This window comes from Acomys russatus, chromosome 21, assembly GCF_903995435.1.
Source record: "Acomys russatus chromosome 21, mAcoRus1.1, whole genome shotgun sequence".
In the NCBI taxonomy this organism is placed as follows: domain Eukaryota; kingdom Metazoa; phylum Chordata; class Mammalia; order Rodentia; family Muridae; genus Acomys; species Acomys russatus.
Window position 1 is genome coordinate 57,269,954 of NC_067157.1, and position 70,261 is coordinate 57,340,214.

General features: G+C 50.7%; 4 protein-coding genes across 4 annotated transcripts in view; 1 reads left to right on the forward strand and 3 right to left on the reverse strand.

Moving 5' to 3' along the window:
- Positions 1-6,159: 6,159 nt before the first annotated feature.
- LOC127205175 (sperm motility kinase 2A-like) lies at positions 6,160-12,482 on the reverse strand. Its single transcript, XM_051164358.1, has 3 exons — positions 11,304-12,482; positions 10,650-10,755; positions 6,160-6,227 (listed from the first exon to the last, which is right to left on the reverse strand). Exons 1-3 carry the CDS (start codon positions 12,480-12,482, stop codon positions 6,160-6,162), a joined length of 1,353 nt encoding a protein of 450 aa, XP_051020315.1.
- Positions 12,483-19,250: 6,768 nt separating this feature from the next.
- Positions 19,251-38,031, forward strand: LOC127205300 (centromere protein J-like). Its single transcript, XM_051164536.1, is given in 10 exon segments — positions 19,251-19,386; positions 21,963-22,223; positions 22,226-22,336; positions 25,218-25,379; positions 26,712-26,811; positions 28,737-28,840; positions 31,018-31,158; positions 33,124-33,208; positions 36,340-36,457; positions 37,791-38,031. Coding segments are annotated over 10 exon segments (1,374 nt in total). The 5' UTR covers positions 19,251-19,284; the 3' UTR covers positions 37,981-38,031.
- A 5,626-nt stretch (positions 38,032-43,657) lies between these two features.
- On the reverse strand, positions 43,658-45,514 carry LOC127205176 (probable tubulin polyglutamylase TTLL2). The gene is made up of 2 exons (XM_051164359.1): positions 45,467-45,514; positions 43,658-45,265 (listed from the first exon to the last, which is right to left on the reverse strand). The coding sequence occupies exons 1-2, from the start codon at positions 45,512-45,514 to the stop codon at positions 43,658-43,660; spliced, it is 1,656 nt and encodes a 551-aa protein (XP_051020316.1).
- Positions 45,515-57,453: 11,939 nt separating this feature from the next.
- The window catches only part of LOC127205177 (protein unc-93 homolog A-like), a 28,549-nt gene continuing 15,741 nt past the window's right edge, over positions 57,454-70,261 (reverse strand). The window contains exons 2-8 of the mRNA XM_051164360.1: positions 68,924-69,199; positions 68,394-68,625; positions 66,499-66,624; positions 64,452-64,669; positions 62,895-63,030; positions 62,228-62,359; positions 57,454-57,719 (exon numbers count right to left, since the gene is read on the reverse strand). Of these exons, the coding sequence (XP_051020317.1) occupies positions 57,454-57,719; positions 62,228-62,359; positions 62,895-63,030; positions 64,452-64,669; positions 66,499-66,624; positions 68,394-68,625; positions 68,924-69,199 (1,386 nt within the window). The remainder of the gene's footprint in view (positions 57,720-62,227; positions 62,360-62,894; positions 63,031-64,451; positions 64,670-66,498; positions 66,625-68,393; positions 68,626-68,923; positions 69,200-70,261) is intronic.

Below are 70,261 nucleotides of genomic sequence, written 5' to 3' on the forward strand. Positions count from 1 at the left end.
ACAGGGTGCCTGCCAGGAGACTGCACAGCCTCTCTGGAAGATAGATGTTCTGGTGACACCAGTGTGATGACATCCGGCTTAATTGTCTGGTCCTGTCCAAAATCACCCAAAGTGTGCCCCTCGCCATCCTCTGGTCACCGAGATGCTGGGTGGCCTCTCCCTGGCCATCTCTGGCTTGTCAGGATGAAAGCACCTGACCCAAGAGTCTAGCCGGCTGAGCCTGTCTCAGAGCCTGAGTTGTGATGGTTGAGAGAGGAGCCCCAGCAGCTTGCCGCTGCACTGCTGCCCCCGAGCCTCTGGCCCCAGAGCATGGGGCTCTGCCATTGCCAGGTGTGTTGGCATCCCTGCACGTGTTTGCCAGAGGCAGTGTAGTTTCTGCTGTCTGCTTTCCTGGGCTATGGAGAAACTGAAGAAGTGGAAATGTGTTTCCTCCCTGAGCCTGACTGAGGACAAGAGAGACACCCGGGCCCCTTGACCTCAGAGAGGCAGAAGGTGCCAGGTCAGCTTGTTGACAGAAGTGATGCTTTTCAGAGAAGCCATGGTTCTGGGTTACTAGCCCTGTGTTTTCAAAGTGTGGTCTGTGCAGGGAGCAGTAGGGCACCGAGCAGGCTGTCTGTGTCGTCATGCAGAATAATCAGTGAGACGCTTGCTGCAGCCTGGCCCAGGAAGAGGACTTGTGTCCTCCAGTCTCTCTGGGTGGGATGGGGGTGGGGCATTGCTAAGGGTATCCCCATAGTGGGCTCAGCTCAGAGGATGCTCCACTGTGGCTCAGAACCTGCTAGTCTGAGGAGCAGCTCCTCTGCCCAGTAGGTGTAGGAGGCACCTGTTGGTCACAGCAAGCTTGCACCAGGAAGACCACAAACGGTGGCCATGGTGTCTTCGCCCACACCTGCCCCCCAGTGGAACATTTGGAAAATAATTCCTTTGCTCAGTGTAATTATTTCAGCCCTCAAGATGTAAACTTACTTCACAAGCTTTAATGACTCCCCTGGACTCTGTTTTATTTGTGAATTAGATAATACAAAGAGTGGGAACGGACTGTGTGCCCTTTCCTGGTGTCCTTAGAGAAGTTCTTGTATTTTCTCAATGGGAAATGTTCTGCCCAAGGCTGAAGCCGCTTCCCTGTTAATTTTTTTAGGTCTGACTCCCTCCATTTCTGAAAGGAGAGAATTGTGGGTGGTCTCAGTGACAGGTCCTGTCCTCTCAGGAATGAGCAGGAACTTGGCCAGCCTCTGAGCGCCTCTCTGGCATGCAGCCGTGCTCCAGCGGCCCACCGCCTTTGGACTGGCTGTGTTTGCAGCTTCAGATCTGCAGCTATGGAAAAGAGAAAGGACACAGATGGCCTTGCTGAGGAGGCTGGCACAGCATGTTCCCATGTGGTCTCATGGTCCTCTTTCACCAATGCCAGGTTATCTGCCTTACACTCAGCCCACTCCCGACAAAGGGATGGAGGGGACCGGCACACCAAACTCTATCCTCAAAGAGTCTGCCAAGCATGTCACATGTCTGTAGAGGATGCTGGCTCAGCCCTGCTCTGCTGAGAGTAAAAATACCTCGATGTCCCCACCCTCACTCTGGTCTTGATACTTGAAATCTCCCGTAGAGTCAGTCTGAAGAGCATGTGGGGGGGGGAATGGAAGTCTTCAGTGCAACAGCAGGCGGCTGTGGCATGTACCCCTGCATCCCCAGTGTTTACCTTGCCTGTCCTGTGAACCCTTTACCCAACACAATGAGAGGTCTTCTGACTGGGGCTTCCCAGCAGCACCTTGTCACCACCTGTCTGGGTCATGGGAGCTACAGAGTTTGTCATGGAAAACCCCAGCCTACATCCCTCCCACACCCCTACCCAGTGGTCACTTTTGGGCCATCCCACTGGCAGCTCCTGTCCTGTTTGGGATGAGAACATGCCAAGTGCCCCACTGAAGTGGGGGAGGGGTTTGTCAGAACCTCTACTCTAAAGTGAAGGACAGACAAGCCATGAAGCCATGAGCGTCCCCCTGTCCGAAGGTCGGAATGTGTGTGATTTTCAACTCCCTGTGTGCACTGATCTTTGGATATTGTTCAGCTTTCTGAGTGTAGTATCTAATGCTGGCAGTATTGTTTATTAAATGGTGTTTTTTCCTTAAGATGCCCTTTGGGATTTCCCCTGCACTGTACCGCTTCTCTCAAGCACAGGAGGAATATGCCATGACTCTGTTCTCTCTGGCATGTGTTGCTGCCCTACACCACCTGCAAGATTGTGAGATGCCCCAAGTGGAAAAGGACTCTGTCGTCCCTGCGTGGCAGGGACAGGTGGGAGGTGAAGCCAGCATGGCTCATCCGTGCAGATGAAAATGCACCTGTCCACCCTGCTCCCGCCTCACACTGCGTTCACATGCTCGGCAGCTCCGTTTACAGCTCACTCTGTGTTCACACTTCCTGGCTGTGTTTGAGACGGGCGGCCACTGTACAGATATTTATTATGCTTTCCAGAATTTCCCATGAGATTTTTTGAATAAACATGGATTTTATGAAGTGTAATATTTTTCTGGAATAACGTGAACCGCTGCAGTTCCTATGTTGCTACTAACAACAGTTCATGGACCCACCCCGTGTCCTCTGTCTCTCCCACACACTCCAGGCCACTGTGAACTTCTGTGGCCACTGAACTTCGTGGCGAGGTGACGCAGCAATGTGTCCTCTCCACTTAAGCGCCTTGCACACACACCTGTGTGCACCTGCATTTGGGGATTTGGCGGCGCTGGAGACTCAGGTGTCTGTGTCCCTCTGTGCATTCTTACTGGTACACCTCATGGGGAGCTGTGGGAGGTGTGCACAAAATGCATACACGTGACTGAGAACATGTGCACACATAGGTCATTATGTGTATATTACGTTTGCATACACATGTACAAAGGTATGAGTTGGGGCATATTTGCATAAATTTAAATGAACCTGCTTGCATATACAGGTGTGCTAGCACACTTATATACACACTGCTTTAAATGTGCCATCTAAGTGTGAGACGTGCTCTCCTGTGTGGAGCTGGGAGCATTAAGGTCACATTGTGCATCAAAGCAGGTGACCAAGAATTGCTTTGTCACCTGACCTCATGAGTCCTTCATTTCTCAGATTAGGTGGAAAACGAACCTACAGTGTTGGTCTTTGACTCTTTGTCCTAACTTCCTGTTTGGTCAACAGGCGGTACACCTGCTGTGCCCCTGCTTACCCTCATGCCCCATGTCCTCTACGCACCATACAAAGACAGGTGCATGCTTGGCTGGCATCACAGTCTGTGTGCCAGGCTGCTCACCACAGAGCAGATCTTCCTGACCAAGTGGGACTCACCACAACAGAGGCACAAGGACCCAGCTCCTGCCCCTCAGGGTATACTCACAAGATACCATGAAAGACGTAAAAAGCTCATGTGGCCTCCTGGTCCAGGCTGCACCTTAACGCCTCTTTATCTCCCAACCTGCCATACACATTGGTTACAGGGCTTTGGTGTTGACCAAGGGCAACCCCATCCCACCTGCTGAGTCCCATACAGCCCAGGGTGGGCCTGCTTCTGGCTGTGGGCCTCTGTTTTCTTGGTTGGAGAAATCAGAGGTGTGAGGAACTGCAGTTTCGTGGCCTTTGCCCACTTTCAGACCAACAAGTGAGCCTGCCAATCCTGAAGATGCTAACAAAGTCCCAGAACCCTGGGGAAAAGACCACACAGCTAATGATAGTGTGAACCCCATATGCTCAGCACTCCAAAGGGTCCTAAACCTTATGGGGTGATGGAGAGCAGCCAAGTGGGTGCCTAGCCTAGGAAATGTCCCTCCTTTAGGAAGGCCTGTAAGCAAACCCACCCATAACTAACACTGAAGTGAGCACTGCCCTTAGTAAAGACACTGGGCAGAGCACTCACCTGGGCTGCTGCTGTATCTTCCTGATGTTTTGTCAAGACACCTGCCCCCCAGAGCTCAGCAGCATCTAAGCAGCGCCCATCTCCAAGGCGTCACAGTCTTCTGTATTCTTGGCTCTGGAGACCACTTTTCTCAAAGATCAGACAGTTGTCTGCCCTAAGTATGGCACCCACAGTGAAGCTCTGCTCAGAGCAAGTCTTCTCAGAGTTGCTGGCCTCACTCTGAAAATGAGTCACCTGGGTTCAGGCATCAGGAATTCTAGTAGTTAAATCCCTTGACCTTCCCCACGTGGTGAATCAATCTCACCTGCTGAGCAGACCAGACACCACTCAACAGTCAAGGCCAGGGTGGGAGACCTGACCCTGGGCCAAGCTCACGTGGCGTAAAAGTCACCTGACCTGGGAGTTCTGTCTGCTCGGTCATAAATGTTCCAACACTCAAGAAATAGGCACCTGTTAGCAAGGAGAGGGAGACACAACCGCCAAGTAAAGTGCAGAGAGTGCGGTAGCCAGCCTGTGGTGGGGGAGGGGTGGAGCAGAGGGAGCTGCTGGGGGTTGGGGTGGCTGGGAAACCAAAGCACAAGCCAGGTCCAGGCCCTGCTCCTTCAGCAGTTAACTCATCATCTTTATCCTTTAAAAGCACCTGCGAGACCGACCCCTGTGTAACTAGAAACCACAACCTTAGAAAAAAAGAAATAAGCTGAACAAGAAGACCTCTTTCTGGAAACTTGGCCACCATGTCTCAAGCCAGTTGTCTGTTTGCACTTGTTAAATGCCAACACTAGAGGGCAGTAGGTCCACACCCTCTGCACTTCCCGGCCCAGCCCTACAGGTAGTTAAAGCCTCCTTCCAGCCTGTTCACTCTAGGGCAGCACGCTCAGGAGGGCATGCACCACGCAGAGCCCCCAGGGGACATGGCGGCCCAACGTTTGCTTCCGGTTCCTTCTACAGCCTGGACAGGCGACTGCTGGCCCTGTGCTCTGAGCAGAGCTCCGAGTCTGTGCTCTCATGGTCTGTACTGGGAGAAGCAGATGAGAATCCTAAATCCACCGCAGACCTGCACAGGTGAAAAGTGTTGAGATGATCAGAGTGAGGCTGGCCTCCTGGCAGCCCTAGGTGTTGACACTGGTTGCATCTCGCATAGGAGGGTTTAGATGCCGCCTTTAAAACGTCTGCCCGAGAGGGTGCAAAGAGCTGCTTAGTGAGTACCTTAGGGAGGGCTGTGGGGGAGGGCTGTTTTGTTGTTTCTTGGTTTTGTTGAGACAGGGTGTCTTTCACTATATAGCCCAGGCTGGCCTTGAACTTCCGATCCTCAAGTCTCCACCTGAAGGTGGATGTTGTTATTTTCTCTAGAAGTTAACACTCCTTAATAAGCTCCCAATGCTGCTGTTGTAAGGCCATTTGGGGATTGGCCTTTGGGGCTCTTCCAGACTACCCTAGGTATCACTGAATAGTGGATTCTACATTTGCATCCTGTGTGAGAGATTATCCCAGTAAAAGGAAACCAGAGGGGCTACAGCGAGGCTACAGAAAGGGGCTGGATCCTCAGGAGTCAGCAAGAACCCACCCATCCCACCCCAATGGACAGGAAAGAGGAGGGGTAACCTGTAGGGATGCAGTGGGAGGGGGTTTTTGGAAGGGCCCCCCAGGGGAATCGTATCTCTGGGATTCACTTCCGCCATATCCATCAGTCTATGTACTCAGAGGCCACAGTAGCTAAGGGTCTCACAGGTTCGAGCCGTGCAGCGCATATTAGTGGCAGCCAACTGGCATCACCCGTGTGGTGCTGGTTTGCAGTCATGGCTGCCATAAGACTATGGGGTGTGATGCTGGTTTGCAGTCATGGCTGCCATAAGACTATGGGGTGTAATGGTTTGAATAAGAATAACACATCTGCTTAGTCGCCAGGAATGGCGCTATTTGAAAGAAATAGGATTAAAAGGCATGGCTTTGTTACAGGAAGTGTGTCACTGGGAGTGGGCTTGGAGGGTTCAAAAGTCCATGTCAAACTTAGTCTGTCTCTGCCTCCCCCCTCTCTCCTCTCCTGTCTCTCCCCCTCTCTCCTGTCTCTCCTGTCTCTCCCCCGTCTCTCCCCCAATCTGTCCTTTCTTTCCTCTCTCCCCACTCCTTCTTTCTCCTCTCTCTGTTCTCTCTTCTCTCTCTGTCTCTCCCCCTCTCCCTCCCTCTCTCTCTCTCCTCTCTCTCCCTTCCCTCCTTCCCTCCCTCCCTCTCTCACTGCTGCCTACAGGTCAGGATGCAGTAGCTCTCAACTACTTCTCCAGCGCCACACCTGCCATGCCTGCCACCATGTTCCCTGCCATGCCTGCCGCCGTGTTCCCTGCCATGTTGATAACGGCCTAAGCCTCTGAAACTGTCAGCCAGCCCCCAGTTGTTTCTTTTATAGTAGTTGCCTTGGTCGTGGTGCTCTTCAGAGTGGCAGAACAATGATAAGACATGATCACAGGCATACAGATGTCACAAGCACTTGTCACACCCCTCAGCACCCTGTAAAGGGATAATAATCCAAGCATGGTAATATATGCCCCTAGTCGCAGGGCTGGGGAAGTGCAGACATGGGGGTTCTCAGAACTCGCTGTCTAGCTGGCCTGGACTCTTCAATGAGCATAGGCTTAGTGAGAGGCCCTCTGCCAAAGCTGACGGGAGAGTGATGGAGGAAGACTCTTGGCTGCAAACTCTGAAATCTACACACATGCGCACTCACTTGCACGCCCCCACCGACTCCCATGTGTACACATGTGAACACATACATGCAAATAAAATATGCACAATAAAGAAGTGTCAAACTAAGGGGGAGAGCGATTGAAGGCATGTGAAATCAAACTCTGCCCTGTACACACTTGCATATGTGCATGCATGCCCACTTAAGTAGACATCAAGAGTTATAGGGTAGCCAGGTGTGGTGACACACACCTTTAATCCCAGCACTTAAGGGAAGCTAAAGCAGAGGCAGGCAGATCTTTGTGAGTTCAAGACCAGACTGGTCTACAAAGAGAGTCCAGGACATCCAATGCTTACACAGAGAAACCCTCTAACCCAGTCTTGAAAAACCAAGGGGAAAAAAAAAAAAGCCATAGGGCAAAGCCAAAATTGCTGCAAACAGCTGCTGCCAGGAGAGATGTGGAGCAGTGGAGCAGAAACCCAACCATAGTGGGCCTCCTCTGCTTACTCTGTCTCAACCCTTTGCAAGCAGAGGGCAGGCTCAGACCTTGATTGGTTTTTGTGTGTGTGTGTGTGTGTGTGTGTTTTTTTTTTTTTTTTTTGAGACAGGGCATTACAGCTCAGCATTGTCTGCAACCGGGATTCAATCTCATGGCCCTGCCAGGTAGCAGGGTCAGCAGCCTGCACCACCATGCCTAGTCACCCTTTGCTGTTTGCTACACATCTCAGTCTCAAAAGGGTGAAATTATAGATCATGAAATAATTGAACAATTCAGAGTCCAGGCCTACACAGCAAGGGCTCTCAGAGCGTACTGGAAGGGTGCCCGTCAATTAGGACTCAGCTGGAAAGACTGGCATGCTGGGCTCTGCTGTCAGCTTTCTGCTTTCCTCGGATCCCCAGGGAAGCTCTGAGCCTGTCACCCCTTATTCAGTGAGAACCCTTAATTCAGCTTGGTGGAAGTGAACCTGGGTTCTTTGTTTCCATGTCCTGGCCACTTGTTCCCTCAGCTGGTGAGACATGTGACATGGAAGGAGATGGGTTGGTAAAGCGTGTTGACAGGAGTTGAGCCCTTCCCGTGAGGAGTGTCCCCACACTGGGAGAAGATACAGTCTGAGAAAACATTTACTTCCAGTCTCAGCAAGCCCCACTTTGTGCTACCTGGTTTCCTCAGCTGGTAGTCAGCTAGGGTTACTCCATCCCAGGCCCCTCAACCAGAATATACCTGGCCTTGCTACCCATAGCCCCCTGTAACTCCTCCCTGACTACCCAAGACCATTTCCTAGGTGTGGCTGCCCAGCTGTCAAAATCCTAATATGTGGACAGCTCTTCCTTGTGTGAACATTGAGAGTGAGAGAAGACAAAGGTCATAGAACACAGGCCTGGTCTTAGTCATACTGTGGGCTTAGACCTTGTGCTTTCGATGCCAGTTATCTGTAACTTAGCAGCACATGATTTCAAAAGACAAATTCACCCATGGCTTTAAAGTGAGTGTGCCTGTGTGTTAATGTGTGAACATGCACAATGTGTATTTCTAAGCACATGTGTGTAGCATGCAAGTATGGACATGTGTTTGAATGAATGTGCACATGTGCTCTGTCTTTGTGTGAGTAGTATCTGCATTTCATGGTGCGTGTACACACGTGTTGTATGTGCGTGAGTGTGTGCATCGCAGCATGCAGGCCCTGCTGCCGTTAACATTACTGGTTCAGCTGGGAGCATGATCTGTTGGGAGATAACGTTTGAATTCCAAGCACCCCTATTCCTTGCCACAGGGCAATCTGTGCTCAGGATGCCAAGCGATGCTTACCTCTGATCACACTGAGGACAAACATGTGGGCTTCTTAGATGTACGCCATATCACACACTTGCTGTCCTGTGGCTGTGACCTGTAATAGAGGAAGGGCTTTAGAAAATGCAGAACTACCCCCATATGCCCCCTGGAGTGACAGGGATACTGGGTCAGGGAGGGAGCTATGTCACCTGCTCGGGTAGGGGCTGGAACTAGGGAAAGGCTGTGTTTCCTTAGGGTTTCCTCTTTCCTTAGGGTTCCTCTGTGGCTGTTTTGATTTGCCTGTACAGCTGAATTTGATTTTTTTTTAAACTCCCCATGAAAAAGTCTGTGGAAGCCCTTGCCGTTTGCGGAGGGCAGCAGTCAGCCAGCCTCCATCTTGGTAATCTATAGTCACCTTCTGGGACGTCAGTATGTAAGACTGAGACCTCTAGAGAGATCTCTAGTCTATCCCCGGAGTCCCCACTAAGAGACAGAGTCCATTGTCGATGTAAATGCATAGGAATAGGAATTTATTGAGCCATCGCGATGGGGTCTGTCTAGCTCTTTTAAGCTGCAGACCCCGAGAAACAGAGGCACAGGCCTTTTATAGGTTTTAGACAAAGAAATGAGTTTTACAGTATGTGATTGGTTGGCATTTGGGCAGAAAAGCTGCAAGCAGGGAGTTACAAGTCTTGGCGTTTGGTGGTTGGATAGTGGGTGGAGGGGCAAGCTGACCTATGGAGAAGATTGGTTGAAGCAGTCACAGGGGGCGTTTAAGAACTTTTTTAGTTGGGGAGGGGTAGTGGAAATTTTAAACACAGCTGGTTGTCTCTGAGTCCAGCTGGACTCTGAACACAGACTGGGACCTTGAGTCAAGTTGGACTCTTCAAGGTTTTTCCTGTCCCTGCCACACACATACAGTGATCTGATATCTGTCTGTCCTTGGTTTAAGCTGGACCCCCTAGAAATGTACATGCTTTGGCCTTAATGGGGGTCTTTAAGGGAAGACTGAGTAGGCTGACTTTTACATTTTCCCAGACTTTGGCTTTAATGGGGGTCCTTAAGGGGGCTGGTTCCTTCAAGTACACCTTTCAGTTCCTGCTCAGCAGTGCCCTCGCTGTCTGAGAGCCTCCCTCTTGAGAGCTTGTCATCTGTGTCATCCATCTGCAATCTGCTGTACAGTTCTGGGAAGAGCCAGGCTAGGAGCCTGCTCTTGCTCACAGTAGGGCACTTTGCCTTTCCAGGCAGCCCCACCAGTAAGCAGTGGCTGAAACTCCAGCCAAAAGTAAAATGATACTCTCAGCACCATCCAATACCAGTAAAAGCAAAATCCAAGCTGAAAAAGTCAAAATTGAAATGTGCCTGAGGAAGATGATGACCCCTGTTCATGGCTCATGCCTACAGCACCAATGGTTCCATCCTCACACAAAGTCTCCCAGAGTAAAAATGGCTCCCTTTTCCCATTTTTGTCAGCACACCTGTCACCCTGGTCCCTCCTTTGCAGTGTGGCCTCAGCGATGCCACTGACCCTATCTCTGAACATCTGAGTGTGTGCTTGCAGTACTCAGCTTGTAGAGGGCGTTCCTCATCAGGAAGATGAAACATGGAGTAGAAAGTCAGCAATTCCCACAGGGACAGTGAAGCCAGGACCTCAGCTGCTGCTGCTGCTGCTGCTGCTGCTGCTGCTTTTGTTGTTGCTGCTGCTGCTGTTGCTGCTGTTGCTGTTGTTGCTGCTGCTGCTGCTGTTGCTGCTGCTGTTGTTGCTGCTGTTGCTGCTGCTGCTGCTACTGCTTTTGTTGTTGCTTTTGTTGCTGCTGCTATTGTTGCTGCTGTTGCTGCTGCTACTGCTGCTGCTGCTGCTGTTGCTGGAGGACACTGCGAAAGAGACTAATTTGTTCTGGGCAAGAGAAATAAGTAGGTTAAATTACTTCTTAGAATAATGTCTTGGGCTTTGGCTTGCCTTCCTATTTCATGTGCTTTTCCCACTTCCCAGTGGAGATCTTTGAAAGGAATCTCTTAGGAATGGTGTCTGTAAAAATCTGTGCGTCACTGTGCCTTGGGAGCAGAAGGAGGACAATCAGTGTGTGAAAACTGTGCATGCAAGAAGATGCTGGCCTTCAGTGACCAGCAACTGGACCCTTGATGCGTAGTTGATGACACTGTCAGTTATGAGTTTTGAAGCTTAATGGATTGTGATGTTGCTTTTGACAACTTAAGGATCTGTCTGTAGCTCTTGTGATTGATGGCCACACGTGTTAGGGCCAATAGCCCTGGAAGAGTCCCTGGGCCCATAGTCCCCCAGTGCTCACCTGAGGGAGCTGTTGGCTTTATGGGGAGATGGACTCCCGATGAAGGGATGGGGTCCACAGAAGCACCTTTTAGAGTTGGGTCCACATCAGTGATATTGGGTCCCCACTGGGAACAGGAGAAATAGAGAAAGAGCAGAAGGCTTGGGGTGAAGAAAGAATAGTAAAGTTCTTAGAGAAGTTATGAAGTGTGCTGAAGAGTGATGGAGAAAATAGAAGCCAGAGACAGAGCAGGGGCCAGCACAGAGCAAACCGGGAAGCACAGAGCAAACCGGGAAGCACAGAGCACAAAGGTACCTGGCCATGCCTGCTGCCTGTTCTTGGGGGTCCTCTCCCAGGGCTTCATTTCTGAGGGGGAACTTTGTTCTTCCCTAGTCGAGGTTTTGACATAAAGCAGGAACACAGTCTCCTGAGGCTATGTTGTATTCTTCTCCATCCTCTGAAGCCTCTCTGCGGGTGCGGGCTGGGGCCAGGCTTGGCCTCTGCTGAGGTGTTCTGGGAGCATTCTTCTGCTGTTTCAGAGCCTCTCTCTGTTGTGAAAATGCACGGGGCACTCTTGGCACATTGGCGGGCTTGGTCCACTGTGGGTATGCTCTGGAGTGCCCTGCAAGGTGGAAGGCCTGGCCCAGTCGCTCTTCTGCCTCCTCTTTGACCAGCCTTCTGGCCACAGGCAGACTCCTCTTGACCTGAGGATGACCTGAGCAATGAGCCAAGGGCAGGCTCACTTCCCCTCCTCCTTGGTTTCAGAGGGAAAGCAGCAGGGTCTTCTAGTGAAGGAAATGGTGTCACACCTGGATTAAGGAAAGGAGGCTTGGATGTGCAGCCCTGCCCCTGGAGAATCTGTCCTTTCAAGAAGTAATAGCATGCCATGGCCTGGTTAAATGTTTTTTTTTCCAAGGAGTTTTTGATCTCTTGGGATTTGAAACCAATATATCCCATTGCTTTGAGAACTGCAGGGTCAGCAAGCCTGGGGATCATTTCCTCGGGGTGATTATGGAATCCCTCTGTGTGTTTCTTGAGCCAGGGATGTGTCAACACTTCATTGATGGTAGGCCGATATTTTGGGTTCACCGTTAGCAAAAGGCTAATCAGGTCCCGAAGTTCCTTGGAGAGTTCAGATGGTATAAAATACTTCCCTGACACAACCTTATTTCGCAGTTCTGATAGGATGACAGTATCAAATGGGACCCTCCCAACCACCATATAATATAATACAACACCTAAGGTCCATATGTCAATCTTGGTGCCATCATAAAGTCTACCTTGGAAGAGTTCTGGGGCACCAAAAGAGTAAGCGCCACATTGCTGGCTCAGCCTCTGCCCTGGGTAGACTTGGGTTCCGAGACCAAAATCAATGATTTTTACTCTTCCATTCCTCTCTAACATGATGTTATCTGGTTTGAGGTCCCTGTGAATTATACCCACGTTGTGGCAATAGCTCACAGCTGCTGTAATTTGCCTGAATATTCCCCGGGCCTCATCCTCCTCCAGGTGGCCGGACTCTCGGATATGTTGGTAAAGCTGTTGGCCCTCGACCAGCTCCATCACAAGGTATATTCTCCTCTCCGACTCGATGACCTGGAGAAGTGATACAATGTTGGGATGATTTGTCATCATCATTATTTCTGCCTCGGATGTGATTAGCTGCTCCTTCTTTACAACAACTTTGACAGCCACGGGTGTGCCTGTTAGACGGTGGTGGGCCAAGTGGACCTTGGCATTGCTCCCCTGGCCAATAGTCTTTATGATTTTGTATTGTGAGTGGAAGTTTTCCTTCTCAGAGAAACTTGGCTGGGGGCTGGGTTCTGGTGACTCTTCATCACTAGGTGTAGACATTGTAGCCAGAATCACTAAAAAATGCTACCTAAAAATGAAATAAAATAATAGAATTAAAGGAATGAAAAAGATGTGGCAGAAAAGCTATAATCATTACAAATGCTCCTAAAAATAAAGAAAGAAAAGAGATTAAAAGAAAGTAAAACCTGGAAAAATAGGAGAAAAACAATGAAAAAGATGTGGGTGGAGAGAAGCTAAAATAAAAAAACAAGTAAAACCCAACCACGTAACAATCCAAAACCAGATAGTCAAGACCACACACCTACAAAATACAGATGACAAAACCTACAAAACAGTTTCATAAAATAGTCAGGTTGTAAGGAACACAGCTCAGCAATACCATGATTTTTTTAAAAGCCATAGCAAATGAACAGGAAAAAGAATTAGTAGAAGGTGAAACAAACCAAAAAAATCCCACAGGTAAAACAAAAACTTCATTAACTACAAGAACCTAGTCATCCAATACAAAAATCATAACTCCCCAATGCAAAAAACTGAAAATCAAACAGAAAAAAACGAGACAGTTAAAAATCAGGGGAAATTAAACTCAAAAATCACAAAATTAAGAAGTAATACCAAAACACTAGGGTATCACTAAAGGTAAATATACATAAATTATAAGCCAATGATAACTAGTAGTAAATAAATCTAAAAACAATAAAGTAAAAACAGGAAAGGAAAATATGTTGGAAAGAGAGATAGGAATAAAAAAGCCTAATATGCAAGAGCAAATAATCAAAACAACAAAATACCACATGAGAAAACTTAAAAAGCAAACAACAAAGAACAATAGTAGCCATACAAATAAACCAGAAATAGCCAGGCATGCTGACACACAACTTTAATCCCAGCACTCAGGAAGCAGAGGCAGGTGGATTGCTGTGAGTTCGAGGCCACCATGGCCTACAAAGGAGTCCAGGACAGCCAAGGCTACACAGAGAAACCCTGTCTCGAAAACACCAAAATGAAAACCAAAACCAAACAAGACAAAAGCAAAAACCAGAAATAAAAATCAAAACACTAACAACAGAGAAACAAAGAGCCAGTGGCCTTGTGAGCCTATGGCTTAATTCTCTTTTGAATTTATACTCTCCCTTCTCCCTTCCCCCCAAAAGCCAGCCATCTACACGGCCTTTAATCTGAGGTTATAGAGTTGGCACAACAGCTCCCTGGAAGTCACTGGCCAGACAGCCTGGACATTTGGCTCCAGGCCAGGGAGAGAGCCTATCTCAAAACAATGTGGATGACTTACCTTAGGATCAGCAGCTGGGCTACAGAGTTCTGACCTCTCCACACTCTGTACGGATGTATTCTGAATGGACACACACACACACACAAGATGTACACACACACACAAGATGTATATACACACACACAATGTACACACACAGGCACACAAGCACACACATACACAAGATGTACACACACACAGATGTACACACACACACACACACACACACACGAGATGTACACACACACACACAGAGAGATGCAGACAGAAAAGCAAACCTATATACACACACACACACGCACAAATACACACACACACACTCAGAAGCACATCACACATAAAACAAACACAGGAACAGGTGCACACACAGAAAACCTATAAACACCCACCTATACTCGCTGACACATACACACATACACAGCACACATACAAACCAATAAATCCACACACAACCTCACTAGATACAACAAATTTGCACTGGGCTCCACTCCTCAGCTCCTCTCAACGCACCCAAAGAAATCCAGGCCTGGTCACAGCATAATATCTGCTGGCTGGGTCCATCACAATCGCTCTTCGTGAGGTCATCCCAGGGCCTGTGCTGACACCTGAGGCTCTGCCTCAGGTGGACTATGGAGACTGACTTTATTTACGCTTTTAGAAATCAAAGCCTGTACATGTGTTGATGTCCTTAGGTTTGTGGTTTGAATGTTTGCTGTGCCTCCTGCTTTAAAGTCCTCATGTCTACACTCACCACTGTAGTGAACATTTTGGAATTTTGGTTTCTTTAAAAACGCAGAAATACTATAACAATATGTTGTCCTTCCAATCCCAGGTGTCGGGATATGGGGCTGCATCACAGCAGCTGACTATGAATTGTCTCGTGCTCTAGCAGAGGTGTGGCTTTGCCAGCTGCAGGTAGTTTCTGTGACTGTGTGATGGTTGGAATTATGGGATCTTTTCAGAGGGTATATAAATGCTAGAGCCTCCGCTGGTGGGGTTGGTGGTTGGTGGTAATCAGGGGAGTCAGCTGCCTTTGTCAGTATCCATGTTCAAAGAAGATACAAAAGGAAACACAATCGAGGATTGCTGTAGCTCTATCTTCCCTTCATTCTTTCTCTCCTGTCTACTGATAGGAGGTGACACTGCAGAGGGCGATAAAGGGTAGGGAAAACAAGAACCCACAGAACAGCACAAGACAAGCTATACACGCCATGGCAGCTTGTCTCTGACTTCTGGATGACTGGCTTCAAATTGATGATACAGCTTGCTGTTTCTGAACTGTCCCACCAAGGAAGACGCTGCTCTCACAACTCTCCAGAGGCCTCTAGGTTCTCCTCAAACACAGGAGACAAGGCCGCAGGAATAGACAGAGCACTCGCCTCCCATTTGATAGGACTTGAGTGTGAATCCCCACATCAGGGTCGGATGCTGCAGCACAGGCCCATAAGCTCAGCTTCCCTGGCTTTGGAGAGGGAGACAGGAGGATCGTGGAAACTCGCGAGCCAGGTGTTCTGGTGTGCATGTGTGAGGACCAGTCCTGAGGATGGACCCTGACAGCTACTTGTGCACACTTGAGCACATAAGGAGTAACCACACACATGCAAACACACACCCTCTCACATATAGAATTTGGTAGGATGTTTAAAAAACCAAGCCCATGCTGTGTGCAGGGCTCATTTTAGACGCTGTGGTCCATAGGTGGGAGAGAAAGTGGGAGGACCGATGCTCGGTGCACACTGTGACCAGGAGGAACAGAGCAGCTGTGCTGTGACACACAACACAGACTGTGAACCACAGTCAGGCCACACTGCCCTTCATGCATGGTGTTCCCTTAGCACAGGCAGTGCTGCCCTGGCTCTGGTTGCCACCTCACCCCCGCCCCGCATCCAGACAATCTCCTTGCTATTGTGGAATGGTTCTACTTAGCAGATACCTTCATTCCTATACTCCTCATGTGCCCACAGGCATCAGAGGACTTACTAATTTTCAGACTTGATTAAATGGGTTATTTGTTAAATAACAACATATATTTTGAACAGCAAAATAAACCAGGCAAAATTAAAACAGGTGTCTATCACTTGGTGCTGGAATCTGAGCTATATGTGTGTCCACAGAAGAGCTGGAAGGGAACGGAGCTCCCGAACCCATGGCGTCACTCTGCCGTCAGGATCACGCGCATTCCCCTTGGCATTTAGATTTTCATCAGGAAACTGTGCATAGCTGTCATAGTCTGTGTTCGCAGTCTTTCTGGGTTTGGCCTCAGTGGCCTTCCAGCATTGAGGCCAGAAGTCAAGGTTGGTTTGACCTGGTTCTCTGGGTCACATAGTCAGGAAAGAGCACCATAGCCAGGTCCATGCAAACCTATGTCTGCTCTCCTTTTAATGCGCACCCCATCCCCAATCCCTTGGATCTTCTTGCAAAAGCAAGCAGATGTGGAGAGAGTAAATCATCCTGTCAGTAGCTCTGGACATCTCCCTGAAATCACCATGAAAAGAAACACTAGGAAATCCCCCCACTCACCGATGGCCATTTACCAGACAAGGAACTGTAATTAGCTACTGTTATGGAGCATAATGTGGACATCTGACCTGCAGGATATCTGATGTGTGGCCCTCAGGTTGAGAACCACTGCTCTGAGCCGCCTCCCAGATGAGCTTAATGAACAGGTTAGAAGCCTGACAACGTTATAAGGAGCCAGTGTTTAAAGCACGCACTGCCTGTGATGGTCACACTCAACCAGAGAACCCCAAAGAAATGGGGCATTTCCTGTGAATTGAAATGCTCCCACCAGCCTCACATTCACACCAGCGGGAGGGACCCCAAGGGGTGACTGATGGCCAGAGCCAGTGGGCCAGCTGCTTTTGCCTGAGTGGAGAGTGGAAACTCTGACCTAAAGCAGACAGCAATATCCAGGACGGAAAACTCCAGACACACAGCATTCTGTCCTGCCCTTCCGACCCGAGAGTTCCTGCTTCCCTCCAACAACTATGCCCGGAACAAATAAATAAATAAATAAATAAATAAGGAGCCCCTGACCTCTTTGGGAACCCTTCAGTGGCTTTGTGCTTACTGGGCTACCAGGCTTCCCTATGATTGGCTCTTATTCTTCACCTCATTTGCATACACACACCCAGTAATGGGAGTCTGCTTAGGTCTGGACATCTGCAGACAGTCTCTGGCCTCCACTGTTACCTGTCTTCACAGAGGAGTGGGAGTGGAAGGGAATGAGCCTTAGCACAGATCTCATGGACACACAGTTAAGTATTCACACTCAGACATAACTCAGGGATCCCATGTGGACACCGTTCTGTCTTTTGGACCTTCCTGCACAGGTTTCCTAGAAAGTGTGTCTGCTGCCCCCTTAACAAGTGACTCCAGAATTGACCTCTGCTCTCGGAAGGTGGGTAAGAGATACAGTCACCTCCCATGTCACACACCATCCAGCTGGACAGTGTACCAAGCAGACTCAGGCTGACTGATGCCAGGGCAGGCACCTCAAGGAGCTCCTGCAGGTGTGTGCCATCAGAACGGGCAAGAGGCAGTGCACTATAGCCCTTTCTCCACATGCAGACACCCTCCACCTGGCCTCCTCGGGTCAGAAGCTCCTCTCTCTATCCAGCTCTGCAGACACATCACATGGACCCATGTTAGGAACTTCTTCCCGGGCAGGAACACCTCTGACCAGAGCCAGGCAGTGGATGTCTTCTCGTCCAATGGATCCAATCAAAGTCCTGGCACCTGGTCTCTCCTGGCTAACAGGGATTGGTCCGAGTAGAAGTTGATCATAGAAAAAGAAAGAGAAGCCGTTCAAGGCCTCCCAGAAGTAGCTCTGTTGATCCCAACACAGCTAGACCCCGCTATGTCCCCAGGGTCAGTGACTGACCCACTCTTGCGTTTTTATTTAACTACTCTCCAGACTGTGGATTCGAAGTGATGGCCGGGGCTTTAGGCTGTCCAGGAATCTTCCTCTGTTTTCCATCCTCACCCATAATCACAAAATGGAAAGAAACAAGTCAGTAGAAGAATCATTTTGTGGAATGACAAAATTTTGCCTTGTGTCTTCTGTTTAACCTCACAGAGATTCTGTCTTCCTCGTGATCATCTCTGAGCAGTTTGCTTTTACTTTAGAGAAATTTTATGTTTTTTTAAGAACGTGTGCTGAGAGAATTGAGTTTTTACTCTGTTGCAGTCAGTTGAGTAGACAACCTGGCTCGTTCCAGTTCTCCAGAGATTTCTCCAGCTGAATCATGGGTATATTGGTGAGTGTTGTTGAACTTTACAAAACCCCTGAGGCTGCAGAAGATGGCATGGCCCTTTAAGACAGAGAGTCGGTTTAGAATAGATGGCCTTCCTGGAGTTCTTAAGCTAGCTGTGTGGAAGGCACAGAGAGCTGTTGGGATATGGCCTAGATGAGTAATGTCCTGGCAGAAACCACCATCATAGGCTAGGTGAAGTGACCCAGGATGGCTGGGGGGCACTGAGGGAGGGTACTCCCTGGTGAGAGGGGCTTAGGAGTCACTGTTGGGAAACATGGGGTTCCCCCTTCTGAGAAGCCATGGATGCCAGTCCACCTCTACAGGAAGCCATGGGGCCTGGGGACAGCTGAGGACATGGTGGGTTGCGAATAGCCCTGCTATAGATGCCTTTGTCTGTCTCTCACTAGGAAGCAGCTTGTCTCCAGTCTGATTCCCCAGCGCTGTGGCTAAGCTTCTCATCCTCCTTTATATACAGCTCAGCTTTATGAACACGAGTATTTATGAGTACAAACAGGGAATGTGTTGTTCTATTTGTGATTTGGGGTCAGGACATTCCCAAAGGCTCTGCCTGGAAATCCCTGCCACTCACCAGTACGCACTCCCTCCCCGCAAACCGGTCAGTGGCCACCATTCCACCCTTGGAAAAGGTGTGGGAATTAACTGTAGTGGGACTTTAGTGGTGGGGAGGGAGGGGACTTGGTTGCTGGTGCCTGTGCTATCCTGTGGAAGGCTGCTCCTCCATGATTTTCCTCCCTGCTCAGCTGTCTCCTGCTGGACTCTTCCCTCATGGCCCCATAAACCCCTGCTTCTGTGTCATCATTTTAGTCTGTGGAAGTTGTAGGTTGGGGACAAGGGGTTTGTCCTGATGAGAGTTAGTCAAAGGCATCCACAGCAGATGTCTGATGAAGGGCTAAGACTTGCCAGGTGTCCTCTCAGGGCCCTGCTCACTTCAAGGTAATGCTGGCAGAACTGGTGTGATCAGGCACCATGCTGACTCGGGATCACAGTATCTCCCACCCACCTCTGGGGACACACCACTTGTAAGCAGCTGGCTCTTTTAAACTTCCAGGTTTCTAGACTTGGGGACCTGTTCTCGGTTAGCTCCAGGTGGAGACTGTTCCCAGGCAGTGGGGTGGGGGGACTTAGTGAGGCATGGTTAGGCATCTCCCATTCTAAGTGGGAGGCCTGAAAGGCCATTGGCTGACGATGAGAGGGGCGGAGGTGGGATGCATCAATAAGCCCCATGACTCTTCTCTTTTACAACCAGAATGCTTGCTGGTCACCTCGAGGCTTAAGGAGCCAGTGGAAATAAGCCATGTTAGAAGACCCGAGTCAGGGAGCAGGGGCCAGCCATGAAAAGAAGATGGATGTTTCAGCACAGGTCCCCAAGGAGGACAGCACACCTGAGATCGTCATGGTAAGCCAGGCCAAGGAGCAGAGCCCCACACTGTTCCTAATGTACGTGGAGGGACAGGACGTGAACCCCTGGTCGTAGAGGTCACACAGCATTGTTGAAGGAAGGGAGACAGGTTTGGGCAACATGTATAACAAAACGTCCCACAGAGAGTATCACAGGGTCATGGGATTATCTTTTCCTAAGAAGGGAATTTTCAGAAAATGGCATTTTTAGGATGGCAAGGTGAAACAGGAGGCCTCCTGAGTTCTCAGGCAGCCCTAAAGCCTACGCTTGTAAGGAACTCGACCCCTGTCACTGGCAGATTGTTCATTGCTCTCCTGGAGTAGATGGCTTGCTGGTGCCAGGGTTTTCTCGGGACAGGGAGGACCTTGAGTTGGAGTTACACTTTGGATCTCAAATGTCTCCCAAAGATCACAGGTGTTACACTGACTGCACCTGGCCATGCTATTGGCAGAGGGCAGAGACAGGTGTAATTAATACTTAGTGTTAGGTAGTCGGGTCATTAGGGTTATGCTCTTGGTAAGGGGGCTGCTGACATCTCAGCCCACTCTGTCTCCCTGTCTCTCTGTCTCTTTCTCTTTGTCTCTCTTTGTCTCTCTCTGTCTCTTTCTCTTTCTGTCTCTCTCTCTCCTTCTGTCTCTGTCTCTGTCTCTCTCTCTCTCTCCCTGGTTGTCCTAAAGTGAGCACTTTTGCTCTGTCACTTTGATCTGGCCACAGTGTTTCTGTTTCATCACTGGCCCAAAGTGCTGGAGCTCAGCAAGCATGACCTGCAAGCTTTGCACAGAAGCCTAAACAAAACCCTGGTCCTCACAGGTCGGCATTCTGTGACAGGGAGCTGACTGACACAGTGGAGCCTCTGCCAAGAATCTCTTAGAGAACACACTTTCTGGATTTGGAAACTTAACACTGTTCTTCACTGGAGATTCAAGGACCCCAATTCCATGTGTTCCCTGAGAACCCTGTCTCTACCTGGAAGATCTGAATTGCTGGTTGCATTTTTGACACTTTTTGTTGTGGAGGAATATCACACCATGCCCTCATCAAAATCTACAATTAACATATGTTAATTAAAAAACAAATGTTTTAGGTACTATCGCACGTGGAAGAAGGGCCCAGGGTTAGCCTTGGTTGGCAGAGGTGCACGTCAGGTCCCTGCACGCTCTGCCGTCATAGTTCTCTGCCCCAAACCCCCCAAAGCTGGTGTTGGTAGCAGAGTTCCCAGGAAGGAGGAAGACACTAAAACTATGATGTGTACCAGTCTCCCTTTAAGATTCAGTGCATCTGTGGTGCGGTCTTACTCTTGGGAGATAATCCCTAGGGAAGGAAAGAGTTTTTCTCCTCACTACTGAAAGAAAACAAGACAGGCTTCTTTACACAGCATGCTCTCTGTGTCTATCTCTTTGTCTGTCTGTGTGTATGTGTGTTTCTGTCTGTCTCTCTGTCTCTTTCTCTGTCTCTGGTCTCTGTCTATTCATTCTCTCTCTCTCTCTCTCTCTCTCTCTCTCTCTCTCTCTCTCTCTCTCACACACACACACACACACACACACACACACACACACACACACACTCCTCAGGGCTGACATTACCCAGAGAGGCGGCTTGGAGCTGTGTGGGGACACCCTTGTCAACACTGAGCAGGAGATCCTTTGCAGTGTGGCAAGAGAAAGGACAAACCCTGGAGGTCTGGGGCAGCATCTAATGGGAAAGCAATGGGGAGGTGTTCCTAGACCAGACCTTGTTAGCCACAGTAGCATCCAGGTGATAGGTGCCACTGTCCTGTGATGGGCACAGGGGCCTCTGTCTCCCTGGATCTGCCCTTGGGGGCAGAGAGGCAGAAGAGCACGCCCCTCAGTCAGTTCTTACCGCTTGCCTGTTGGCCATCAGCTCTTCGATCCTCAAGCCAGGAAGCACATGGGAGCGGCCGATGCTGATGTCTCAGGGTAACTGTTGTGTATGCAGCTGGGTCTATAGATCAAGATGAGCAGATCTGACAATAAAATTGCCACCCTGTAACATAGAACCACACACACTGACACGTACATACACACATCACACACACACACACACAAACTAGCAGACACAAAACCTGGTTGCATTTTGCAAGTAATATCCTTCATGCTGGACAGTCTCCATTGTCAGATAATAAACCACGGTGATTGTGTTTCGGCTCTCTGGGGAAATGACACAGGCCCAGAGGTGGCCTCTCTGAGGTCTCCCAGCAAGGAAGTGAGGAAGCCAGGACTAGGGTCTGGGTCTTAGTCATTTTCAGACTCATAGTGGCAGCTCCTTTTTGACTGTCCCCAAGAGGAAGGCTGAGGAAGAGCCGTGAATTTCTTTCACAGACATGTTCTAGCCATGCCTATGCCTCACCATGCGTGAGATGTAGCTGGGGCATGTGCAGTCAGTCCTAGAAGACACACTTGGTCATGATGGCTGAAGCTGTGGACATCTGGCTTTCTCTATGGAGGTGAATGACATCCCAGAAGTCCCCAATCTCTCAGGGGCAGACTCTGTTTTGAGGGATGGCACTCCCACAGGGTACCTGAGATGTGCGTGTCACTCTCGTTCCACCCCAGGGGCTGCAGAAGCAGATCTGTGACCTTGCAGCAGAGCTCACTAGACAGGCGTCCTGGTGGTGTGCAGCGCACAGAGACCTCCAAAGCCAGATTGACGCCTTGATGAAGGAGAACCAGGAGCTCCGTGAGGAACTGAGAGCTTTGAAGCAGCAGGACACAGAGGACCCAAAGCCCCCCGAAGCCTCAGCACCTGCAGCAGAGGCATCCAACACTCTGGTACCGCAGATTTTCTGCATTACAGAAATAGCATGCAGGAATGCTGTCTCAGCTGGGTATCCCTGTGAGGGCTTACTGTGTGTCCCTCAATTGTAAATCACACAGAAGTGATAGTGAATCTTGAGTGGGTCTTCCTGGGAGCCTTGGGGACAGAACATGTCCCCACCTTGTCTCCAGGATACTCACAGGCTCGGATGGGACAGCTGCACACATGGCCTGGCCTCCTCAGGACTCCAAGTTCCTACTTTACCTTAACTGATGTGCTGGATCCTGTCATTAACTCCTCCAAGGCACAGGGGAGGCAGGACTCAGATCTAACCCTGTAATGTAGTGACTTGGAGCTGGCTGCTGTCACTGGTGGAAGCTGGGAGAGGTCCTATGGGAGATTTTATATAGATGTTGCTATCATGTTGTCCCCACTACCCCTTGCTCATGTGGGCAAGAAAGGTGTCGTTCCACATCTCTGTCTGGTGTCAGGCTGTCCTTGCCGTGAGGTAATCACTCATGGGCGAGTTCTTAAATGCTCACTGACTGCACAATTCTGCTCCTCCTCATGTGACTGGCTAGAAACAGCATCTGCAACACAAACACACATCTTTGAGCAATAGCAACTACAAATAATGCTGTGAAAGCCAGTTTCATATTTTCCCGGGGATACCTGTATTCAAACACAGTTCTAGGAAGAGTGTGCAAAGGTCTGGCAGGTGTAGACACGTGGGTGAAGTGCAACACTGTAAAGTTAGCACTGGAGACATGGTGTTGAAGGGTCACACTGCCCCTTCCTCCTCAGAGGACAGTGCACTTTGAAACACCAACCTCACACTTGCAGACAGCCTCCAGTGCAGGAAGAGAAGGTCTTTGGCCAGCCGTGAGTGTTGTGTAACCCAAGGCCTTCTGAAAAGTCATGTGGGGATTTAAATGAGCAAACCATATAATGCGGAAGATAATACCCCCAACTAGACATCTTATCCCACCAAATAAATCCTCCAGTGCCAGGAATGGATTGCATCTTGTTATGCCATTGGCCAGAGGGGAGCCATGGAAGTCCCCAAATGTACCAGGCCGTTGTTGACACTACTGGTTGTTCTCAACAACCTGATGGTAAGGCTCTGTTCCTGAAGACACAATATCCTCACTGAAATGGAGAAACGGAGCTGTTGCCCATCTAGAAGCTTCTCCCCTACTGACTAGCACTCCTGGTGCTCTAAGGTACCCTGGGTGCCACAGACAAGAAAGCCAATATCATCCACGACACACCCATTTACCTAAACAGAGACAATCTGCAAGAAGTATCAGTGCAGTCGTGGCACAAACATTATGGGAGTCACCAGCCACTTCTTCACTGAATTTAAGGCCCACTGCACAAAATAGAACCCACACCTGACACTGATAAACTGACCAAGAAACGGGGACTGGATAGGTCCTGTGTCTAGGAGAGCTCCAAACACAATTATCCTGTAAAGGAACACATCAATAAAGTGAGTCCTGATAACACACTGCTGTGTCCATAGATGAGAGCCTGGCTTGACCCGCATCACAGGCATCTCTTCTCGCAGTAGATAGTAGTTAACGTAGAAGAGCACAAATGGGCAAGGTGGAGAGCGAGGCTTTGGGGCTGTCATCATCACTCCCCTCCCCTCCCGATGGGGAAGAGGGGCGGGAAGGTTGTAGAAGCCAGAGGTGATGGCTGACTACACAGAAACAGCCTCACACAGACACAACAGGGCTGCTACACCATGAACTCACAGAGATGTGACAGCACCAAGACCCGCACAGGCTCCACCTGGAAGGAATCCCAGGCTGAGGAGGGATTGGACACCAGGCGCTATGTACAAACAGTGCCAGCTGGAACCCTTGTCAATGGAGTGTCGCTGGCTGTGTCAACCACACTCCAGGGCAGGCTCTATGCCCAGGAGTAGTTGACCAACACAAAACAAATCCCATTTCTTTTTTGTTTGTGTTTGTTTTGTGTGTGTGTGTGTGTTTTGTTGGGGGTTTTGTATTTTTTTTATCTAGTTTGTTTTGATTTTCTTTTTGTTTGTTGGGGTTGAGAGAGACAGACAGAGAGAAAGAGAGACAGACAGAGAGAGAGACAGAGAATGTGAAGATGGGCAGGGGGCAGGTAGGGAGGAAGGGAGGATCTGGAGGGAACTGAGGGAGGAGAAAGAAGATCATCAAAAGATATTGTATGAAAACCTTTAAGCAAACACTGTGAAAGTATTGTGTATTTCCTATTTCCCAGCATGCTCCTCTGAAGTCCTGTGATTTAAGGACAGGAGGGCGAGAGTTGTTTGGTCCTAGTCTTTGGGGTCCTGTGATGGTCTGGAACTGATGGTAGCCAGAAGCAGGAAGCAGGAAGCAGGAAGCAGGAAGCAGGAAGCAAGTGCTGGTCACAGGTGTCTGAGCCACAGTGTAGTCTCACCAACACGCAGGGAATCCAATCCAAGTCTCTTAGCTCAAGCCATTATTAAGGTGTTCCAATATTAGTGAGCAGATTAAAGTGTGACCCGCCCGCCTCCCTGTGCCCTTTAAGCCTGAGTGCCCCTGCCCTCAGGTGTCTTTGCCTGCCTGTGGTGGGTATGCAGTTGTTGCTTTTCTGCGGGGGGCTCCTGTGTGCGTGGTTTTGCTGCTAGTTTGGGGGCCACAACAGAACAGATTACGAGTAATCAATTATCTGAATGCAAGCAGACTGCTTGGCAGACGTGTGTGTGAAGGGAAATAGCATCTGGGTGAATCACTAAGCCACACTTCAAAACCGATGATTTTTAAAAATAGGACTAAGGCTAGACTTGCTTTTCTTGAAATTTGATAAATTTGGTTTTATGCCCTTTATTCGCCCTCTCTAGACTACAGATTGTAAACCCTTTGTAGATTACAATCTACAGAGTGCAATGGCTCTGAACTGAGACTGGGGGAGGGTTTCTGAGACCAGCTTCTCTCCTGCTCCCCTGGTCAAGTGACAACATGGGGTTGTCACAGTCCAGGACACTTTGGGGCAGGCGTATTGATGTTGATACAAATCCCCCACATTGTTTCTAGCCGGTGTACATAAGGATAGAGGGCATCGATTCAGACGAAACAACATCTTGGGATGACAGAGACGATGCTCCTTCTGGAAGTCTTCAAAACAGGAGCACAATGGCCACAGGAGGATCAGAGTCCTCAGAAGAAAGACTGTCCTTCATGTCTTTGCATAAGAAGGTGACCTTAGGAACTTGTACTGTTGAGTATAGTCTGTCTGTCCTGCCCTCTCCTCCTCCTCCCTCTCCCCTTCCCTCCGTGTGTGTGTGTGTGTGTGTGTGTGTGTGTGTGTGTGTGTGTGTGTGTGTGTATGCCCATAGTGGCCAGAAGAGGGTGTGCTAGTTTCCCTTGAGCTAGAGTGACAAGTGGTTGTGAGCCATCCAACATGAGTGTCATGTTGTGAACCAAACTAGGGCCCTCTGAAACAGCAGCAAACAGCTCTTAACCACAGGGCAGGCCCCTGGGCCTCTACCTCACCTTGTGAGACAAGTTCTCTAACTGAGCCTGGCCTTTCCCCTGACTCCTCTCTCCAGCCTAGGAAGCTTCAGGGATCTTCCTGCCTCTGTTTTCTGGGTGCTGGGATTACAGATCACACCTGATCTCCTATGGGTCCTAGAGGTCTGAACTTTGATCCTCATCCTTGAACAGAAAGGAAAGCACTTTGCCAACCTCCCCACCTCCTCACTTCCCCACCTCCTCACCTCCCCACCTCCTCACCTCCCCACCTCCTCACCTCCCCACCTCCCCACCTCCTCACCTCCCCACCTCCTCACCTCCCCACCTCCTCACCTCCCCACCTCCCCACCTCCTCACCTTCCCACCTCCCCACCTCCTCACCTCCCCACCTCCCCACCTCCTTACCTTCCCACCTCCCCACCTCTCCTCACCTCCTCACCTCCCCACCTCCTTACCTCCCCACCTCCCCACCTCCCCACCTCCTCACCTCCCACCTCTCCCATCTCACCTCCCCACCTCCCCACCTCCTCACCTTCCCACCTCCCCACCTCCTCACCTCCCCACCTCCTCACCTCCCCACCTCCTTACCTCCCCACCTCCCCACCTTCCTACCTCCTCACCTCCCCACCTCCCCATCTCCTCACCTCCTCACCTCCCCACCGCCTCACCGCCTCACCCCAGGACACACCCTGCTTTATCCCAGTCACACAAAGTCCAGCAAGAGCCCTCCCTTTGTTACTCAAAATGGGCTCAGGAATTTACTAAACATAACTATGTCTCTATAGATTAGAAAACTGTCTTCATGCACTCCTTCAGCACTAAAACAAGAGTAGAGCCGAAGTGATTTTTTTTTTTTTAACCTAGAATATGGTTAGGAACTTTCTACATTTTCCCATCTGCCTGAATTCAGGGAACAGAGCCCCATGCTCTTGGTAGAGTCTGAGAAGTGGCTGAAGTATCTGAAAGTGGGTGTGGCTGTGCACAGCACCTGGTCACTGGTCCCTTGGCATTGTTGGGGCAGATGACAGGCTGGCTTTATGACTCCCTTTGTACCAGGTTATACACCTGTCTTCCAAGTTCCTGCAGAGTCACCTTGGCAGAATATCACCAGAACCACCTTCTGACACCACATTCCTGGACACAGAGTCCTTGCCTGGTGAGAAGGGTGAGGCGGCAAGGGACCAGTTGCTGCTGGATGCTCCCTGGGAGGGATGGCCACGGGGATCTGGGACTTGGCATGTGGGTGAGGCCACTAGAGCTCCCTGGGTCGAGGCCACCTTCTGTCTGATTCCCACTTGAGCATCTCCTTCCGTCTTGGTCCCCTCTACGGACACCTTTGGCCAGTCCAGGCTGGCTCTCCAGGTCCCTCCTGGGGCTTCTCTTTCTGCTTGCTGGCCAGTGAAGTCACCTACCTGCTGGGTCAGGTTCAGGGTGTGGCTTAGGAGATGCTTATCCTTAGGCCTATAATTACTGCAGACACATTGTTTCGCTCACTTTCACAATCAGTGGCGACACAGACACCTGGTGTATATTACAACAGCCCTTATCACCTGAAGCGCGACAGATATTAACACCTAAGCTTCCTTCCTTTATATTCCAGCCTCCCTCCCACGCCACCTGCTTCTAGTTTCTATTTCAGCTACCTCCCATGCCTAATACCAAAGTATCTGCTAAGGTTGTTCGTCTGGGCCATTTCTTTCCATGTGGAACTTCAGAGTTGCTCCTCTTGGCCCACAGGGCTCCTTGCTACCCCATGGCGACCCTCCACCTACTTCCTCCTCCTCCCCTTACCTGTCTGCTTCTTCCTCCCAAGATCCTTCTCTCCTCAGAGTCCCGGAAGCTTCACCCTGCTCCTTCCTTCTCGCCCAGGTGTAGGCCTTTTATTCCACCAATCAGGGAGGCAAGGTTACACAGCAATGCTTGGGATCTGAGAGAACGTGCTTGTCAAGGCAGCGACTGGATGTTGGAAGCCAGTAATTAGCATGAAAACACATAGCACCAGAGCAACTCCCACACCTCTTGCTGCACCACTTCCTGCCCAGCCCTTGCTTGACTTCCCTCTGAGCTCCAGCTGCCCTCTCCTGTCCCTGTGGGTCGCACCTGCTGGCTCTGAGACCCCCACAGTGGCAGGAAGAATGCCTCCTCCAGTGGCTGTCAGCAGAGGCCATCACAGTACATATACTCTCTGGGCACTGGGGCCTGGCCCTGGGTGTGTGCTGTGGAGACTTGGCTCAGAGCCTGGGCTGGCAGGCTCAGCTGCTCCCCCTTGTGGTCAGAGCGAGGACTCTCATCCACCTGTAGCCCAACTCCTACCTGCCCTCTTGCACTGCCCTTGTCAGTCCTCTTTGGCAAGTTCAAATGTCTGAGCCTAGCATGTTCTCCGCGTGGGTTAATTTTAACTTGACACGACCTAGAATCACCTTGGAAGAGCATCTTAACAATGAAGTGTAAAGGTTGGCCTGTGGGCATGTCTGTGCTGCACTGTCTTGTGAACTGAATTGGTAGAGGAAGACCCAGCCCACTGTGGGCAGCGCCATTCCCTGGCCAAGGGGTCCTGAATGACACAAGAAAGGAGAAAGCTTCTGAGATCACAGGAAGTGCCCACACACTGTTCTGTCTGCTCTTGGCTGCAGGCGTGCTGCTCTCAGTTCCTGAGGGATGGTGACCTTCCTGCCAGTTTCCAGCTGCCCCGGAGGCATAGAGCGGCTTCCCCACTGCCTGTTTCCTCCTCTGTGTCTAGAGGGCAGTTGTCACTGTGGGTGATCACTGTGCGGTCCTATGTCCATCCCCTACTAGAGCAAAAGCAGCTTCTGGGCAGATGCCACCCTCTGTGAGCTTAGTTGTCCGGGCCACTATCACAGGTAGTGAAAACACAATCAGCAGACAAGGTCGACTGTTTCCACCTTGCACTGCAGGATTTTAACACATGTCAGTCCCTGACATTCATTCGCACAGTGGCCTCAGGAAAAAAAAAGAGAGAATGCACTGGGAGCTTAACTTGGACTTGGGACTCACACTGGGAACATGGCACTTTCACTGTATGTGTACAGTCTTTTGGCAAGTGGTTCTCTGCTGTTCCAGACACGTGGTCCTCCAATCCAGAGAGTTCAGAAGGTGAGCTTATCATGCAGGCTCGAGCAAGCAGATTCCATGCAGGTTTTCCCCAGAATGCAGTGTGGCTGCAGGTAGGCGGGGGTTTCACCTGGTGGGGAGGCAGGGAGGTGGAGGAAGTGGCAGAACCTGCTGCTCTGTCTTTCTGGTGAGCCCAGAAGGCTATGATGGCTGCAGATGTCCCCGACCCCCCCTAGTCTCTGAGTGCATTCAGCCTTTTGAATGAATAGAAACCAGTTTTCCTACAGCCATGGGAGGGGTTGCATTAGGCCCATGGCCAAAGGCAGGCAAAGCCTCTGTGACTCTAAGGATCCAGAAGCCAAGGTTTTACTCTCCTTTTTATTTGCACTTCTCAGTGGAAATGAATGGGGGAAAAAAATCAAATGCAGCAGAAATACTCTAGATCCATGGTCAGTCACCTCCTAGCTACACAGTATCTGAAGGGAATGGCAACAGAATTAAGCCATTTTCTCCACAGGGGAAAAAAAGTCATTTACAGTCCATAGGCTGTAAAGTTCTAGGTAGGCAATGGAAGGGTCCCACAAAAGCAGTCAGTAACTCTTCCCAACATCCCAGCAAGGTGAGATGGCTTTAGTTCATTAGATTCCAGCCACCGATTGACCTTACAGCCTCAGTGACCATGCACTCAGAATTAGAACTTGGTAACTGTCACCATGCTCACTCTATGGACTATGGACGGAGCCCATGGGAGAGAGAAAACACCTTTTACAAACACAAACTTGGTCTCATGAGGCAGCGTCGACGGCCCCCATAGTTCTCACAGCCGGGAACAAGAACAGAGGGCAGTGGTTACAACCTCACTACAAAATCTTCTGCCAAAGTCAGGACCCTGCAGAGAAGCGCCCTACGCCAGGGACGCAAAGAAGGATCATGAGGCACAGGAAAAGCGGCACCCGAATGGCAAGGTAGGTGTTTGCAGACGTAGTCTTTCCCTGCCCCGCCCTGCCCCGCCCCCCGAGCTGGGTAGTCTGAGCCCTGTAGACTGTCCTGGGGCTAGGCCAGCATGCGCGCATCTCCTCATTGATGACTGGCTCGCTTGCAGCTACCTCAAGAAGCACTTTTGTCCCAGAGGTCTGCTGCCAGAGCGCTGAGGTTGCCTCGGGGAGGGGGGAGGGGTGAGCTGCCCAGGCCCCAATGCGAAGCTGGGGCAATGACAGCACCTTTGCTTTCACACTCTTTAGCTGGAGTGTCTGCACTTCATTTTGTTTTTGGAACTTTGGGCTGAGTAGAGGCAAATCTTTACCCTTGAAAGCAGAGATCTCTTTGAGTAGATGAACAAGGCTGCTCGGCCTCATGGCTGTTTACCACAGTCTCTCCAACCCCCTTTCTTTTATTCCTCCTCCTCCTCCTCTCCCCATCACGTGGTGTTTCATGATCTAGGGAGTGAACCATCTTGGCCTTGGAGGGCTGTTGTTTGGGCTGTTGTTGTCTGTCTGGGCTGTTGTCTGGGCTGTTGTCTGGGCTGTTGTTGTCTGTCTGGGCTGTTGTCTGGGCTGTTGTTTGGGCTTTCTTTGTTGGCTAGCTCTCTGACTTGTTCAGAAGTGTTAGTTTTCAACTCTGACGAGTCAGCTTCTATATTTCCAGCTATTTTAAGCATAATTCTAATATGTGGCATAATTAGTTTTTTAAATATATGTATATTAACTCCTCAACTTGAGGTTACTTCTGCCAGTGTCTTTCTTCACCCTGATCTTTCCCGGGGGGATGTTCTCTACTGAGAGCCCAGCAGTACGTGTTTGAACTTACTTATCTGCTGACTATTAACTTCGTGAAACCTTTAAGTAGTGTCTGAGTCCAAAGGATGAGATGGAAAAGACAAAACACGCCCAAGAGTTAATGTTTACATAGTAATCGTGCAGTCTTGTCTGGAGCAGGCTATCAGAATCCTCTGTACAGACTCATGGCAAATGCACAGCATAACTTGAAAGAAGGCAGACACTAAGGAACAAATCATAACACTTATAATTGATAATCAAATTCAGGACAAGGATTGGAAGATCATCAGTATAGTGTGTGTGTGTGTGTGTGTGCATGCATGTGTGTGTGTGTGTGTGTGTGTGTGTGTGTGTGTACGTGGGGGGGTGGCATGGGGGGGTGGGAGGGGTGTAGCTGTTAGCATTCACCCTACAAGACAGACAGTGGGCAGTGACTCTGAATACAAGGGAAAACAGTGGAACCTCAGTTCCACGCCTGTTGGAACTCTTCACCCATGGGTCTTGTGACCATCAAGGTGGAGCAGGTGCTCAGCGATGGGCGAACTATCATCACTTTCCCAAATGGAACCATGAAGGAGATCAGCGCGGACAAGAGGACAACCCTCACCAGGTTTTTTAACGGCGACATGAAGAAAGTGAAGCCGGACCAGAGAGTGGTGCGTGCAGGAACACACTTGTATTGCTGTCCAGTCAGAGCCTACCCAGTTACTAGCAGCCCTTTTATAGCCGCCTGTTCTCTTGTTCTCCTGGTGTCAGGTGACGAGGGAAGGGAGGAGGTTGGGAATTTCTTGTTAATGAGAATTTTGTCAGTGGTATAGCATGTGAGTAAGATCCTTCATGGCCTCAGCCCACAGACTTGCACACCAGCGGTGTTCCCACCACCTCAGCCCACAGACTTGCACACCAGCGGTGTTCCCACTGCCTCAGCCCACAGACTTGCACACCAGCGGTGTTCCCACTACCTCAGCCCACAGATCTGCACACCAGTGGTGTTCCCACCGCCTCAGCCCACAGACTTGCACACCGGCGGTGTTCCCACCGCCTCAGCCCACAGATTTGCACACCAGCGGTGTTCCCACCGCTGCCCCACCCTCCACTGTGAACTCTAGTTCTCCTGACCTGAACTAAACTGCGCACCTAGGAAAACTGAACCAGAGAATCCTGGGAGACCTATTTAAGTGATGACTTTCAGGAATTCATGGGGCAAAGAGACGTGTTGCCTCACCTTGGGGGGAGGGGTGGCAAACTTGTTTCTAAGGCAGCTGTGGTGGGGAGGATGGACAGACAGACAGGTGAGGGGTGGCAGGGATGGGCTCAGTGCAGGCTGGGAGGGAAATCTGTGCTTTGAAACATCACAGAGGCCAGCAAGCGCGCCCCTCCCCAGGGGCCTGTCCAGGAGCTGCTAACTCCTTCCTGGGTCTCCTGACCTGCAAGGGGAAACAAGGTAGGCATGCAGTGACGGAGACAGGAGCCGGACCCTATGTCCGCCTGGCTTTTGGGCATGCCATTAATATAAAGAGAATGCTTTAAAATCATGGCACAGAGAAGCCCCTTTGCTTTCTATTGCTGCAATAAACACCATGATCAAAAACAACTTGGGGAGGAGAGGGTTTATGAGACTTACATGTTGCCTTCACAGTTACTGACTGAGAGAAGTCACTATGGAAAGCTGGAAGCATGGAGGGACACTGCTTACTGGCTTGCTTGTCTTGCTTTTTATACAACCCAGAGCCACCTGCTCAGGGGTGGCACCACCCACACAATGGTCCAGACCTTAACACATCAGTTACTAATCAAGGATTTGCACACCCCCCACCCCCCAGCCTACAGCGCAGTTGAAGGAAGGGCTCTTCTCAACTAACCTTCCCGCCTCTCAAATGACTCTAGCCTGTGCCAAGTTGACAGATCAAAACACATTCCAATCCCAGAGCCACAGATGCACCAATAATCCGACTCCATTAAAGACCTTCTATCCTCTCCTCCCCCTTCTGCGGATGGAGAGACCTGCGGAGGGACTGGTGTAGAGCAGAGGCTTCCTTCCACAGTCTTACTTTTCAGACAAGCACCCCATTCGATCCTGTCCTACCATGCAGCTGTGGTTGCTGTTCCCTGAGGGAGGTCTGGGCCTTGGTTAGCGTCAGGAGCACCTGCCACCCCACCCCCCAACACTTATAGATGTTGTTGCCTCTGTCTCCTTGGAAACCAAGTAGACATGACTATTCGGGAGGCCAAGGTCAAACAGCAGCGCACAAGGCAAGGTCCTATGGCTGTCACAGTCGGCCACTATTCTGAAAACTGTGGGGTTCATGGGACACTGGGGTTCACAGCCCACGTCAATCAAACCTAGACCTCACCAGCTATAGGCCCCAAGAGGCATGAAGGCTCAGCAAGTCTCGAGTTAGAGGGTACTTAGGTCCAAAACTGAGGACTAAGCCTCCTAATAACCAATAGTCATTGATGGGGTGTCAGTGACTAACTCCACCTCTTGTGTTCCACCACTGTGGAAGTGTGCCCACAGTTATGGTCAGGCCTCCCTCACTTGCTGAGCCTGTGGGAAGTAACTGATGAGGCTCACAGCCTAAGGGGAACTGCCCCCCAACATGGGTTTCCTGCCTTCACAGATTTATTATTACGCAGACGCTCAGACTACGCACACAACCTACCCGGATGGCGTCGAAGTTGTGAAGTTTCCCAACAAGTGGACCGGTGAGTGGTGTCACCCTGTGCCTGCAGGCTCAGCCGCCTTGTATGCCAGTGTCAGGGATGGTGGGATGTCCGAGCACTGGGCAGAGGGCAGCAGACATCAGCCTGTAGATGGTGAGTGGTGTCACCCTGTGCCTGCTGGCTCAGCCGCCTTGTATGCCAGTGTCAGTGATGGTGGGATGTCCGAGCACTGGGCAGAGGGCAGCAAGACATCAGCCTTTAGGTTCACCAAAGAGAAGTGCAGGCTGCCCAGTTAGATTTCTAATTTTTTTTTTATTAAAAATCATTCTACAAGGTACATAGGGCAAAATTATACTGAAGAGTCATTTTTCACTTGCCTTAAGTCCATCATCCTGGATGTCCTGTGTTTTGCCTGGCACGCCTATATTATTAAATTCAGCGGCACTGCCTGTCTTCCATTCCTTATCTTTCAAACCTGCCTGTCTCTGAACATATTATGTTTCCCCCTTTCATATTGATCCCATTCAGGTAAATTCTTTAGAACTGCCCTCTAGTTCACCATTTTTCTCTTTAACTAAGTCTCACATGCTCTTTATTGTCTTTCTTGGCTTGGTGACCTTCTTCGCTTCCTTCTGGTCCTTTGCAGGTCTACCTAGTGTCTGGACTAATACCCTCTTCTCATTTTAATTTCCTTTTCCTTTTATTCTCAAGTTAGTTTACATGTGTCTGCCTCTCAGGCTTGTTCTGGTGACAGCCAGGACCCCAGACCTGGAGCTGAGTCCCGCTGGTGCCATGCCCCCTCGCTTTTCCTGTTTGTCCTGTGGGGACGAATTCGGTGGCAATCCTAGGTGGCGCAGGCTGGAGCTCCTCTACCAGAAAGCCTTCTGTTTGCTTCTGTCAGGTGCCCCAGGCACTGCAGCCTGAACTTCCTGTTAGCTTCTTAGTGAGAGTAGCCCAGGCCCAGCAGGTCCCAGGATTGACTATGCGGAGCCTACTTCAAGGTTTCAAGAGAACTAAGAGGAGGTAGGAATACTCTTTGGTGATCAGCACTTGACAACAGGTAGCTTGTTGTTGTTGTTTCTGGTTCACTTTTCTTTGGGAATCGCACTTCCCTGGGCTCAGGCCCCGTCTCTAGGCACAGGCTACGTGTGCCAGATCTGCATAGCTACAGAGCACAGCTTTGTGCGCACCACGATCAGCAGGTCAGCAGGTATCACCTGAGCAAGGGAAGCATCAGTCCGGATCCACTTTTCAGTGACTTCTGCCACGGGCTATTCAGCTGAAATAGTTTGTGTGTGTGTGTGATCCTATTTTTCATTAGTTGGGGAGTTCATAAACCTTGACATAGGGCAATGACAAGGCAGAACGAGCCATTGCTGACTAGGCTGCCCTCTCGGCTGTGTGGAGCCTAAGCCAGTCACAGTGCTGCTGAGTCCAGCTGACTCTTCTGTCTTAGTCTTAACATTCCAGCCCCTGCTACTGTGGTTGTCCCAGGCTGGTGAGCACACAGGTGGGCAGAGAGCAATCACCTCTTTAGTAACTCTTGGCATGCACTTGGCGTTGAAAAATTATGCTTGATTGCTCTCAAAGGCTCTACAGGGTGGCTGGTGGGTGTTAGCCAGGTCTGGTGAAAAAAAAAGGAAAAGATTTGATAGTCCTGTCTGTTTTTTGAACCTCAGATGGTCTGTGTGGAATGTCTCTATTGTGTCACGTACCTGTAAAGCAGGCTCTGAGTCCCCTCACTGTCCATACATGTGGTTCGCGTCCTCCAAAACATCTTCCTGCGACAGTTCAAGAGCAAACATCACAGTTTCCTGCAGACCCCCCTTGCCATTTTTTGGGTGCACCTGTGTATCTGTGTGTTCAATGAAGTTCAGCAAAGACTTGCGTTGATTCTGTACAGGCAGTCAGGGGACTCTGAGATTCTCAAGCTACTGAATCTAAGACAACCCCGACCTCTCCAGGGCATTGCACCAACATGCCACTTAGCTTTCTAGACTTTTATGCTAACAAATATTTACTGCATGGAGTTATTGCTTGGGAGTCAGATTCCAACCACACCCATTCTGCCTGAGTATAGTTCACACTCCTTTTTGTTTGCCATAACTGCTCGTCATCGACCAACACATGTGCACAGAGCCCTCGGACATCAGAAGGACACATGGAAACCAATCAATGACATTTCACTTGGAAGCTTTTCCTGTTTTCTGCAATTACATACTGCAAAGCACTCTGCACCATGCTCACACACTGTCGCCAGACCCTGCGTGATCTGAGGGGCTATTATGAGCACTGCAGCATGCTCCACAGTGAGGCGCTATCTCCACATATCAGTCACGATGACTGATAACGATCTATCTTGCCTTAGAAAGTAACTACACAACAGTAGAAGCATTTTCAACAGTGTCCCTGTTACTTTTTTTTTTTTTTTTTAACTGTTGTGGCCAGATATTTGACCAAAAGCAACAAGAGGGAGAATTTATTCACAGATCAGAGAAATGCAGTCCCACCATGTGTTGGGAAAGGTGAGATGGTGGAGCGTGAGACAGCTGGTCACATTGCAGGCTGGAGGAGAAACATGTATTCTGGTGCCTCTAGCTCCCCCTTCCAGGTCAGCCTGGAACTGCAGCAACAGGACAGCCCAGCACCACAGAAGAATTTTCACCACAAGTCCACAGCCCAGAAAAATAGCAGACCCTGAAATGTTGTTGTTATTGTTGTTTTGTTTTGTTTTTTGAGACAGGGGTTCTCTGTGTAGCCTTGACTGTCCTGGACTTGCTTTGTAAACCAGGCTGGCCTCGAACTCACAGAGATCCATCTGTCTCTGCCTCTGCCTCCCGAGTGCTGGGATCAAAGGCATGCGCCACCACCACCCGGCTCAGATCCTGGAATTTTAATTCGGTTTCTACCAAAGGCGTATCACTTTTATTCATCACCAAGTAGAAAAGCCCACAGACTGTTAGGCACTGGAGACCATCTACACTACTGCTGAGCCTGGCTCACTGACCAATGGGGGCATTGGATGTGATGCCTGCCAATCCTGACCACAAACTCATAAGACTGGAAAAAAATGAGCTCTTCCTCATTAATATTTTAACAAAGGTCATTTAGATTCAACATGGCTTCCAAATGCATTCAGTGTAACACCTGCTTTGAACAAATGTGTTCCGCAGAAAAATTCTACCCGGACGGCTCGAAGGAGACCGTGTTCCCCGACGGGACAGTGAAGCAGCTTAAAGACGGGTGCGAGGAGACCGTGTTCCCCGACGGGACGTCTGTGACAGTGAAAAGGTCAGCGACCCGCCAGACCGTGCGAACCGAGGCTCCACCCCTGGGCGGAGTGTCCCATAACGAATCCACAGCCATTTATATGTTTGCAAAGGGTTCAGCAACATTTAAATACAGCACCGGGGACTGGGGAGATGGCTCAGTGGTTAGCTGCTCTCTCGGAAAGGACACACACAGGCTCGATTCCCAGCACCCACGTGACAGCTCACAGCCACTTGTAACACAGTTCCAGGGGACCCAGTGGCTTCCTCTGACTTTTTTATGGGCACCAGGCACTCATGTAAGTTCACAGATATGCATGCAGGCAAACATTCATACACGTAAGAATGCATAAATATAAAAAATGACACCAAGATTTTGTGTGTGTGTGTGTGTATGTGACCTCAGTTCAAATCTCTTTATAGAGAATATGAGCAGAGACGTAGAATTTTGTGCCCCAAGACTGTGCTGTGATTGACAGGGACAAAGGCGGTCCCAGATTTCACATCACCAGCTAAAGATGTAGCCATCCAGCCGGTGTCAGGATAATCTCACTTCTCAAGACGAGTCACTGGTGTTAGGTGACACATGCCAGTGTGTAGGCTGGCCAGTCTTGAAGGCAGTCTTCAGCTTCCGCATCTTTAAAGCCACGCTGTGTAGAAGCATGAATCTGTTGCAGCACGTATATTAGCAAGGATCTGAAATGCAACGAAATGCTATTGCCTGGGCAAGAGCTCAGTAAACTCACCTTTGATGCTCCCAGTATGCCCTGACCATGCTTCCTCCAGACCTTACCGTCAGCCCCTCCACTGTGCTCAGCGTCTCTCCGCTGCCTTCCCCCCACCGGTCTATAGCTCCCACAGCTCCCTTGGTGGTGTCAGCACAATGCTTAGTACCCAGGATCCTTTTGGTTTTGTTGCTGTGATGAGCTGGGCAGTCCTGCTGCCTCTGCACACCCCATCTCCCTCGCAACACTCTCCCTGCCCGCTACCTCGCAGCCCCCCATGCAGCTCCCTCATGGCCCCTAGCTCCCTCATGACCCCCCAGCTCCCTCACTAGCCCTAACCCCTAAGCTCTCTCGCGCCCCCCCCCCCGTAGCTCCCTCGCGCCCCGCCCCTCCCCGCTCCCTTTCTCCTCCCCTCCCCCAGCTCCCTGGCGCCCCCCCCCCCTTCCTGTGCTCGGGACAGCCTGGGCTTCTCCAGTCCTTCCAACGCTTCCCTACTCTTGCCCTGGACAGCCTCAACTTCCTTTCCCGGGGAGACTGGGGATTTGGTGGTGTCCCGTATTCCCAGTCCTTCCACGCTCACACAGTTGGCTGCTCCGTGCCTCCACTCACCAGCACGCCCCTGTTCTACAGGAACGGAGACAAAACTATCATGTTCAGCAACGGACAGAAAGAAACCCACACAGCCAGGTTCAAGCGGAGGGAATTCCCAGACGGCACCAGCAAGACCGTGTACTGCAACGGCTGCCAGGAGACCAAGTATGCATCAGGGCGGGTCAGGGTCAAAGATGAGATGGGAACTGTCATCCTGGACTGGAAGTAACGCATCCACCTGACTCAACATCAGGCACTAGGCACCGAAACAGACAAAACAACTCACTGATAGAGCCCCCCTGACAATCCTGGAGATGCCCTACACATCAGAGGCAGAGAGGCATCCAAAAACTGAAAAATACCATGGTGTCTACACAGTAGGCAGGCATTGGCCAGGCAAAATGTCTACTTCTACAGCTTTTTAGAGTCCTCATAAGTGGGATCCTGGGGGCGGGGTGGGTGGGGGGTTATCTTCCCTGGTGCTGGTGTATTCATAGGCATGATTTAACCATCCTGAAGTGTCTAGACAGAGCCTCATGTAGCATTCTATCCCATAAATTCACATAATTATGATCTGTCAATCATCAAGGACATGAGCAAAAGCACAGATAAAAACAAACACAAGATCATCCTGGGCCACGCCTCCTATTTGTTCCTGTGCGTCTGTCTGCTGTCCCCTCCTTTCCTGGGAGCACTCTGCTGTGCCATAGCCAGTAGGCAGCAGCCAATCCCAGCAGACAGTTGCCAGTCCTCCTTGGCCACCCGGTTCCAGTCCCTGCACGGTTCTGGGACTGAGGCTGCAGAACCTGCTGTGGAGGGGCCTTCTCTTGTAAGGAAGAGTCTGAGAATGCCGGTTTTCCAGTGTCCTCCCCACCCCACTGCTACAAGGTGAGTAGATGCTGAGAGTCCAGTGGGCATGTCTTCCTGTGGCTCTTCCGTCACCCCCTTTTGCCCTGGTTCACCTTTTGAATGTGCGAAGGGCAGGTGCACTTGCCTCCTTTGTTGACAGAGGGTCTACAAGGAAGGAAAAACATCCTCCAGTTCTGTGCTCGACTCCCACTGTTAGCCCAGGCACCGGAGTAAAAGATAGGACGACATTTGTTTCCTTAAGTGTCCTGTGCGCTAGAGTCTTATATATCTTGGGCAGGGTCTTTGCAGCGAGGGTCTGTCTCTTCACAGTGAGCTGTTACACCCCCCACGGCTCGTGTGAACTGTGGGTGCTCCATGAGGGTCTCACTGTGGGATTCACAGTCAGCAGCTGATGACGTCCTCGTGTTCTTTTGAAAATTGGTAGGGGATGCTAGAAACAGGGCTCACAAAAGCATGACTTCCAAAGCCCTGTCCAGACTACCTTCCGCTCTCTGTCACAAAGCTAGCTCTGCAGCTTCAATGTGCCCACAGTGAGCCGGCTGGCCTGCCCTACCTTTCATACCCAGCTTGGGTCAAGTCTAAGCAAAGTGAATTGTTCAGGCTGCAGAGGACACCTGCGCTGAAGTTTCAGATTATGTGGCTCACCTCCTCCCTCTGTGCCGTCCCCCTGACCCTTTGTCAAGTTGACACACAAACGTAACCTTTCGGTTCTTGTTCATCTGCAAGATCCCATACTAACATCAACATCACAATATAAAACACCTTACAAAAATTTTTAAAGTTCCAAATTCAAACACTTTTAAAATTCAATCTCTTTAAAAAAAAATACGAAATCTCTTTTAAAAACCTTAAATCTCTTTTAAAATTCAGTCAACTGTGAGATCTTGTAAAATCAAAAAATAAGTTAAATGCTTTCTTACTTCAAGAGGGAGGAACCAGGGCACAGTCACAACCTGAACAAAGCAAAACCGAACTCCCAAAGTGTAAATAACTCAAGGTCCAGTGCCTGGGATCCACTCACGGTCTTCTGGCTCGTCCGAAGGGCTAGGTTCACTTCCAGCCCCGCCCTCTGCAGCACTTCCGGCCCCGCCCTCTGCAGCACTTCCGGCCCCGCCCTCTGCAGCACTTCCGGCTGCGCCCTCTGCAGCACACACAGCTTGGTTTTGAGGTTCCTGCTGCCTCCGTTCCAGGGCCGCTGCTGTTCTTGGCGGGCATCCAATGGCCCTGGCATCTTCTGCTACAGCTGGGCAGCACTTTCACAGGTAGCCTCTCCTAGGTTCTTCTCACGGTGCCCTGCCTCGGAGGCTCTCCACCGACCCCTTCAAAACCGGCTCCACCTGGGTGCCTCTCAACACTAGCAAGCTCAGCTGCCAGAGTGAGGTACAACCTCGGCAGCCTCCGGAGCACAGCTTCTGTGTGCTGACTGGCAGGAAACACTTGCCAGAAGATTTCACCTCTATAGTGCTGGTCTCTTCTTAATCGCTGCTGATTTCTCCACTCCAGCAGACCAGCATCAAGTATCGCGGCAAAGCAGCGGCTTCACTTTTGTAATTCTGATCTCTTGTTAATCACAGCTGATTCTTTGGCCCCAGCTAACCAGAACCACAGAACTTTTATTCAAAATAACAAATGGTCCCAGTAGGGCCTTTCCACTTCCCTCTGAAACTCCACAAGCCGGGCCTCCACCCTCTGCACTGCTCTCAACACTCCTGCTCCCGAAGTTCCTACAGAGCAGCGCACTGAGCTCTCATCACTCAACGGCTTTTCTAGCCCAAAGCTCCAAAGTCCTTCCACAGTCCTCCCAAAGGCAGTATGGTCAGGCCTGTCACAGCAGTGCCCCACTCCGCTGGTACTGACTTTGTCGCAGTTAGGGTTTCTGTTGCTGTAACGAAACACCGTGACCAAAGAGCAACTTGAGGAAGAAAGGGCTTATTTGGCTCTCACTTTCACACTGCAGTTCATCAGCAAAGGAAGGCAGGACAGGACCTCAAACAGCAGGAACCTGGAGGCAGGAGCTGATGCAGAGACCATGGAGGGATACTGCTTACTGGCTTGCTCCACATGGCTTGCTCAGCCTGCTTTCTTAAAGAACTCAGGACTACCAGCCCAGGCATGGCAGCACCCACAACAGGCTGGGGCCCCCTCACACTGATCACTAATTAAGAAAATTCTCAGCCGGGCATGGTGGTGCACACCTTTAATCCCAGCACTCAGGAGGCAGAGACAGGCAGATCGCTGTGAGTTCGAGGCCGGCCTGGTCTACAAAGTGAGTCCAGGACAGCCAAGGCTACACAGAGAAACCCTGTCTTGAAAAACAAAAACAAAAAAGAAAATTCCCTGCAGCCAGATCTTACAGAGGTGTTTTCTCAATTGATGTTCCTTCCTTTCAGACAACTCTAGTTTGCACCCAGTTGACACCTATCCAGGACACCAGCTTAGCACCACGGTGCAGCAGTACTTAGGCCCCTGGGGTCAGGGTCTTGGATTCAGATTCCGAGAGCCTGGAGCTAGGAGACATAGCTGTTCACATTGGCCATGCCCAGAGGTCGGAAGGCGTCTTGTCTCAGAGGCTCTGGGTGTTAACATGTGTGCGGTGACCTGGTTGGGACCTTGCCTCTACCCCATCAGTCACGTGATAGGATGAGGACAGAGCACATGACAGCAGGCTGGAGAAATCCTGGGAAAGAGAAGGTGCTGCCTTGTCCTCAACCCTGTCAGACCCAAACAAGCTCTTATAAACAATGCCCGAAGCCTCAGGCCTCGGAGCTGCCACTCTTTCAGCCTTGATCTCACCATTCAGGGCCCAGGAAAAGGAGATTGTTTCTGATGCCCATGCGGCCATGGCTTACAAGCAGTATCTCTTGAACCCAAGTGTAGCTCCATTACTTGTCATCACCCTCCACCACGCCACTAACTGTCACCACCTTTGTACAAACCCGGAAACCTGAGCCAGCTGGGACTGTCAAGGAGCCCAGGGTGGGTTCAGTGCAGAGCACCACATGAGGTCACAGATAGTAAAAAGGTTCCCAGCTGTGTAAAACAAAAAGAGGTACTTATGGCTTTGTTTTAATCCCCCTGCTCCTAAATTCATGAGAAAGAACTGAGTGGTTGCCATGCCAGCTTTTTGGTGTTAGTGCGTTCTGAGTTTGAGCATATGTTTACCTTCATATGTTAGCATTCCATGCTCTCCTCATTTCAGCTCACATCCTCCCTCCCCCATCTCCTATGCCACATCTTAGGGGGCTTAACATTCTGAAGGACAGCTTTGCTAAAGGCAGGATTCCGCTGCATTTTCCTTATAGCACTATATTCCTTATAGATCCTGAAGTCTTTGGGGCTTCCTTTATACATACATACATACATACATACAAAATACATGTGACATACATACATACAAAATACATGTGTGATCCATGTATGTACATATACACACATACATCACACATACAAAAATACGTGCATGCATCCATGTACGTACATACATACATACATACATACATACATACATTGAGTGTGAAGTGCTCCCCTCCCTGGGTTCCTGTCTGGACACTCTATCTTTATGGGCAGCTGTAGAATCTTAAGGAGTGGGGCTAGGTCAGTAAAGGTAGACTGCTAGAGGCAGGACTTTGAAGCGTCAGCCTTGCTTCCGGTCCTGTGCTCTCTCCACTTCCTGCTGCAGTGTGGTGTGAGGAGCCCAGGTTGTGTGCGCACTTCCACACCTACGGTCAGTGCAGTGCCTTCCCTGCTGCCACGGACTGAAATATTCTGATGCCGAGAGCCGAGATCCCTTGCTCCCACTGCCTCCACGAAGTGGTCTGCCAACCAGTGGCCACGTGGTTATCACAGGAGTGTCCATTACCCGGAAAGGAACACCTCCTCCCCATTAGCCATAACCCCCACTGCCGCTCAGCCCTGGGATCTCCCCTCCACGTGATGGTTAACATCATGTCAGCCTCACAGAAGCCAGGTGACAAACCTCTGAGTGCACGTGAGTGAGTTTCTAGGCTGGGTTAGCTGACGTGGGAAGGCCCACCCCACGCCCTGGGTTCCCAGATGGCGGAGTGCCAGCCACCTTCTCTCACTGCTCTCTGACTGTGAGCAATGTGGCCAGAGGCCTGCTGCCTTGTCACGGTGGACTGTACCCTCAGAGTGGGAGCCCCAATAAACCCTTCCTGCACTACGCTGTATTTACCCAGCATTCTGTCACAGTGATGAGATGAGCAGTAACTTCCCTCCTCGTGGCTTGTGCACTTGGCCCCATGGCTATCCGCCCTCACTCTCAGGATGCCCTAAGGACTTCTGGGACCTGAAACTTTTTCATCTGCTGGGACCCGGACTGTTACCTGCCTAAGTGTGAAAGGCTCCATCCTCAGGTGCTGGGTTGGAAGTAAGTGACAGGGTGCAGACAAGAGGGAACACATTTCAATATGGCTGACGGATGTCCCTCTTGAGTAGCTACTTACATCAGGTCTGATTTAGGACCCATGATCTCTAAACAGTTGGGTTTTCTGTATCTGCTATGCTCTAAATGACTGTATGCTGACAACAGGAGTGATGAGGGTGGGTAGGTGTGTGTGTGTGTCCACATGTGTGTGTGCGCGCCACTGCCCACCTGGCTTTTCCTGCGAGTGCTGTGGATTTGGTGTGGGTCCTCACACTGTCACAGGAGGCACTCTGCCAACTAAGCAACCTTCCCAGCTCCCCCCCCCCCCAAATAATTTTGATCAACAATGGCTGTTTAAAAATAAAAGAAAGTTCCTGACATTTGTGTAGTACTTTACCTAAGAAAGCCCTTTTAAATTTCTCACGTTTTCTTATGTTCCAGTGCGGTTCAATTGTAACAGTGAGTAACCTGTCTCTGAACTAAGAGGTGGCCACTGATATACTTCTGAGCATCTGAGAACGCTAACACGGGGCGGGACTGTGACCGTGCGCTAAAGGCACACGCTAGGGGCTTGGCCTACCACCTCCACTAGCCGTAGAAAGCCTGGGTATAGAAACCCTTAGTTTTCAAAAATTCACCTCACTTCTCGATTTTAGCTTTTATCACTTGAGAGTTGTTTATTCATTAATTTCTGGAGCTCTTGAATTATTCTTTTGACATTTAATCCGTTCCTGGAGGCCCCGAAAGTAGCCTCATTGAAAGGAAAAATGAGAACAAAATTGCCTGCGTGGTCATTTGGTGCATGCCCCGCGTCTGGGAGGACGCCCGCGGGCCCAGGCCTCTTCGTCTTGTGGGGCTCTGACTGTGCTAACACCTTGTGAGGCGTCCGCCAAGCCTTGAGCTTCGGCTTGCTCTTGGCTGCCTCTCTCGTCAGAAGCAAGTCCTGCCTGTTCATCATCTCTCTGAGCTTGGAGGTCCGTGTGTGCTTGGGCCACACACGCACGTGTGCTCTCTGGACAGCTGGGCTGCTTTTACTGCTTCTCCTGCTTGCAAACTGTATGAGAGACATGTAGGGAGGGGAGTGTATGAGAGAAATGTAGGGAGGGGAGTTAGGGGCTGTGCGGAGCTCGCGCTGACAGCCCCCCAGGGAGACCTTGGCGCTCCCTAAAGAAGCCACGCTGCACTTTTCCTCCTCGCTCCTCAGGCCATTTAAGTAAATCAGCTCAATAATGTCATGGACAAGGTTCCTCTTCACAGAGACATCTGTGGAACAGTCCAAGGTCAAAGCAGGGCTGTAGTTGACTTCTAGAAGCCACGGCTTCAGGTTCTCGTCAATAAGGATGTCAAATCCAAAAAGTTCGAAGCAGTTGCTGGCGACGGGCACTGACGGAGCCACAGCCAGGACCGTGAGGATCACCATGCGGTTGATCTTCTGCCTCAGTAACAGGTCGTCCACATCCCAGTTCCGAAGGTACGAGAAGAACCTGCTGAGGGTCCACTTGCAGCCCTGGCCCACCACCTCCTTGATCTTCTGGTATGAGACCCCAGACTTGTTGATGCTGCTGTTGGTCAGGTGGGCGTAATAGTCCTGCAAGTTACTGAGGTCGAACTTCTCGGTGGCGAACCGCACTAACCCTTCCTGGTACATGTAAATGGTCAAAGGCCTGAAGCCGGTGACGCAGACATAGATGCGGAGGTCACACTTGTACCTGCCCACGAGGAAAGGGTTGCAGATGTATTTCTGCACCACGTATGACGTGCCCTTGAAGATGAGATCTCGAATGTCGCTGAAAATGACTATCCCCCTCCCTCGAGACAGCTCTGCCGGCTTGCAGATCCAGTAGCTTGGCTTGGTGCCCAGAACCTGCTTCTCCTTGAAGTACTCGGCTACAAACTTGGTGTAGTCGTTGGGCATGATGAACGTCAGGGGTGTGAACTCGTAGAGGGCCTCGCCGTAGAGCCTCCTCATGTGCGCCAGGTGCTTGGCCAGGCAGTCCTTTCTGGTGAGGGTGGTTGTCCCTGGGTGATGGTTGAGCCTCTGCCAGGGCTTGACATTGACGTGCTCCGCCATGCGGAAGGAGGACGACCTCCAGTAGAGGTTCCAGTCCTCCACATCCTGACGCTGCTCGTCAAACTTGTCCCACCCACGCTCAAGGAGGACACTCTGTACAACCCGGGGTGTGCTCTCATCCACCCGGAACACCAGCGGCTTCAAGGCGGTCCCCGGGGCTTCCTCTTTCATCCTCAAAGGCTTTGTTTTCTAAACATGGATCATCCGGATCATCCCAACAGGGTCAAGCAACAGATCAGAGAGGACGTGGTTCCTTCCACCCCTCCCCTTGGGCTCCTCCTCCACCCCTCCCCCTGGGCTCCTCCTCCACCCCTCCCCCTGGGCTCCCGCGTCCCACCACCTCCGCAGACAAACCCCACCTCCTCCTAGGCCTGCCATTGGTCTACTTACCTTTATATTATGCCCCTTTATGGACAGGGTAAAAATGTTTGCAGTCATGCTACTCGAACTCTGCAGAGCTTTTATTGAAGTCCTGCCCCTGTGATCAGCACTGTTGGTGGTGGAAAGAGGACAGAAAACAAAAACAAACAAACAAACAAACAAAAAACCCAAGTATTAAATTTTTTACAGATAAGTGAACTTAAACACATTTTTTAAAAAAGGTTGAGAGTTTAGAGGGATGGTGCAGTCACTAAGTGCCTGTCCCAGAAGCTCAAGGGCCTGAGTCTGGGTCCCTGGCACCCACACAAAAAGCCAAGGGCTACATCAGAGCTAGCTGGCCCCTCAGCTTAGCCCACTGCATTAGTTCCAGGTCTGTGTGAGACTCTGTGTCAAACAGCAAGGTAGGGAGTGGTAGGAAAAGACACCCTCTGTCAGCCCCTGGCCTCCACCCACCTGTGAGGGCATGCACACCTGCACAGCCTGCGTGCACACGAGCCAACACCCACTCACCTGCGCACACAGAAGGCGGAAGCCACGTCCTGTGATTCCTGAGAGCTCCCAAAAGACCTCTGCACAAACGGGAGGGCGCTGTCACACGCGTCTTGCTGCTGTATGACACTGGGGATACCGGGCTAAACAGAGCAAGAGAGGGACACGTGTTCCAGTAGTGCTACGGCCTTGCCAGGGCACAAAATAAGAAAAACCCTGTGTGGCTTGTTGGTTTTTTATTACAGCATACTGTGTTTCCACCTGCATGTACACCTGCAGGCCAGAGGAGGGCACCAGATCTCATGGTTGTGAGCCACCATGTGGTTGCTGGGAATTGAACGTAGGCCCCTCTGAAAGAGAAGAGCAGTCAGTGTTCTTAACCTCTGAGCCATCTCTCCAGCCCCTTCCCCACCCTACCCCCACCCCCGGTGTGGCTTTTAAAGCATCTAACCCACACAGTCTGTAGTGTGTTTTTAAGCTAAGTTTAATGGTATGAACAAGCATTTCAAGTTCTATGAGTGTTGTGTGTATATGGTGTCCTGTGGATATGGTGTCTGTATGTGTTTGTGTGGTGTGTGTGTGTGGTGTGTATCTGTTGTGTGTATATGGTGTCTGTATGTGTTTGTGTGGTGTGTGTGTGTGGTGTGTATATGGTGCGGTACGGTGTGTGTTATAAATTGTGGTATGCATATACAGGGGGGTTACAGTCAGATCATTGTGACACATTAAGTTTAAAATACTTTTCTTTGGCCAAGATGTAGCTCAGGGCTAGAGTGCTTCCTCGGACAGGGCAAGCCCCAGGCTTGGCTCAGAAGCATCCAGTGCTGCAGTGAAGTTGTGGCAGACTGCCTTTCCGGGCTGTGCAAGTCGACAAACTCATGCTCCCCCCTTCCAGAAAAGCAGGGCTTTCAGCTGCTCACAGGTGAGTGGGCAGCCCCACGTGCTTGCCTATGTACTTGCAGGAGCTATTGAGAGAGCCACGGATGGTGTGGGCTGCTGTGTGCACTGCGCTGTAAAGCCCATGGTGTAAAGTATGGCATGGGCCATAGCATGGGCCATGATGTGGGGCCACGGCACAGACTATGGTATAGATCATAGTGTGGGCCCTGCTGTGTTGTGCTTGGGACTGTCTGCACCAGGGGTTCAATCAAGGAGCACGAGAGCCTCTGGCCTTTCAGGAAGGGGTCTATTTGCTCAGAGGAATCATGGGACCTGATGAAAAAAGGCCCACAGGCAGATGTGCACCTGTCCCTGATCAGAACGCCTACTCTGGGTATGGATTCTCTTAACAATGGGAACTCACTTTCACTTTTATCGGCTTCCCAGGAAGCCAAGCCAAGAGAGGGCTTTACCCGTTTTTGATGGCTGCAAATGTCTCAAACTGGTCTTATCAGTCAGAGCCAGGGCCTGGCAAAACAGGCAGTCCATTCTTGCCCAACAGACCCCTTGGCAGTGTGCAGGGAAACCTGGGGACACACCATTTCTTATGGTGTGGGAACATGTCACACCCTCCACCATGGGAAAAATCTCTTTTAATTTCACTTATTCCCAGTGGGACAAGTTCCGGTTCAGCCCTTGCAGCCCAAGAGATCACACTTATCCGTACCAGGTCCCCTCAACCTGAAGAGGTCAGACAGGCTAGGCAGTCTGCTGGGTCCTACTGGAGGCCACAGAGGCAGCACTGCGGGGCTCCTATAGCTGCTGCTGGCTTGGTGCTGCTGAGCCCCGCCCCCCTCCAGTGGAAGGTTTCTCTGCTGGAAGGATTGGGACAGGGTTGCACAGCACCCCTCTGCTGTCTGGGTATCTTTTCACAGTCCCTCTCTGCCCTCTTCAGGTCTAGAGGCTTAGAGAAAGCCACCTGGCTGCCTTGCACACACAAGGCCAGTCATGCAGCAAGCCAGAGGATGGGGAGGGAGGAACATGGACATCACAGTCCTCTGTGAACTACATTTTGTACAGGTTTCTTTTTTCTTTTTGCATACTCACATTTGCATGTCTGTGTACATGTATGTATACATATGTGTATGCATGTGTGTGTGTGCATGTATGTGCATGTGTGCAGAGTCCTGTGGTTGATGCTCTGTCTTCCTCAATTGCTCTCCACCTTCAGTACCGAGGCTGGCTCTTTCACTGAGCCCAGACCTTAGTTTCAGCTAGTCTGGTGAGCCGGCTTGCTCTGGCGTCTCTCTGGCCCTCCCCCCATGTTGGAGTTACAGGTGGACTCCCACATCTACTCAGCTTTTACATGGGCTCTCAGAGATCCGAACTCTGGTCCTCACACCTGTGAGCCATCTCCCCAGCCTCTGCACATTATCCCGTATCAACCACGAGTAAGTACTTCCCGCGCACAAGTCACCACGTGACTCTCTCCCACTGCTCGTTTCTGCTGCAGTTTCTCCATGTTCTCACAGCACCTCTCCTTCCCAGGTCAGAAGTGGGGAGTCTGGCACCAAAGCCAATCCTTAAACCCAAAGTTCTGATGAAAATTCCATTTCGAGATAAAGGGCTGTCAGACCCTAACATTTACAAAGAGTATGTTGCAGACTTTCACCTCACGCTTCAGTCATTAAGTGTGTGTTGGGGGGAGGGGGCATATGTGGGTGTGTCTGTCTGTGTGGGTGTTTCTGTGTGTGTGTATGTGTTAGTATGTGGAGGGATGTGGGTGTGAGGATGGGTGGCTGTGGGTGTGTATGAGTGGATGGGTGTGAGGTGTATGTGTGGAGGGGTGAGATTTGGGGATTGGTGGGTAGGAATGAGGGCTGTGTGTGTATGGGGGGTTGTGGGTGTGGGGGTGATGTGTGTATGTGAGGTCATGGGGGATATGAGAGAGCACGTGGGAGGTGGTGTACATGTGTGGGCATAAGGGTGCGGGTGTGGGCATAACATGTGTAGTTGTATATTTAGACTTCTAGCCTATAACCTACAAGATATACTGATGGGAAATTAGCAAGATGATGTTAGAACCAGACAAAATTGTAAGGAAAGGCACAAATACGTTAAAAGTCATGCAGCCTGGAGCACTTGACTGCCAAGGCAGTCCTATAGAGTCCTATAGAGGCTCTGGCGCCTTCATCTCATATCACAGCACTGATATAAATATGAGGCTAAATTGAGTTCATCTTATACAGATTTAAAAACCACATGCTATAGTGAGCTTATGGCCTGCTCATTGTGATCATTACAGAGATAACAAGGAGTGGTTAACAGTTCCCGCCATGCATTCGGGGAAAGAGATGAGATGCCAGTCACCCCGTCTCCCCTGTACCCATCTTGCACCTGAGCTCAGGTGGGCATCAGTTAGCAGAGCTCCCGAGGCCAATGGCTTTACTCTGAACAGACACTGTCCCACCTGAATCAGAAGAGTCCCTACAGCTCTCCCAGCATGGAGTGCTGTCTGGAAGACTTCATGTGGCCACGAAAGCCACGCCCCCTGCGTTGTCTCCGTGTCTTGTCTACCACCATGCCTTCTCAACATGGTGGACTGAAATCCCTCCCACACTGAGCCACAGTGAACCTTCCCGCTTAAGGTGTTTCTGCCAGGTGTTAGTCACAGGGACACCGTTCAACATTCTTTCAAAACTTAGAAAAAGCTCACTTGGAGTCACAGTTCTCAGCTTGGTTGGGAACCCCACTAACTCCAAATATGGTTTTCCTGTCACCATGGTAAACTGCCAGCGGTAAACACAAAAGGCACAGATGGCCTTCTGCCCAGGGCACTGTGACTCCCAACTCACATTTCTAGCAGCTTCCTCTTAGGGGTGCCTGTTAGCAGGTCTAACAAGACAAGACCCAGGAAGAGAAGGAATGAGGAGCCACCACATTGTTTCACTGGGAATGGCCGGCCTCAGGGTGGGATGACGTCAGCCCAGATCTCAGGGACCAAGGAGGTCAGTCACTAGTTACTGCCTGCAGGAGCAGTGATGCAGGTGCATTCCTGGGGTTCAGGTTCCTGGGGTTCAGGTTCCTGGGGTTCAGGTACCATGGAATGCCAGCCATGGGAAACAGGGAAGGTCAGAACTCTCACATCAAGGAAGCTACCAACCGCCACTTAACAGCATGAAGTAAAGGCCCTGGGACCCTCAAGTGCGCTGCCGACAGGCAGATGCACGTTATAAAATACACAAAGCCTGCTCATTCCTCGCCTTCATCCACGCTGATGTCATCAGAGCACACACACCACGTAATGAGCCCTTGGTTCTATAGAAGCCATCGTTGTTAGAATTACAGGTTTTATGAGCTCTTTGGGCCTGCTTCAGCCTGGACCACACGTTCCCCAGGCTTAGAAAGGAGAAGGGCCCCTATTTCCCATACTTTGGTGTAATCTTGTGCAGATGGGAGCAGGATGTATTGGGGCGTGGTGGGGCAAGACACCCAGAGGTCAGAGACATCCGTAACAGCAACAGCTTTCAGTCTTTCTTTCTCCCCAAAACAAACTCTCGAGTCAGAACTAGGAGTCTGCTCTTTGCTTACATTTTTATTTCCTTGGCATGTTCTCTGCTTATGAGACAAGCAGTGCCAGGTGTGGCTCTCCACCTGGCCAGAATCGAACCCAAATGCAAATCCGTGTAACCAAACACCATGGACTTCAGCCATGCAGGGACGGAGAGGGGCACTATTTGGTAGTTAGTCAGAGGTGCCCTTCTAGTGGACCCTGTTACTAGATCCACGAGAGCAGTTTCCAGCACTGCAGACAGTTTTCCTAGGGGCCTCAGAGACTGTGAGCAGTGCCAGTGCTCGCTGGCGTCCAGCATGTGCAAAATGCGAAACAGGAAAACCACACCTTGTCTTTTTGTTTTGTCCTGCAGTGTTGTGCAGGCCCGTGCATACTCACTGACTAGCCTGTGCCCTCTCCAGAAGGTGCTGGACTCTTGGCGTCACTCGTGAGATCCGTCCCCACACCCAGCCTAATGTACAGGAATGGCCTCTGGTTGGGTACAGATGCCAAGAGTAAGTGCTGTCCCCGTGCAGCTAGGTGGATGTGGGCAGGATGACAGAAGGGCTCGTTGCTTAGCAATGCATAGTCCGCTGTCCTCACAAAGGGGGGACCTTCCCTACCTCAGAGAAGACTGGCAACCAGGACCCTAGCTGGTGACTGCCAGAGGGCCTGTTATATGCCCTGGGGACTCTGAGCGCCTTGCTCTGGAGGCAGGACCTCCCTTCCTGGGATCTCCTTGGCTAGGAAACCTGCAAGTATTTCTTCACAAAAGCAGCTGAGTTTCTCAAGTCTTTAATATTTTGAGGGCTCCAAAGATACTGACCAAACTCCTCCCTCAGCTAAGGCTTTGCTGCCACTTCGGTGTCTGTGGAGGGGCCTGAGCACTGCCTGAGTGGTGAAGCTTAGTGCGACCCAGAGGACACACCTAATACTTATCTCTGAGCCAGAGGTCCTTCTGATCTGCCCACTGAGTCGCCAGCATCACTGTTGATTAGCTGTTAATGTATTTCAGGTACAAGAATGTTGAGGAATCTTAATTCAGAACATGGCTGCTCTGGCAAGACATCACGTCCAAAGACCTTCTAGGTCAATGTGATCTGGCTGGTCTACAGACACACCTTTAATGCCAGCAGACAGAGGCAGGCAGGTCTCTGAGTTCAAGGCCAGCCTGGTATAGATCAAGTTTCAGGTGAAAGCTTAGGTCCAAGTGTGGTAGTTCATGCCTTTAATCCCAGCACTCAGGAGACACAGGTGTGCTGCTATCACTGTGTTCTAGTCAGTGCTGTTCAGGCAGTTCAGTGGAGTTGGTGAGTTGAGCTCATGGCAGGTCAGTTAGTAGAATTCAGAGGCAGTTTTACCAGGACAGTTTTATAAAGCCAGGTTGCAGAGAGAGAACAAGCTAGACACAGGTGAAGACAGGACAAGGCAGAGAATGAAAAGGAGCCAGAAGATTAGAACAGATTGCTAGAGTTAGTTTGAGTCCAAGCAGAGCAATTCAGTCAGAAGCTTAAAGGAAGCCAGCTTGTACAAGTCAGCTAGGAGAGGAGTTTGAGCCAGCCCAGAGTTTGGAAAGAGCTAGAAAGGGTGAGCGTATTCAGCAGTAAGTCTCTGAGGCTGAAAGCATTCTAGGCCCAGATTAGATTGTGCGGAGGCTAGAAGCTTCCAGGACTAGGACTAGGCTAGCCGACAGACCAGTCAGCTTCTGAGATGATAATGAAATCAGGCGAATAAAAGTTTTTTTTACACAAGAAGTCGCACCCAAGATACTGGCTGAACTCTCCCAGACAAAATAAAACAAAACAAACAGAAAAACCGTTGTGCACTTCTGGGCCAGCAAGCTAAGGCTAAATGGTGGCATACAACCCACATGGCATTTTTCTTTCTTGGTTGTTATAAATTATTCACTATCTTCTAGCTCTAGGTGCTGGTGAGTATGTGTGTGTGTGTGTGATTAATTTTATGCTTTGTATGATAAACATAAACCGGACGCTGTCTGGGCTTGGCTTAGCTATTTTAGTAGCGAGGAAATCCTAAATTTATTCAACAGTTTTTAATTTCCCCCTCCATTTGAGAGGATAAGTTTCCAGAATCTGTGTTCACTCTGTACTTAAACTGGGCTGAGGGAAAGGTGGCCACCCAAGCTAGCAGCCATTGCCAAGAGCACTTGAACACAGAGATACGCCTTCTGAGCACCACATTTTCAGGCAGTCTGGGAGCCGACTCTCTAGGTTCCTGCTGTATCTCGGTTCTGGCTCAGCTCTCTCCTGGGCTGAGTGCTCATGTGACCTCGTGGAGGGCTTGAGAGAATGTGCTACCCCAGTAACAGACACACAGAGTCTGGGCTTTGTGGCACTGAGCAGCCCCAGAGAAGCATCGTCTTGTCCCATGGCCCAGGGTCCCTCAGCCTGTGCTTATAATCCTGGTTTGCCCACCATCATGACTGAAATCCACCCTGGCCCCCAGTGTACTCTTCTGAACTTATATAACCAACTCCTATCCAAAAGACAGAATGTACCAGCCTCTCTAGAAGGAGCCCCCCATCATCTCCCCAAAGATGATTTTATGTTAATTGTGTGTGCCTCTCCTTGACTAACTTATTATAGGATTATCGAGTTTGTTGTGAGTCCTTGAGCGGTCCTGAGGTCACGAAGACATACACAAAACTCCACACTCTACAGTCACCCTCTGTCCCAGTGCACAGGTGCTGGGCCTACAGTGGGCTCTCCAATGAATGTCACCTGGTTGGAAGGACTGCTGGGGAGAGAGAGTGTCAAGTTCCAGAAAATCTGATTGCTCTCATGTCTCATTCCAGAACGATAGACAGGAAACACTTTCTGTCCCCTCATCTGCATGGAGCAGAGTTGTGGCGCTCACTGGCCACCTGCCTCACTCCCCTACACACACAGCAGCACCACAGCCACCTACCTCACTCCCTTGCACACACAGCAGCACCACAGCCACCCATCAGAGCCAAGCCGGGTGGGTAACTGGGCTCTGGTCTTCACTTCTCTCCCTGAACTGTCTTCCTGGTTCCTCCCGCTCCTAGTTCTCCGTTACCCTGCAAGGCCCGCGGATGCAGACCTCAGAGCTCTGCTGTCCTCCACCCTACCAGGCAGTGTCAGGCTCTGTGTGTGATCTGTCACCTCTGTGACGGGACCATCCAACTTTGTCATCTCTCCTGTGAACCCCAGGCCCACTCTCTATTGGTAATGTCCATGAAAACAAAAGTGTCCATAACATATCCGAATTAACATGCCCAGTGCCAGGATGGTGGTGTCCCCCACAGGTCAGACATTCTCCAGGTAAGGAAGTGACAGTTCTTTGACAGTTAGGTCAGCCTGCTGGGCTTTTTCTTGGCTTCTCTGTCTCTACACCCTCACATCCTGCAGAGTGCAGGCGTTGCACTTGTTAATGCAGTAACCATCTCCCTGACCTTTCTTCTCTTACCCTGGTCCTGTGTCCTGTGTCCTTGTGCTTCTGGTGACATCAGTTACCCAAACTCATTTCATACTGTTTGTGACAATTTTCTGTTTTGTTTCTTTTGTTTTGTTTTGTTTTGTTCGAGACAGGGTTTCTCTGTGTAGCCTTGGCTGTCCTGGACTCACTTTGTAGACCAGGCTGGCCTTGAACTCACAAGGGTCCACCTGCCTCTGCCTCCTGAGTGCTGGGATTAAAGGTGTGCGCTGCCGCCACCACCACCCGGCAGAATTTTCTGTTTTGACACTGCTTTGCTGGCTGTATCTAAGACAATGTAAATTAAACACCTGTCAGGTGAAGCAATGAAGACTTCATAATGTCTTCGTGTGGTACAGTCCTGTGTGATGTGTGAGCCTGTTTTGTATTCTCTGTATTAAGGATGCACTAGGAGAAAATAGGCTTGCATCTCAGAGGGCTGTTACTGGCCTGTGGGGCAGAGCCACAGAGGGGCAGGATGGGAGGTGGCAGGGAGGAGGAAGGAACAAGAGAGGTCCCAGGTAGGAAGGCTTTCCAAAGCAGGAACAGCAGGCATCTGAGTTCTCAGCAGCAGGGTGTGAGTGAGGTCCACATCTCCCATGTCAATGCCCTCAGACAACCTCTCTTAAGGATGCCACACCATTCTCAGAAGGTCACACAGGCATTTGGGAGACAGGGATTTACATGCATGAAGCACCTAAGGCTACAGGTACATATCTGCATAATCTTTCCAGTTCCTGCGTCGCTTTACACCCACCGGAATGGCTAAGATCAAAAATGCAAGTGACAGCACATGCTGGCAAGGATGTGGAGAAAGGAGAACACTCCTCCATTGCTGGTGGGAGTGCAAGCTTGTACAACCACTTTGGAAATTAATTGGGTGGTTTCTCAGAAAATCGGGAATAGGTCTACCTCAAGACCCAGCTCTACCACTCCTGGGCATATACCCGGAAGATGCTCCACCATACAACAAGGACATTTGCTCAACTATGTTCATAGCAGGCTTATTCATAATAGCCAGAATCTGGAAACAATCTAGCTGCTCCTCAACCAAAGAATAAATAAACTGTAGTACATTTATACAATGGAATACTACTCAGCTATTAAAAAAAAAATCTTGAAAATTGCAGGCAAATAGATGGAACTAGAAATGATCATCCTGAGTTAACCCAGACCCAGAAAGACATGCATGGTATATATTCCCTTATAAGTGGATATTAGCCCAACATAGATGTCCTCTGAGAGTCTCCACCCAGGGATTGGGACAGATGCTGGGACTCACTGCTGGACTCTGAGTGGAGTGCTGAGAGTGGTATGGAAGACCTGAGGGGCAGAAGGACCCAGAGGGTTCAGGAGCCCCAGAAGGAGACCATCAAGGCTGGCTGATCTGGATCCAGGGGGCCTGCACAAACTGTTGTACCAACCAAGGACAATGCATGCAGTAAACCTAGACCGCCCCCCACCCCCCCACCCCCCGTTCAGATCTAGCCAATGGAGAGCTCACTCTCTACAGTTGTGGGAAAAGCAGGGACTGCCTCTGACATGAACTCTGATGCCCCCTATTTGATCACTTCTCCTTGGTGGGGAGGCCCTGCGCCACACAGAGGAAGGGGAAGCAGGCTATCCAGATGAGACCTGATAGGCTGTGGTCATATGGTGGAGGAGGAAGTCCCCTTCTGTCAGAGGCCTAGGGGAGGGGAATAGGGTGAAGAGGGAGAGAGGGTGCAAATGGGAAGATACAAGTGAGGGGATAAGAATTGGCATTTAATCTGAATGAATTATAATAAAACTAAAAAAAAAAATTAAATAGAAATTCCCCACCCCTGTCACTGATGACCTCTCGGGGCACAGGATGGAGACGAGGGAAACACTTTGGAAGAAGAAAAATTTACTCTTCAAGGAATCCTGCATTCCATGTGGGAACACCAAGGCATGCAGACCATCCACCATCATGACAAAGGTCTTAGGTGAAAAAGTGGGGGTGGAAAAACGGCAGGTGTGCCACTGATAGAGATGTTAAAGATGGAAGGCGTGAAAGGGAGGACGGATGAGGACAGCAACTATAGAGAGGGCATGTGCACAGAGCCCACGTGCCATAGCTGACCCAATCATGGCCACAGCATGTGCACAGAGCCCACGTGCCATAGCTGACCCAATCACGGCCACGGCATGCGCACAGAGCCCACGTGCCATAGCTGACCCAATCACGGCCACGGCATGCGCACAGAGCCCACGTGCCATAGCTGACCCAATCACGGCCACAGCATGTGCACAGAGCCCACGTGCCATAGCTGACCCAATCACGGCCACAGCATGTGCACAGAGCCCACGTGCCATAGCTGACCCAATCATGGCCACAGCATGAGCACCTGGAAGGAACTGTGCATGAATTATGTTTGACCATTGTGTTTCCAGCAAACGTTTGAAAACCTTCCAATGGCTTCTAACATGCATAATCCCTGACATGGCAAGCATACATGTGTGACACATGCGCGCGCGCGTGCGCTTGTGTGTGTGTGTGTGTGTGTGTGTGTGAGAGAGAGAGAGAGAGACAGAGAGAGACAGAGAGAGGAGAGAGAGAGACAGAGAGAGAGAGAGAGTGTCTTTAGAAAGTGTATTTTTATTTAGAAAAGCTGCCTGGAAATTCCAAGAGGCACAAGCACCGAGTGGCCGAACACCCAATGAGCTCGACTGACTTTTTAAAATCCATTTGTCAAATTTGTAGTGTTAGATGTTCACCCAGTTAGTAAAATTGTGGTTATTCTAATAAGCACAACAAAACCAAAAATTGAGATAAACCTATTCTGGAATTTTTCGGTGTTTCGTTTATATTTTGTGTGTACATGTGCGTGTGCGTGTGTGTCTGTGTATAAAAAGGAGGTTGACATTGGGTGTCCTTGGTTGCAATTAACCTTAGTTTGGTTCGGTTTGGTTTTCAAGACAGGGTTTCTCTGTGTCACCCTCGCTGTCCTAGACTCACTTTGTAGACCAGGCTGGCCTCGAACTCACAGAGGTCAGCTTTCCTGTGCCTCCCAAGTGCTGGAATTAAAGGCGTGCGTCACTATACCCATCTTAACCCTAGTTTTTGAGACCAAGATTTTCACTGGGCTTGGAGCTCGTGGGCCTGGCTAGCTGTTTCCTCCACGGGTCTCTCTCCCCTGCCTTCCTGTGCTGGAGTCGCAAGCATGCTCTACCATTCCCTAATTCTGATTTTTTTTTCCCATGGGTGTTAGGGGTTCAAACTGACTCCATACGATTGGTCTGGAAAGTACTTTACTGGCTGAGCAGCTCCCCCCACCCCACTACCTAGTTGTTTTCTTTTTGTAGTATTGGGGACTGATCGTGTAGCCCTGTGCTTGCTAAGCAGTCACACAAGCTCCGGGGTATATTGCCAGCCCTGTGGGTATACTTTTGATCTCTAGGAGTAGAAAAATGTACTGGAAATTTGTTAAATTGAGAAAAATACATATAAAAAAAAACCCTACAGATGGTCTTCATAACGCCCACGGATCGCTGAAGCACCTGTGCAGAGCTGGGTCCCTCTCCTGAGCGCTGCTCCACAGGACGCCTCCTCCGCTGAGCTCTGCTGAGCGGCTTCTAGCCCACAGCTTGCCTGCACTCACATTTCTGTTCTCATTTCTTCTTCTTCTGCCTGGCTTTTCTCTTCTGCAGCAAGGGCCTTGCAAACAGCCCTGGATTCCAGGTGCTCAACAGTCCCGTAAGCAACCATGGCCAGACTCAAGGCCCCCGAGAGAACATAGAGTTTGGTGGACACGCACAGAAATGAGCTGTACCCGAAGGCAATGACGAACCCCATGGCTTCCCCAAGGCGGTAGTTGGCAAAAGCAGCTTCTTTGTTCTCTTCAAATAGGACACCATAAAGAGCTGGGGAGGAGAGACAGCAGTGAAGATGTGTTTAAGACCTCAAACAGGCCGGGGAGATGGCTCCATGGGTTAAGCGCCCATGTGCACACATGAGTGCCTAAGTTCAGACTCCCACATGCACAGAAGATGCCAGGTGCTAGCCCGTAGTCCCAGGGCTGGGACACAAGAGGGAGGGTTCCCAGGGCTTGCTAGCTGGCTGACCCCCCTGGATCAAACAGAGACTCAGTCTCAAAAAAACCACTTGGAGCATGACTAACACAATGCCGACCTCTGTTGTCCACATGCATGCATGCACATACATGCACATACGCATGCAGATACCACGTGCATACACAAAAACACACACACAAATACCACCCATGGACAGACATACACAAAGACCTCAAACACGATCCGTTATGATCCTGAACATAGGTTTTGGTACAGCAAGTTTTCTTGGAGAAAAAAAAAAAATCTAGATATTTTTCTTCTAAAAAAGAAAAAGAAGAATAAAAGCATAGAATGATGCTGACAAGTCAGATGACATCCTCGGGCAGTGGGCAGCAGAGAAACATGGGAGTCACAGAGAATTAGCTGCTGGAGGGAGCTGGCCAGTCCTCACTCTAAGGATGAGGGAAAGAGAGCAAAGGATTCAGTGTGTGTTGTTGTGGGGTTTGTGGCTCCCTGGAGAAAGGGCCGTAGACTCAGTCCAGTTATAATTAAAACATGTATTGATTAGCTGCTAGCAGGATGAACCGCTGCTGAGCCCATGTGAGATTTCTGGAGAATGAGAGAGAAAAAATTTTTTTTCGAGACAGGGTTTCTCTGTGTAGCCTTAGCTGTCCTGGACTTGCTTTGTAGACCAGGCTGGCCTGAACTCACAGCGACCCACCTGCCTCTGCCTCCTGAGTGCTGGGATTAGAGGTGTGCGCCACCACAGCCTGGCAGCCTGGCGGGAGAGAACTTTTAAAGGGGAAAACCACAAGAATCCGGTCAGTATCTGCTCAAGCAAAAACTGGTTCTTCTGCCAAGCAAGTGAGACATCACAGTGCAGGGTGGGGCTGAGCCCCTGCTCAGTCCCCAGGACTACGGAGAAATGAGTTACACTGGTGGGACCCACATGTGTCCCCTCAGGGTATGCCACCAACATTTGGGCCACTGTACTCTACCACGCGATGCTCACCCCCAGTCCCCAGAAGTACAGTCAGGGCTGCTTTGAAGGTTCCCAGACTTTTCTTACTAGTTCTGTGACTTCTATTTTTTTTTTTTCTTTTTAAAAATATTCTCAGCAGTTTTGGTTTGGGTTTTTTATTTTTATTTTTTTTCATTTTAAATGGACACATAGCACCCCTGGATTTGGATGCGGGGCCAGAAGTATCAGGGATCTGGGCAGAGCAACCACTTTCCCTTCAGGAATCCCTGTTAATCAAACCAGCCGCAAGGAGAGGTGTCCACATGGGCTAAAACCAGACAGACAAGTGAAGGGAAGGCACAGGAGAAAACAGGTGCCCTACTACGGCAATATTTAGATGGACAGGTGAGGGGGCATGGCAAGCAAGTGACTGTCCCTGTATCAACTACACACAAGTGCAAGGTGGAGCCCAACATAGGATCCAGAGGAGGAAATGGGGCTTGTGGTAAACTGGGAAAGTTCCAGAACATCTGCCCTTTGTGAGTGGCAGTAAACCCCTGTCCTGATAGCAGCCAACTTTCCCTGGTTATGAAGGATGGTTAGCAGTTGGGCACTGGACACTGGCTCTGTGCAGACCTGGTGCTGTCTCCTCAACTTCTCTATAAGCATAAAACTCGTAATTTACAAAGAAATTTGTTTTGCTCTCAGCTTCGGCCTGACCTGCCTGCCTCATCTATTCAGGATACTCAAGGCTGAAGTGACTTAGATGCTGACTCTAGTCCTCAGATGAGGTGACGTGATGAGCAAATGTCTCCTCAGATGTTTGAAAAGCAGGTTAAACAAGCAGGGCGCACGGAAAAGTCAGTCTTCATGCACTTATGAACTTGAAAATAACCCCTTCAGCAGCGAGCAGGGCAAAGTGTATTTTTAGATGAGACATTCCATGTCTTAGATACGGTGCAGTGAGTGGCATGAGAGAGTTGCTATAGCAACTGCATCCATCCTCAGCTGTCAGACTGAATGAATCAGAGTAGCTGCTGGGAGACTGAAGAAATTCCAGGAGCCCTCAGGGTACCCAGCCCCAGCGAGGGGAGCGAGTGTCTGAGTCCTGTGACAGGGTGGGAAACTGAGGGGAGGGTGGGAAACGGTGACTCAGACAGTGGTGGGCTGAGCTTCGTCCATTCTATCAATGAGAAGAGAACACATTGCCATCCTTTGTGTGTTTATGTGCACGCATGTGCAATAGGTGTACACATGTGCAATAGGTGCAGGCGTGTGCAATAGTCGGAGGAGACCATAGGAGGACCACTCTCAACTTTATTCCCTTGAGACAGGGTCTCTTCCTAGAATTTGAGCGTTCTGTCTTTCTGCTAAGAGTGCCTGCCCAGCAAGCCTCAGCAAGCCTCCTGTCTCCTGCCACTCCCCTGCCCCGGTGCTGGAGTTACAGGTTCCATCTTGGGGATCTAAGGTCCCCAGATGACTCAGGTCACCCTGCTGTCCCAGCAGCAGCTCTGACCCACTATGCCATCTCCCCACCCCCACACAGCACTATTCTTGAGGTGTGGCCAAAGCTACACGTGACTTTCCATGTTGAAAAGGGACAGACAACCATGTGGATGCCTTGTGGATGTGCTGTGCTGTGGGGAGCCGGGAGGAGACAGCTACAGGGACTTAACACTCAACAGCATTCCCACTGAGGTAGCTGCAGGCACACGTGCTCAAGGGAACTGCTTCTGGGAAAACTGATTTATCTTCTAACAACAAAACTATACTCTTGCCTGTGTAAGAAAAATGAAATTATTTCCTTTTAAATTAGCATCCTTTATTCTACAGAGTCATTGCTCAAATCACTCACTGGACTCAAGTGCTTGTGATACACACACACACACACACACACACACACACAGAGATACACTGGGTTTTGGGTAATTTGCAAAGTTTAACAAAAGTGCTCTGTGACTATTTCATGCCCATAGAAAGAAAGAAAGAGGGTGCTAAAGTAATTATCCATGTGTGTCAGAGAGAAAGAAGCCAAAGTGCTTTTACTGCAATGATTTTAAACCTCCACATTGCTAGAGGTGGGGATAAAGCAGCCTGCCTCTCCTGGTGCCCTCCTTGCTTCCTTAGATGCTTTTGAAAATTCAGTGAGTTCAGAAGATCGGCAGCATGCAGAGAACGGGACTCTGTGTGTGTTTCAGTGAACTCTTTCAGGCCTGTGTAAGGCTTGATGCAATTCCTCTCTGGTGCTGACTGGATAAGGTGTCTAAAATTCTGAGGTGATCTGTGATGTCATCATCTTATAGTTTAGGACTTCAAAGAAACACTAAAGTGAGTTTCTGATTACCCCACCCCCACCACACACACACACACACACACACACACACACACACACACACACACCCTGATCTTACATGAAAAATCTAGCCATTTCCTGTTTTCAGAGACTCTGGGCTGAGGGTTTGCACCTTGGCCTCACTCTGTCACCCACACCACACCCTGCATCTTTCTCAGCCTACTGCCCTCCCTCAACTACTCTGACTGCTCTCGGGGGTAGAAGCAAGACCCCCAACCAATCCAGTGTGAATCCCTGGCATTTCTCCCACCTTGTCACACCATTGACTCTCCCTGCTGACGCCCTTGGAGCCTCCCTGTGCAGCCCTAGGCCCAGTGTTCCCATTCCACAGCCCACTGGGACAGAAGCATTCCATTACAAATATGTGCCAACCCCGTTTCTAGTCTCCTGACCTCCTGACCTCCTGACCCCTGACCTCCTGTCCATGCATTCTAATTGAACAAGGTCTTCCTCAGGTGGCCTCTACCACAGCTTCTTCATAGTCGTTTCAACTTTCTACCTCCAGTCAGCTCTCTAGGGCCAAAGGGTCACATTTCCTATCTATGGCTCTGTCTGAGAGCCACTGGCCGCCTCACATCCATTTCAGATTCCGACTGTCCATCAGGAGCATGACCTTCTGCCCACAGGTGTCTTTCTCCTCTGTGTCCCTTTCTCCATCATGTCCACAGGGCACAGGGCGACATGCATTCTAATTTTCCGTGGTCCCTGTCTTGATGACCTATGGACCCTCTCTGTCATCGCTTCCCCTGGGTCCTCATCCGCGCACAGCTGTGAGCATCTGGGAACGCGCCTGGTGCCTCGTGGAGGCCCTTGCCTCACCTGATCCTCCTACACCACACAGGCTCAGAGATGAGACCACATCTCAGATCTACAGCATGGTCCATGAGACCCTCCCTTGGTCATGGATCTGCCGCCCACCCAGGGCTTCTACTCCCCCTATAGAGAGCTTGGGCCCCACCCTGATGGCTGCCTTCTGGCCTTGCTACCCTTTAGACAGGTGACTGAGGGAGATGGCGGCACCGTGAGGCTGGACTGGGCACTCACCGTTGTTCTGTGTCTGCCAGACAGCGTCTGCCATTCCCCACAGGCCAGAGAGGAGGAAGAAGACAGGACGCTGGGCCGGGTCTGGGCGCCAAAGCAGGAGGGCAACAATGCAAGAGAGGTGGGTGGCGGCACCTGGTGGGAGGAAACAAGGCAGGACTGTGGCTGGCTGGCTGTTCCTTCTGCTTGTGATGGGAAGGGCCTCCGCGGGAGTCCGTGTTGGGAACCACCGTCACACTCGCACCCGTGCGCTCTCAGCTTTTCTAATGCTTTCATACAATGCTCAGAAAACAGGATGGTGTGGAGAAAACTCTGATGTGTGACTGACTCTAAGGGAGGCCTTTGGACTGTGGGGAGCCACAGCGAAACATCTTATCAGGGCTCTGGGTTGTGGGACCCCACCCAGGTCTCTAAACAGTATGGAGAGAGAGACCAGGAGAAACCTGAGCAGTGGTGGGTCTGGGCTTGCTCCCAGTGAGAGGGAAATGTGTACTTCCTTTTGTTGGAGGAAGTCAGGAGGTGTCAGGGGGCACAGCGAGAGCACCAAGCTACAGGGCTTCCCTTTTCTAGGCTCTTCTGCAGCCCTTCCTACAACGTACGGTCTTCACACAGCACCCTGAGCAAATGCTCCTGTGTGCTCTCGTGTGCGCCTGTGTGCAAGCCTGCTTACCCAGCATGTAGAGCACAACCCTGCCCGTGTGCTTGGAGATCTTCCCGTACAGCAGGGAGCACAGTGCGGTGACGGCCGAGAAGCAGATCATTACATAGCCCACGAAGTGGATGCCCAGGGCACAGGTCACGTAAGACTGGGGGGAAGCACAGAGCTCAGTCAGTTGCGCTTGCTGACCTTACTGCGGTTCCAGCCTGAAGCCGATGTGGCCTAGGACCGGCAGCTCCCAGCCTGGGAGAGCAACACTGACACGCGCGAGAGGGTCTGCTTTGGACCAGAACGGACACACTTCTTGGCAAACTCCTTCACACATTCTTTGACACGAGTCTGGTACGCACAGTGCTCTACACAGAGTTAACACGGACACTGGCAGGCCCCATCTTTCCTTGTTAGGCCTAAGGATAGACAGGTAAAGGACATGGGTCCTCCAGATGGTGAGGGAGGCCACTGGACAGCCTCGACACTTGGCCTCTCTTCCTGGCAGAATCAAGAACACTAGATGAAAGACTGGGAACAAGGATGCTGGCTGCATTGGCATAGCTGGCTGACGCTGGAATGACACGATGCCTGACGGGGAGGGAGACACTCGCAAACCACCGAGACATTCAAGATGTCTCGGGCATGGTGGCACATGCCTTTAATGCCAGCACTTGGGAGGCAGAGGCAGGTGGATCTCTGTAAGTTCGAGGCCAGCCTGGTCTACAAAGTGAGTCCACGATACCCAAGGTTACTCAGAGAAACCCCGCCTTGAAAAACAAACAAACAAACAAACAAACAAACAACAACAACAACAAAAACCAAAAACAAAAAAGAAAGAAAAGAGAAGAAAGGAAAAAGAGAAAAGGTAAGCCCAAGCATACAGCAGCCATCCAGCCTCACCCTGCCCCCTGCATCTGCACTAAAGCTCAGCATAAGCCCAGTGTGCCCTGGGAAGGGATCTCATGCCGGAAGGACAAGGCTTCTGGGGCAGGGTGGCTCCCTCCCTCCTGCAGCACCAGGGTTCCTCAGAAAGACAGATCCTGGAGACAGGCCCTGATAGAAGACAGTCTCTGCCATTGCTTCGCCACTAGGGAAAGGCCCACACTTTGTGTCGCTACTGCTTGTGTTGCCTCGAGTGAGGGGACTTCTGCAAGCACAGACAAGCCAGGTAGTGAGTGAACAAGAGAGCTGATGCTGGCAGGCCACACGGGTTTCTAGGCTGCAATACAGCCTATGAACGCTGGCCTGGGAAGGATTCTAACACTACTTGTGGATTTGCCACCTTCCCCTATGGTTAACAGCAGTGAGAGTGGAACCAGGTTGGCAGAAGGGACATGCGCCTTACACACAGCTGGTCACGCCTTCCTCCCCTCAGCTTTGTCCCTTCTAGGGAAGACACCTGGCTAGCAGGAAGTTCTCCCTTCAGGTAAGAAGTTCAACACTTCTCAGAGACCCCACGCCTCAATGACTTGAGTAGGACTCAGCTGCTGTAGGACCGGGAACACCACGAACCTGAATCTGCTCAAGGGCCCCTGAGGCACCTTCAGGCACAGCGTGAGCCTGGGGCGTCTCTCCTACCTTTGTGTACTCTCCAGACAGGAACCCCTGTTGGAGCCCACTGTACAGTGGCAGAAGCATCAGGAGGCACAGGCGCTTGTCTCTAAACAGCAAGAAGGTGGACATTACAGTGGACCAGAGAGGCGGCAGCCTGCGCCTTGTCCCTCCTCCATCCTCCAGCTTTTCCTCCACAGGCTCGAGAAACACAGCTATCAGCAGGACGGCCAGGACACCGCTGCCTAGAAGGACACACAGACAGGTGATGGTGCCACCAGGATCAGAAGTGTTGCGCCCCTCCTTGTCCCCATGGACAGCTGGCTGTCACATAATGGGTGACCAGCTCCACCTGATGGCGTATGTGTTAGGTCTACAGTGAACTTGTGGTTGTTTTTCACTTGAAGCCTGCCACAGCAGCTCAGCATTGCCACCACCCACAGAGGAATAGTGCGCATTTAAGGAAAATAAAAACAAAAGCTCCCCCAAGACAGATGGTGAGAGGAAACCAAAGGAAGGCACAAAGCTTTGTGTCATTCGAAGAGGAACATGGAAATCTATTCATGCCAGGCATGGTGGCGCACGCCTTTAATCCCAGCACTCGGGAGGCAGAGGCAGGATTGCTGTGAGTTCGAGGCCAGCCTGGTCTACAAAGTGAGTCTAGGACAGCCAAGGCTACACAGAGAAATCCTGTCTCGAGAAGAAGAAGAAGAAGAAGAAGAAGAAGAAGAAGGAAGAAGGAGAAGGAGAAGGAGAAGGAGAAGGAGGAGAAGGAGAAGAAGAAAGAAAGAAAGAAAGAAAGAAAGAAAGAAAAAGAAATTTATTCCTGTGTTTGACACCTTGAAGGCCCTTGACCTGCTGCGTAGGCAACAGGATTCTCCAGCCAGCCAGATTTATCCAGTGTGTGGACAGACGCTGTTAGCAGAGAAGGGGCCTGTGGGCCTGTGGGCCTGTGGGTGTGCACCACTGTGAGGAGCCACAGGCTACAAGTGAGGAGCTATAGAGTCACACACACACACACACACACACACACACACACACACACACACACACCCCTGCCTGTGGCCCATGCTTCCTTGAGAGCAAAGATAAATACTATACAGTCTGAGGGACAAGACCCGCTTAACACCCCTTTATATACATGTGTAGCTCAGGTTCTATTGAAATGAGTCATATTCATCGGGACTATCTGTGGCTACCCACGTGTCTACAGCAAAGCCAATAGTGAGTGACACAGTGAGACTATGTGATGCTCAAAGCCTGAATTACCTACTTCCTGTCCCTACCTACCAGGAAGAGTGCCACCCAAGGGGGAGAGCGTCACCATTTCACACACCCAGGCTCTCTAGGACTGTCTAAGAATGGTGGAGAGGGGGTGGGGTTCCATTTAGCCCACTAGTTCCCATAGCTGCCTGGCCTCCCTGCTGCAGAAAGGAAACTGGTTGTGGGGGGTGGGACTGAGAAAGCACAAGCCAGGGGACCCCTTGCTGTCCCCACCACAGCGTCAGTGTAAACAGGAGGTCGCAGATGATCAGAGACAGCAGAAACACAGAAGCCTCTCGTGGCACCCACCTCCCGCCTCCTTCCTCCCTCTTGCTCTTCTACCCACATGCCATCCTAGAACTGTGCACCCCCATATTGCACGGCCACTGGTGGCTCTGTTGGACAGCACTGGCCACTGAGTTTGCTTTCAGAGACTAGTGGCAGATATTGGCCCAGTCCTATCATCGGCAGGGGTTTTGCTTTACTTATTAAAGGTCAAGCGCGTGCTCGCGCACACACACACACACACTACACGCACACTACATTGCACACACACCACACACACACACACACACACACACACACACACACACACACACACACACACACACACACATACACACACTATAGAGCCTCCCTCACAATTGGAGGATCACAGAGACAGAAGAAGCACACTGTCCTGGGAAAACCTTCATGGCCATAGCATCCCTTCTGCCAGGTGAGTGTGGCGCGGGTTTCTACGGACAATGTTAGTTTATGGGCTGTAAAGGACCTTCACCACAGTAAGAGGTAGGGCACTTTTTGTACGTACCAGTGTAGATTCCCAGCAGTGTGTAGATGAGCTCCTGGGAGGGGTGATAGGTGCCGTTGGTGGCCATGGGACCCGTCAGGCAGTCTTTGGCTCCACAGGACATGAGCTGTCCCTCTGGGATGGCCTCTGGGAAGTTGGGATCAAGAAGACAAGGTGAGAATTCTAGTGGCTAGTTGGGATAGTTGAGGCTAAAATCAGCAGGGAAAGCGTGGTCACCTATGGCAGGTAACTTCGCTTTTCTTCTCGGAAAGTGAATGCTAGCTCCCTTATGTGTTAAGAACAACATGTGGGGGCTGCAGGGTTGGAACTGCAGTTAAGGGCACTGGCTGCTCACGCAGAGGACCGAGGTTTGGTTCCCAGCACCCACAATGTGACACACAACTGTCTGCAACTCCAGCTCCAGGGAATTGTATGCCCTGTCTGGCATCTGAAGGCAACTGCATGCCTATGGTGCATAGACATACATGCAGGAGAAACACTCATACCCATAAAATAAAAATAAACCACATATTCAGCATAAATACCTGCCTAACATGACACACAAACATGCACGCACACAAGCACACACAGCACATACACACACACAAGTACATGCACACACACACACACACAAGTTGGAACTACTGTGATAGTCAGTGCTGTCAGTGTGTGGGGATCAAGGACATCAGCCTCTGCGCACATCTCTGAGGTGTGAGGGGCTACCATCTAGGTTAGTCTCTGGGTGTGCCACTGGGGGATTGTCTCATTACTCGGGGAGTAAGTGTAGTGGTCTGGGCGCATCTCACACAGAGCCTGAGTTTGACATCACTTCCTGTAGCATCTTGGCTGAGCGGCCGTGATTGTGCACAGGACCACGTGCATTGCCCTGTGTCTTCCCTGCCTGGGACACACTGTCTTCATGAAGGGAGGAAGCACATTGCCCAGGAGAAGCCAGACTCACAGCCAGGGTGGAGGGAGGGAGTCACCTAATCCAGAGCCTGCACTTCCGGAAAGTTCTGCTCTGAGAAAGGAGAAGGTGAAGCCTTCAGCCTGAGAGTGGCATGAAGTAGATGCTAGCTCTGTCCCTGGGTGGTACTGAGAAGGCTTGACAGATGTTATAACACTGGCCTGTGGGTCAACTTTATAGGGAAGTGAGCCAGGTAAATTCTTAGCTGCTCCAGGTACCCACGTATACTGGCAGGAGTGTAGGAGTGCCATGTTGTCCCCAATATCTCCCCCCCCCCCCCATCCATGCCAGACAGCTGAAAAGACTCTAACCAGGTCACAAACAAGGCTCCAGCAAGCCTTGCCCTTCTCCCCAATTCCCTCCACCCTGCTGAGAACTGTTAGACTCCATTCCTAAAGCTAGCCACCACGTTCTAGCTTTTGTCCTCTTACTTCTCCTGAGGTTGACTACAAAGGTCCAGCTATCAAAGTATTGAAGTCCAGCAATCAAAAGCCCCCTTTGGCTCACCCAATTAACCTACCTAATCAAAATTAAAATGCCTCATCCTAACACGGAGTTTCCCTTTTTACCTTTATAGAGTGCCATTTTCCTGCGTGCCATGCCTGTCCCCTCTCTATCGAAGGCAGTCCTCTGTCCATCCCCCCCCATTGCGGGACAAACACCTCCTTCCCTCCCCTTCTCACTCTTCCTCTGTCTCCTGTCTTTGTCCCTTATCCATGCCCTCTGTCCCCCTGGGACAACACATCCCCTTTGTGCTGACAGCATGGTCTTGGGGTGTCTTGAGCTGACTTCAACCTTCCCTACAACACCCCAAGTCTACAGGGCACCTGTGGAAAGACAGCTACACGGCCTCGTGACTGTCCCCAGACTGTCCCCACCTGCCTGGAGTAAGGACAGGTATCTAGGTGGAGCCAGGACCCCACTATTCCCAAAGCCACCCAGCCCTCACCTTCACCTTGACTGGATGTCTGCGGAACAGCAGTGAGGAGATCAGGTTGCCCCACCCCCGGACGACTGGAAATAAGGAAGAAGATGCCGAAGCTCTGGTTCACCACATCCTTGCCGGGCTTTCCCTCTTTCTCTGCTTGCAGATTCCCCACAATGGTGAGGTAGGTACACTGAGCCGACCACAGGGGGGCTGCACCCAGACCCAGCAAGATGAGGTGGGGATCAGGGTGTACCTGCAAAAGACCGGAAGGATGAAGGAAAGGAGGGGGTCAAAGCTGGGGGTTCAGGGAGTGGACTATTGGTCCCATGCTGGCTGAGTCTCCCAGAGAGGGGGGGGGGTTAGTGGAGGGAGGGAGGGAGAGAGAGAGAGAGAAGGTGAGGCCGCAGGAGAGATGCCAAGATAATAAGCTGAGCCCTTGGGTCAGGGGATGATAGGAAGCAGGCTGGGATGCAGGGAAAATGGAAGGGGTGCCATAACACTATCCCACTATCCCTCCATAGAAGCTGGGGCGGGGGAGTCTAACTTCTAACGCCATAGCAGAGGTCTGCATGAGAGTGCATGTTGCACACACTGGGGGTAGGGGGGTGGGCGGGGCGGGGACGGGGCTGGCTAGAGCAGCTGTACCAGTTGGCATGGAAGTTGCCCAAGGAGAAGGCCACATAGCAGCACATGGAGCCGGCGATGGTCCACTTGCAGCCACACCTCCTGATGAGGACAGGTGGGAGGAACAAGGAGGACAGAAGCACAGAGCCATACAGTGTACTGAGTGTCGCCACCCCGAGGCCGTCCTCACTGTAGAGGCTGCTCTGTGGAAGAAAGGGTCAGCCATCATAGGAGGGGACTGGGTCCAGTGAGGAGACAAAGTGTGATTGGGTGCTGGTCCCAGGCTCAGGGCCACCTCAAACCCTGGGCCACCAGATTCCAGCCTTCTTACACAAAGACACTGCAGTAAAGGTTAAAAAAATAAAATAAAAAAAAGGTCATCTTCAGGTTCCGAGGACCAAGAGAATGCAGCTAGGGTTCAGAAACGTGTCAGTGTAAGACCTTCACCTCAGAGAAGACCCACTCAGAGCAAAGACCGGGTGCCCACCCTCCAGAGCCCTGTGCTGTCCAGCGATCCGCTGTTACTTCAGCTCATGAAGCTGATGTGAACTGAACCAAAAATCAACTCCAGACAGCTGAAGAGCCATTTCTAGGTTTTATGCTCGAAGAAACCAGGAGTGTTCTCTATTCTTCTGTCATTCGTAAGAGAAGATAGATGAGAGGAGGAAGAGGAGGAAGAGGAGAAGAAAGGGAAAGAGGAAGAAGATCCAGGAAGGGGGAGGAGGGAGCAGGGAGAGGAAGAGGAGGGAGGAGGACAGAGGAGGGGGAAGGGGAGGAGGAACAGGAAGGGGAGGAGGAAGAGAGCAGCAGAAAGACAAGGAGAAGGAAGATCAGGGGAGGGATAAGAATGGAGGAGAAGACAGGAAAGGGAGGAGGGGAGGGGATGAGGGAGGAGGGGAGAGGATGAGGGAGAAGCGCAAGGGATGAGGGAGAAGAGGAGGGAGGAGGGAGGAGAGGAAGGAGGAGGGAGGAGAGGAGGAGGAGGAGGGAGGAGAGGAGGGAGGAGAGGAGAGAGGAGGGGAGGGGAGGAGAGAGGAGCAGAGGGAAGAGTGGAAAGAATTGTGACAGCACCCCCTGCATCATTCCACCTGTCCCTCCGTGTCCTGTGCCCACATGTGGGTCAGCTGTACCCAACAGACACTTGAGGCTTCCTCTAGCCAGGCCCTAAAACTCCTACAATCTATTTGAAAGGTGGGATCAAGCACCTCCCTCTGAAGTGGGGTTACCTGGGTGCCTCGTGTATGCTGAGCAGTGAGAAGCATGAC

Coding starts and splice junctions, on each gene's coding strand:
- LOC127205175 (XM_051164358.1), bottom strand. CDS start 12,482: ATGTCTACACCTAGTGATGAAGAGTCACCAGAACCCAGCCCCCAGCCA. Junction 10,756..11,303: donor AGTCTGCCTGTGGCCAGAAG/GCTGGTCAAAGA, acceptor TCCTGTTCCCAG/TGGGGACCCAATATCACTGA. Junction 6,228..10,649: donor AAAGCCAACAGCTCCCTCAG/GTGAGCACTGGG, acceptor TCAACATGGCAG/GGAACACGGCGGCAGGCATG.
- LOC127205176 (XM_051164359.1), bottom strand. CDS start 45,514: ATGACTGCAAACATTTTTACCCTGTCCATAAAGGGGCATAATATAAAG. Junction 45,266..45,466: donor TAAAGGGGCATAATATAAAG/GTAAGTAGACCA, acceptor ATCCATGTTTAG/AAAACAAAGCCTTTGAGGAT.